Raw genomic sequence first — 72,089 nt, 5'->3', positions numbered from 1 at the left:
CTTAGTCATTGACTAACTTCACAGTTGTGGCAGGGAGCCACAACCTGTGCCCTGCAAAGCCCTTCAGGCACTCAAAATATCTGTTTTTCATTCAGCAAGCTTGCAAGAGAAAATAAAACTGTCCAAATACCCATAGGTTTTTTTTTCCTTGTGAGTAGGCAGTCACCGCATAGACCAATTTTCTGTGAAATCTTTGTGTGGTAAAGTAAGAAGAAAGCATTCCTTTCTCTTTGAAAGGCAGACCGGCAAAGATCTCAGGGCCCTGGCAAGCATTTCCTTAAATGGGTTGCTGCTGAGATTAAGTTTTATTGGAGTGTCCAGCTGAACTATGCAATTTAATCTTAATTCTCAAAATTTCTCGAATGCTAACCTTTGTCCAAAAACACGGTGGCACAGTGGTTAGCTGTGCTGTCTCACAGCACCAGGGACCGGGGTTCGATTCCAGCCTTGGGTGACTGTCTGTGTGGAGTCAGCACTTTCTCCCCGTGTCGGTGTGGGTTTCCTCCGGGTGCTCCGTTTTCCTCCCACAGTCCGAAGATGTGCGAGTTAGGTGGATTGGCCACGCTAAATTGTCCCTTTAGTGTCAGAGGGATTGGCAGGATAAATACATGGGGTTATGGGGATAGGGCTGGCTTGCGATTGTTGTTGGTGCAGGCTCGTTGAGCCAAATAGCTTCTTTCTGCGCTGTAGGAATTCTATAACATTAGCATCTGCTATCATTATATACTTAGACAGTCAAACAATGGATTCAAAAGGAGAAACTGAATGGAAGAGTGGCCAGTCCTGTTTGGTCTCTAACTTTCCTTCCTATGGATACGCTACTCTCAATGGTGAGCCTTACAAAATCTCTCAGTGTATTCTGTTCCTTTATCATTTTTCTAAGTTCACAAAGGGAGATAAATTAATGGTGTACTGCATAATGTGTTTTATATATATATAGGTTCATTCTACAGTCCAGCTGCTTCAAGTTCTTGGATCAGGTACGTTGATGGCAAGTACTGACATCTAAACCTTGAGGCTTTTGTCAGTCTGACTTTGACCTGACAAGTGTTATTCAAAGGTTCCTATTTCTGACAGGTGCATGCCTGGAGGCTCTGCCATATCCCCTCCATCACATGAGGTATTCAGTACTTAACACTTATCTTGGGTGGTGGTCAACCCTAGGTCAACAGTTCAATCGGTCATAAATTATTTGGCGTATGGACTATGCCAACTTTGCAGAATGCTCCTACTCTATTGTCCCTTGTTTCCTATGACATGGAAACTCAGTAGGACAATGGCACATGACAAGAAGCCACACGATCATCACTTTTATTGGGGTTCAACTGCATTCCCTCTTGCCTCAGGATGAAGTAACTATGTTCTGTTCTCTTTTTTCCACACGCTCTTAGCCTAAAGTGAAACAGAATGACCTACATGGCTAAAAAGGCACTTCAACCTTTGTCTGGTAAGGCATCCCATGACAGAAAGATTTTAGCTGGTACTTGTAGTTAACTGCTTGCGCTCCTTTTGTCCCTTCTACTTAGTTGACATCCAGAAGAGAAAATGTGTGGATGTAACCACTTTGGGCTTCTTCCTTTAGCAGCATTAGAGCTCCAATGGAATCCATCAATCATGTTTGGCCATAGCAAATCAATGGCTACAACAGGATTCTTGTTCAATTTTAGAGTATTTCAATGTCCCAAAAAATATTCAGCTTAGTCGGTGATACCAGGAGAGCTAGGTCCTGATAGGTTCTTGATTGGTAAAGGTTTTGGGAAAAGGTAGGAGAATGGGGTTAAGAAACTTATGCATGATTGAATGGCAGAGCAGACTCGATGGGCTGAATAGCTTAATTCTGCTTCCATATCTTCTTGAGTCTTATGGTGTTGCAGTAGATCTTGACTGAGTGTAGAGTGTAGAAAATGTGATAGTGGATCAGATGCTTTATGTCTCTCCAAATTTTTATTTCCATCAATATGGAATCCCTTACATTTGAACTGACAGATTGGTTGTTGAGAATGCAGCACTCTGTCACAGGGTCAGTCTATGGTACACACTGAAGGCTTTAGTGGGGTTTTGAACCAAAATATTCGTGGCTCAGGTGAGAGCTGAGCCAAGTTGACATGGATAACACACAGCCAAAGTGCCAAGCTCAGTTTCTCGAGCCTCCCTTCTGAGGATGAAACCCATTGGGCCTACACCAGATAATCTATACCATATAGTTTTGATCTCTGTTCTATAATGGAGTATCCATAGCTGTACATAAGTACTTAAGCTTCACTCCTGACATTTATAATTACACTCATCCTTTCAACAAACTTGCTGTTTTTGATTTGATTTGATTTATTATTGCCACGTGTATTGGGATGCAGTGACCATTTCTTGTGGCAGCACGGTAGCACAGTGGTTAGCACTGCTGCTTCACAGCTCCAGGGACCTGGGTTCGATTCCCGGCTTGGGTCACTGTCTGTGTGGAGTTTGCACATTCTCCTCGTGTTTGCGTGAGTTTCCTCCGGGTGCTCCGGTTTCCTCCCACGGTTCAAAGATGTGCGGGTTAGGTTGATTGGCCATGCTAAAATTGCCCCTTAGTGTCCTGGGATGCGTAGATTAGAGGGACTAGCGGGTAAAATATGTAGGGATATGGGGGTAGGGCCTGGGTGGCATTGTGGTCGGTGCAGACTCGATGGGCCAAATGGCCTCTTTCTGTACTGTAGGGTTTCTATGATTTCTATGATTTGTGCATTATACAGGCAAAACATACTATTCATAGAGTATATTGGGGAGAAGGAAAGGAGAGGTGCAGAATTATAGTGTTACAGTCGTAGCTAGGGTGTAGAGAAAGATCAGCTTAATATATGGTAGGTCCAGTCAAAGTCTGATGACAGCAGGGAAAAAGCTGTTCTTGAGTCGGTTGGTATGTGATCTCAGACTTTTGTATCTTTTTCCCAATGGAAGAAGGTGGAAGAGAGTATGTCTGGGATGCGTGGAGTTCTTGATTATGCTGTCTGCTTTTCCGAGGCAGCGGGAAGTGTAAATGGAGTCAATGGATGGGAGGCTGGTTTGTGTGATGGACTGGGCTACGTTCACACCCCTTGTAATTTCTTGCGTTCTTGGTCAGAGCAGAAGCCATACCAAGCTGTGATACAACCAGAAAGAATGCTTTCTATGGTGCATCTGTAAAAAGTGGTGAGAATTGTAGGAACATGCTGAATTTCTTTAGCCTCCTGAGAAAGTAGAGGCATTGGTGGTCTCTTTTAATGATAGTGTCCGCATGGAGGGACCAGGACAGGTTGTTGGTGATCTGGACACCAAGAAACCTGAAGCTCTCGACCATCTCCACTTCATCCCTGTTGATGTAGATAGGGGCATGTCCCCCACCACACTTCCTGAAGTCGATGACTATCACCTTTGTTTCCCAACTCTCTGAATTTCATAACCACTATGCTATTTTGCAGTGATCATTTGTTGATTAGCACTTATTATTTTTTTGTAGGCATCATCAATGCAGAATTTTGTTCTGCCTGGTGCATAGTCACTTTGTAACTACGTACAACCATGATGTCGAGATACCCATGTCACCCAGATAAATCCTTTGAATCAATGGCACTGACTGCACTTGTTAAAAGCATGAAAAGAAAACCAGGAACGAAAGTAAAAATTGCAGTTAGTGCAGTTGATCGTGAGTAAATCAGAGTGGAGGGTGTGAGGCCAGTCAGGAGTGTGTTGGAATAGTCGAGACTGGAGGTAACATTGGCATGGCTGAGGGCTTCAGCAGGAAGGTGAACTGGGTGAGGTTGGGCACCATTAGGTGAAAATAGTGGTGACATGAGTATGTCGTCAGAAGCTTATCTCAGCATCAGATTTGGCTCCCAATGTTGTGAACAGGCTGGTTTAATCTCAGACTCTTGCCAGAAAGACGGGTGGAGCCGATAGCAAGGGAACAGAGTTTGGAATGGTGACTGAAAACAATGGCGTCAGTTTTCCCAATATTTAATCGTAGGATAATTCTCTTCATCCAGTACCGGATTTCAGATAAGCATTCTCTGTATCTGCGCCTTTGCAAAGGTTCTCGTCTACTAGAATTGAGGAAGCTAGTTGAGTTATTTTGAACCGTGTGTCATCACTTTAAGGCAACACTGCATATTCCACACCTTTCCTTGTTTGCCCACAGTTTAAAGGAGAATATTAGGAGATGAATATTCATTCTGAAGGGTTAACCTTCCCTCTTTAGGTCTCAATCATTGTTCTGAATGAAAGATTAAAGATTGTCTCTTTACAATCTGAGTGCATACTAGAGTGTATATCGGAGTATTGTTTGAGAGCATACATGTTAAATTTTATTTATTAGTGTCACATGTGGTCTTACATTAACACTGCAATGAAGTTACTGTGAAAATCCCCTAGTCGCCACACTCCGGCGCCTATTCAGGTACATTGATGGAGAATTTAACATGGCCAATGCACACTAACCAGCACGTCTTTCAGACAGTGGGAGGAAACTGGAGCACCCGGAGGAAACCCATGCAGACAAGGAGAGAAGGTGCAGAGTCTGCACAGGCAGTGACCCAAGCTGGGAATCGAACCCGGGTCCCTGGCGCCGTGAGGCAGCAGTGTTAACCACTGTGCCAGCGTGCTTCTTTGAGTATATTGTTGTGTGAATATGTGAATATGTATTTGAGTGAGTGTGTTTTGAGCATCATTGGAAAAACAACATTTGTTGCCCATCCCTAATTGCCCTTGAGAATGTGATGATGAGCCATCTTCTGGAACCACTGCAGTTAATGTGGTGTAAGTGTTGTCAAGAAGGGAGTTTCAGGATTTAGACCCAGCAACAGTGAAGGAGCAGCGATATATTTCCAAGTCAGGATGGTGTGTGGCTTAGAGGGGGACTTGATGATGGTGCTCTTATGCATTTGCTGCCCTTGACCTTCTAAGTGGCAGAGGTCATGGGTTTTGAAGGAGACTTAGCAAGTTGCTGCAGTGCATCTTGTAGATGATACACACTGCTGCCACTGTGCGCCAATGCTACAAGGAGTGTAGATGGTAGATAGGGTGCCAATCAACTGTCCTGGGTGCTGTCAAGCTTCTTGAATGTTGTTGGACCTGGGTAAATGTGGGCTAAGGCCAAGTACTTCTGGAGCAACTCAAACTGGGCATCAGTGCGCAGGTTATTGTTGAGGAAATGTGACTTGATAGCGCTGTCAATTACACATGAACACCTACCATCCTTTCCAAATGATAATCGGCCAGGTTAGATTATTCCTGGTTTCTACGGACAGCTCAGACGTGGGGCAATTTTGCATATTGTTGGATAAATGCTGGTGTTTGAGTGTGTTAGGTGAATTGTATGTTTGAATGTGTGTGTGTGTGTGTGCGAGTGTGTGTGTGTATGTATATGTGTGTTTGGGTTCATGTGGTTGGATGTATAATGTGTTTGGATGTGTATGTGTGAGCATATGTTTGGGTTTGTGTGCTGGTGTGTGCTATTTGTGTAAGTATGTGTGTACTTGGGTTCATGTGTTTGGATGTATGTGTGTGTGTATTTGCGTGTTTGCATGTGTTTGGATGTGAATGTGTGAGCATGTGTTTGGGTGTGTGTGCTCGTGCGTGCGTGTATGTATGTGTGTGCACGTGTGTGTTTGGGTTCATGTGTTTGGATGTATGTGTGTGTGTTTGGATGTGCATGTGTTTGGGTGTGTGTGCTGATGCGTGCGTGTTTGTGTCTGTGTGCGTGTTTGGGTGTGTGTGCGTGTTTGGGTGTGTGCATGTTTGAGTGCATGTGTTCATATGTACACTGAGAAAACATAAGGTTGTCAGGTGCTCTGAACAAAGTGAATTTCTGATTTATAGACAATACAAATTCCTTTTAACATCAGTGAAGTGGTGGTGGGTGTTTGTGAGGGGCGCGGGGGGTGCAGTTTCCTTCTGGTAAGTACTACTAAGAGGCACAGTGCCAGTTAAATGAATAATGAGGGTTCCTGAACCGGCAGCCACTGTTCATGTGATGATAGCACTGTTCAAAGGTTTACTTTTATCTGGGTAAATGTGGATGTTCAGATCAGTTCAAATTGGCTACTTTTTTCCTATAGTGGTTGATTTTATAGTGAAGGGCACTCACTTCAACATTCTGATAGCCTCATATCTGCCTCTACGTCTGTACTACTGTGATATTGGTTGCATTGTCTTGCCTGTTGGATTAGGAGAAACATAAAGTTATTTTCACCAGTGCGGCAGTCAAAATAAGAGGGTGACCTTTGTAACGCTTGACTGACCTGTATCACAGGTGTCACAGACAGGCATTTTCCGAGATAGGGCTTGTAATTAAGCTAATCGCCCAACAACAATAACAATGGCCCTTTGACGTCACCAGTTTAAAGAACAGACCTCGGTAAGGATTGGCACTGAGCCAGCTCGTTACCCAACTTTTTCCACTTTCAGCTGTCTCCCAAACTAGTCTATTTGAATCCATAAATCTGTTTACAGATCAGACCCATAGCACGCACTTGTGACTCCTGTCACTGCAATTACCATATTGAGCATTCGATTCTCTTCAGCCAGTCCCCCGGGATTGGGGATGACTTGTTTCCACTCCAGTCCAGTGAGTCCTGAGATGGCAGGTAAGTCTCATGCATGACCTGCAGACTTGGCTACACATGGGGCGAGATTCTCTGGCATCCCAGCTGCGTGTTTCCCGCCGGCGGAAGGTGGCACGTTGTTTGCTAGCGGCGGGATTCTCTGGTCGCGTCGCTGTCAATGGGAATTCCCATTCCCATAACGTTGCTCGATCTGTTCTTTGGAAGCTTTGTACTCATCAGTATATAGAGAGAGAACCTGAGGAAATATCAAGGTCAGATCGTCAATGATGTGAGTGATTTTCTACATGCACGTCAATGGTACTGAGGATTCCGGCCCTGATGTTTAGAGGATTGGGCGGATGGATGTGTTGCTTAGATGTTTGTGCATTCCCTCCAATACCTCAGCTTCACCCCTGCACTGTCTCGGCAAAGGCTCTTGGTGTTTTTGGTGTATTCCTAGATGAATCTTCTCCACTTTGATCAGCCACAATACAGGGTCTCCCATGAGTCGCCAGGTGCGCTCTTCAAGGATGCTTTATTCCTCAAAGCAGTTGCCGCTGTCATCCTGGGAGTCTCCTGCTGTGACTGAGGTCTGGGGTGGAGCAGTTGCTTCAGGAGACTGGTGTCAGGTAGACTAGTGACATGTCCCACCCAGCAGAGCTGCTTTTGAGTGATTAGCCTCTGGATGCCAGGCATGTTGGCTTGCACTAATACCAGAGCAACAGTCCCATCAACATTCCATTTTCAATGATGAACTTTGTTTTGAGTTCATCAAAGCTCCAGTTCCTGAAGTGGCTCCATTTGGCGGCTGAATTTCCACACAAATTCTCCTGATGATTCAATTAGCTCCAGCAGAAGGAACCAAACAATCCCAGAAGAATTACATAAACTCCATCCTTGCAATTACTTTGGGATTTACATGGCCTTTGGCTGATGTCACTACAATCCCAGCCAAATTTCAACCCTGATATTTTTTTGTGGGTCATCTGAGTTCAGTTGGGAAACAATCTGAAGGGTGACATAAAAAGGGCTGCGGAATAGGGGTAGCTGAATTGCTTTTGCAAAGAGCTGGCTGACAGAGTGGGACGAATGGCCTCTTTCTGTGCTGTAACCACTGGATAATTCAAGCAGCATGTTTCTGAGTTGGAAGGTTGTGGTTTGAGATTCAGAAGCCTTTCCTTATGTTAGTAATTTGATCTGACACTACTCCAGGTGCATGCAATGTCCAAGGCGGCACGGTGGCACAGTGGTTAGCATTGTTGCCTCACAACGCCAGGGACCCGGATTCGATTCCTGGCTCGGGTCACTGCCTGTGCAGAGTTTGCTCATTCTCCCTGTGTCTGCGTGGGTTTCCTCCGGCTGCTCCAGTTTCCTCCCACAGTCCAAAGACGTGCTGGTTAGATGTATTGGCTGTGCTAAATTCTCCCTCAGTGTACCCAAACAGGCGCCGGAGTGTGGCGACTAGGGGATTTTCACAGTAACTTCATTGCAGTGTTAATGTAAGCCTACTTGTGACTAATGAATAAACTTTAGGTGACCAGCTTTGCCTTGGGGATTAGGGGTCAAATTATAATTTGGGCTACTTTTCAGGTGCAGACTTGGTGTGGCACAGGGTGCTAATGTTCAAACCAGGAAGCCTAGGCTGACCTACAATTGCGCCTTGGGCCTCATTAGTATTTAATTGGTACTTATCAGGCTTCCACAGACAGCACATGCATGGGATGCTTAAAAGATTTTTTGATGGGAATGGGCATTGCTGGCTAGGCCAGTATTTATTGCTCATTCTTAAATGCCCCTGAGAAGGACACATAGGATGTGACCATCACCCCGGACATTCTCTCTTCCACCTTCTTCCGTCAGGAAAAAGATACAAAAGTCCGAGGTCATGTACCAACCGACTCAAGAATAGCTTCTTCCCTGCTGCTGTCAGACTTTTGAATGGACTTACCTTGCATTAAGTTGATCTTTCTCCACACCCTAGCTATGATTGTAACACTACATTCTGCACTCTCTCGTTTCTTTCTCGGTGAACGGTATGTTTTGTCTGTATAGCGTGCGAGAAACAATACTTTTCATTGTATATTAATACATGTGACAATAATAAATCAAATCAAATCAACTCAAATCGAATCAAATCACATACGATATACAGCACAGTAACAGGCCATTTGGCCCAACCGGCCCATGCTGGCGCTTATCCTCTGCTCGAGCTCCCTCTTACCCGTCCTCATCTAAAGCTGGTGAGATCTTGCAGTGCACAAAATGAATACCGTGCATTTTAATGGTCACTGCGCCAAAGTTAGTTCTGAGTTAGTTCGAGGGTATTTCTGAGAAATTCATCAATGGAGGGATTGAGTACGGGTGCGGCGCGGTGGCACAGTGGTTAGCACTGCTGCCTCACAGCGCCAGGGACTTGGGTTCGGTTTAGGCCTCGGGTCATTGTCTGTGTGGAGCTTGCACTTTCTCCCCGTATCTGCGTGGGTTTCCTCTGGGCGCTCCGGTTTCCTCCCACACTCCAAAGATGTGCGGGTTAGGTTGATTGGCCATGATAAATTGCCCCTCAGTGTCAGAGGGACCTGGAGGGTGAATATGTGGGGTTACAGGGATAGGACTGGGTGGGAGTATTGTCAGTGCAGGCTCGATGGGCCAAATGGCCTCCTTCTGCACTGTAGATTCTATGATTCTGTGATTCTATGAGTACAAGAATAAGTGAAATTGTTCTGAAGATTAGAAAACTCTGGTTGGGCCACAGCTAGAGTGCTGTGTCCACTTTAGGGAGGATATGAAGGCCCTTGAGAGGATGCAGAAGAAATTTGCCAAAATGTTTCATAAACTGAGGAAATTTAGATACAAGGTGAGGTTGGAGAAGCTGGGATTGTCCTCTGGGAGCAAAGGAAATTGGTGGGGGGAGATTTTGATTGACACTACAAGATTATAAGATTGGGGAGGTGATGGCCTCGTGGTATTATCGCTGGACTATTAATCCAGAAGCTCAGCTAATGTTCTGCGGACCTGGGTTCGAATCCTGCCATGACAGATGGTAGAATTTGAATTCAATAAAAAAAATCTAGAATTAGCAATCTACTGATGACTATGAAACCATTGTCAATTGTTGGAAAAACCCATCTGGTTCACTATAATATCCTTTAGGAAAGGAAACCTGCCATCCTTACCTGGTCTGGCCGATATGTGGCTCCAAAGTCATAGCAATGTGGTTGCCTCTCAACTGCCCTCAGGCAGCTAGGGATGGGCAATAAATGCTGGCCAGCCAGCGACTTCCATATACTACGAATGAATAAAAGAAAATTATGATAGATTGAGATAAGATAGGCAATGAAAAACTGTTTCTATTAACTGATGGTACAGGAAGTGGGGGCCACAGGTTGAAAGCTCTGAGCAAGGAAGAGCATTTGAATGCTTCATGTGGGTATTGCGGATAGCGAAGAGCATTTTCGGGCAATACAGCAGGATATAGATAGGCTGGAAAATTGGGCGGAGAGGTGGCAGATGGAGTTTAATCCGGATAAATGCGAAGTGATGCATTTTGGAAGAAATAATGTAGGGAGGAGTTATACAATAAATGGCAGAGTCATCAGGAGTATAGAAACACAGAGGGACCTAGGTGTGCAAGTCCACAAATCCTTGAAGGTGGCAACACAGGTGGAGAAGGTGGTGAAGAAGGCATATGGTATGCTTGCCTTTATAGGACGGGGTATAGAGTATAAAAGCTGGAGTCTGATGATGCAGCTGTATAGAACGCTGGTTAGGCCACATTTGGAGTACTGCGTCCAGTTCTGGTCGCCGCACTACCAGAAGGACGTGGAGGCATTGGAGAGAGTGCAGAGAAGGTTTACCAGGATGTTGCCTGGTATGGAGGGTCTTAGCTATGAGGAGAGATTGGGTAGACTGGGGTTGTTCTCCTTGGAAAGACAGAGAATGAGGGGAGATCTAATAGAGGTATACAAGATTATGAAGGGGATAGATAGGGTGAACAGTGGGAAGCTTTTTCCCAGGTCGGAGGTGACGATCACGAGGGGTCACGGGCTCAAGCTGAGAGGGGCGAAGTATAACTCAGACATCAGAGGGACGTTTTTTACACAGAGGGTGGTGGTGGCCTGGAATGCGCTGCCAAGTAGGGTGGTGGAGGCAGGCACGCTGACATCGTTTAAGACTTACCTGGATAGTCACATGAGCAGCCTGGGAATGGAGGGATACAAACGATTGGTCTAGTTGGACCAAGGAGCAGCACAGGCTTGGAGGGCCGAAGGGCCTGTTTCCTGTGCTGTACTGTTCTTTGTTCTTTGTTCTTTGTATTGGCCTGGAACTCAGTGTTGATGAGGGTGGTGGAACTGGAGGTCATCAATGATTTTAAAAGGAAATTGATGGCCATTTGAGGGAAGTAAACTTGCAGAGCTACAGGGACAGAGCAGGGGAATGGGACTGACAGGATTGCTCTGCAGGGAATCAGGAGGGATTTGATGGATGGAATGGCCTTTCTCTGTTCCTTAATGAGTCCATGGCTCAATCTGACCAGGGATATGTAAAGGTAATTTTTACACTTTTATTCTACTTCTGCCGAATTATAGGAATTGGAATCATTTGAGAGAAATTGTCCAGTTTAAATTGAAAATCTTGTCCTCTATCATAAAGTTTGCTGGCGATGCTGACTCATTTCCTAACTATTCCTATTTGTGCTGAAAACCAGGGCAGCTCTTTAAAAAGGTTAAGTTGTGCATATCCACAGTCATCTTCCACAGTGTTTCATGTCATAAAGTTTCTTCATCGCCTGAGGCGCACATTGTTCTCAGCCCAATTTTAGATACTTTATTTCTGATTGATGGCCAGGTAAAGGACGATGAACCTGAGTAGCAGATTCCACAACCTCAGCATCACCTTGGAAGTGCTCTGAAGGGCAGTAATGAGCTGGTAACTTTCTTGAGCTGCTGCAGACGGTTGTTCTGAACCACTTAACCTGGAAGATTGTTACAAAACTGTGCTGCACCTCCGTGCTTTTAGTTGGGAGTGGGAAGGAAGTTGGGGGTCATTGCATTGGGAGGGTACAAGGGCGTGTATTCATACTACCTTACTGCTGGTGCATTCTGTAATAACCTTGATCCTCATCAGTTGGATGACACACTGTCACCATTGGGGTGAAGTGTCTTTTGAAGGGTGTTATAGAAATAAATGTTGTCGTTGACAGCATTTATTTACATAAAGATGATCCCTGGGATGCCCCTCCCGATTGTCAATCACTATTACATCACGTTCTCCTAAATAGCAGGGCAATACCAAAAGTAACAAGCCTTTTATGATGACATAAGGCTGAGCAGTGATTTGATAAAGGCATTCAAAGTCATGTGGACTTCTGGACAAAGTAGATCGGGCAACACGGTGGCACAATGGTTAGCACTGCTGCCTCACAGCGCCACGGACCCGGGTTCGATTCCTGGCTGTGTGGAGTTTGCACAGCGTTCCCGTGTCTGTATGGGTTTCCTCCGGGTGCTCCGGTTTCCTCCCACAGTCCAATGTCAGAAACAGGCCGTGACTTCAAGCTTCATCTCTTGTTCGCATGTTTAAGACCTGATTATGCGCATCAAATCATTTTAGCATGGCCCTGCATGGGTTAGATGGATTGGCCATGCTAAATTGACCCTTAGTGACAGGGGAACTAGCTGGGGTAAATGCATGGAGTTATGGAGATAGAGTCTGGGTGGGATTGTGGTCAGTACAGACTCAATGGGCCGAATGGCCTCCTTCTGCACTGTAGGGATTCTATGTCACCACATTCTATGTCTGTGTCTATGGGAGAACTGTTCCCTCTCAGAAGAAAAGGATCAAGAACGAGAGGGCACAGATTTAAAGCCATTAGCTAAAGAAGCAAAAATGATATGAGGGGAATCATTCTCACGCAGTGAGTGGTTCGGTTCTGGAAAGCACTGTCTGAGAGTGCGGTGGAAGCAGGTTCAATTGAAAGTAATTAGACTGTTATCTGAAAAGGAAGAATGTGCAGGGTTGTGGGGAGATGGCAGGGGAATGGCACGAGGTGAGTTTCAGCTCCAGGCATAAGGAAAGAAAATGAAGGAAATTTTGGGATGGTTTCGGGGTGGACAATAGTGCCATCAAAGCGATAGGTTTTAAGGAGATTCACGAAGGAAGAGAGGAGCACGGAGAGGCAAAGGAGTTTACACTGCCACCTTCAGAATATGCCCTTCTGTTAGGAATGGGTTAACTGCAACCTTCCACTTTCAACCTAATTTGTATGTGACTTGTTTAGTAGCACTCACCGGGATATATAAAGGGGATACAGGTGGCACTGGGTGTTGGGTGCGTATGTGGAGTTGTAAAGAGAATAAAATGAGTTTGTGAAGAAGGTGGGCTTGGATCATCTTTCATTACTGGACGGCAACTGCGAAGCTTAACACCTCCTGCCTTGTTCCTTCAGTCTGTTCCTCCTCTGCCTATTTCTATCTTTGTAGGCTACCCTTAGCCCCAGCCCATGCACAGATATTCCAGATGCTGAGGTTTCAGTTTCAGACTTGCCATTTGACTTCCCCGCACTTGCCAGGGAGATGTTCAGCTGGTATAACCTGTCATACTCATCAAGTATCAGGGCAGGAAATGATTTCCACTCCTTGATGCTGATTGCAAACCATCCCAGACAAGAGACTTAATTCTTGGCCAAATATATCGCATTAAGCATCAAACTGGGAAGAGAAATCTTATACCACTCTGAATAGCTTTGAATAACTTTAGCTCAGTTGGCTGGATGGCTGGTTTGTGATGCAGAGCAACACCAACAGCATGGGTTCAATTCCTGTACTGGCTGAGGTCATTGACGAAGGCCCCACTGTCTCAACCTTTCCCTTTGCCTGAGGTGTGGTAACCCTCAGGCTAAATCATCAGTCAGCTCTCCCCTTCAAAGTGGAGAGCAGCCTATGGCCATCTGGGACTGTGGTGGCTTTACTTTCATTTATTTTGGGGTAGAGTGCAGAGCGCATTTATTGTGACACACCATTGTAGGATAAGTCTGGTGGACAAGAGGATCTCCTCTTGTTTGTTGTTGGAGCTGAACCACTCATTGATAAAAATGGCCTTAAATTCGACATTTTAAAGCAATGAGTCAACACTTCAAAATAGCAGAGCAACATTGGTTTACTAAGTCAGTAAACTCTTTAATGTATTCTCCGTAGATGAATAGGGAGAAGAAGGTCTATGTTTTCCTTGGCTGGGCTTCCCTTTGCAGAAGAGGCCCTGCCTTGATACTTTTTTTGAATTGTTCAGAATGTAGCATCTCAAAGTCCTTCATTGAGTCATTCCCAAAGCGGAGTGACTGCAAGCTCGGGAAGTGGACTAAATAGATAACCTGTCGCTTCCCATCATTATTTTCCCAAAGTATACAGAGATCCTTCAGTCTAAGAGATTTGTGGATCAATGCCAAAGGAGCTTGTTTTTATTGAGATTGACTGAACAGGGATGAGAAAAATTATCTTCCGTTGGATCTTGAGCCAAATGTAGAACAAATATGCGAACTCTTGAAGATGGAATTTCCTCCTCCTGCTTAATAGCAAGGTGAAAATGTGACTCTCCTCAATGTTTCAATTTACCCGTGGAATTATCCAGGCTTCTCTGAGAAAGAGATTCAGTCCGAACAAAGATCTTTGAATAGAATGAAGTAAGGTTATGAATGCACCCTCCTTGGACGTCAAGTCAAGTCAAGACTAACGCCTTTTCCTTTTTTCTGCTTTGTCATGGTCTCCTATCACAGTACGGTAGCACAGTGGTTAGCACTGCTGCTTCACAGCTCCAGGGGCCTGGGTTCGATTCCCGGCTTGGGTCGCTGTCTGTGTGGAGTCTGCATGTTCTCCTCGTGTCTGCGTGGGTTTCCTCCGGGTGCTCCGGTTTCCTCCCACAGTCCAAAGATGTGCGAGTTAGGTTGATTGGCCATGCTAAAATTGCCCCTTAGTGTCCTGAGATGTGTAGGTTAGAGGGATTGGTGGGTAAAATATGTAGGGATATGGGAGTAGGGCCTGGGTGGGATTGTGGTCGGTGCAGGCTCGATGGGCCGAATGGCCTCTTTCTGTACTGTTGGGTTTCTATGATTTCTATGATCACCACGTCTCATGCTCCAGTTCTGAGCAGAGAACCTTCGCTGCAGTCACTATCAATGTCATCCCTTGATTCACCAATGGGAAGGTACATTATGGGGGAGGCTTGAATAGAAAGAATTTCAAAAGTATCCTAGCTGCAAGTTTGCAAATCTTGCCCAGTGTAACTCACCAGAATGTCTGTTGGTATAGGATAGAGAGCTGATTGTTGAATTGGGAGTGCAGTGTTGTAGTACCAGAAACACCCAGCTGCCCAATGTATTCCTCAGAATATTTTTTGCTGTTAGGTGAAGAATGTAAAATCCTGTTGGTTCTCAGAACTTGTTTGACATGAGTCAGATGGATCCGAACATGCAAAATAGGAGCAGGAGTAGGCCGTTCAGCCCCTCCAGCCTATTCCGCCATTCAATAGGACCATAGCTGGTCTGCTTGTGTTTTGAATTCCACATTCCCACCCCCAATAACCTTTAATTTCATTGCCTAACAAGAATCTATCTACCTCTGCCTTAGGCCTAATAGTATCATCGCTAGACTATTAATCCAGAAACTCAGCTAATGTTTTGGGGACCTGGGTTGGAATCCCACCACGGCAGATGGTGAAATTTGAATTCAATACAAAATATCTGGAATTAAGAATCTACTGATGACCGTGGAACAATTGTCGGGAAAAACCCATCCGGTTCACTAATGTCCTTCGTGGAAAGAAATCTGCCGTCCTTACCTGGTCTGGCCTACATGTGACTCCAGAGACACAGCAATGTGGTTGACTCTCAACTGCCCTCTGAAATGACCTAGCAAGCCACTCATTTCAAGGACGACTAAGGATGGGCAATAAATGCTGGCCCAGCCAGCGACACCCATGTCCCACAAATACATTTTTCAAAAGTTCCCACTTTCACCGCAGCCTGATCGAGGCAGAGATTTCCGATGTAGATATTTTCTGGGGTATCACTATCAGCGCTGTGGACTCCCATCATACTTAAACTGTGTCGAAGCAGCTTTTCCCATCTCTTTCAACCCTGACTCTCACTACTCCCCACCGCCTGAACAGGATAAAGGATTGCTGACAAACCTCATTCTCAGCATGGTCATACATCAGACAAAACTGTAACTCAAACCTTACCAGCAGAGAAGACCATACTGAGGTGAATTATACATTATGTCCAGTTAAAGATGCATCTCTTTCAACAGCGAGAGTAAATAACGGGAGAATACTTTTGTGTGTATCTATGAATTATTTTGCTGGACTTTGAGAAATATTGCGTGGCCCAGTTTAGCATTATTTTTTTCCCATTTTGGCACAGCAATAACTATTTGTGAGTTATGGGCGAAATATGAGAGAAACCTCCGTCCTTTGAAAGGCACAAGGCACAGACGCCACTGTACAGTCACTTCTTAAAAGTATACGGCCAATATTTCTAGTTTGAAAGAACATGAAACAGAACAGCACAGTACAATAACATATTTCATTTTATTTAATATTGTAACCCGTTGCATTTCCATTTCCTTTTAGAACTGCTTTGATTCATTTTGGCATATTTCCCACTCATTTCAGTGGCACATCAATCTTGGACTTACACCACTGCACTGTCAGAAACAGGAAAAGGTTCCTTGGTAGAGGCATCCATTTTCTGACCCACTGTTCAAATTAATCTTCCAGATGTTCTCCAGATTCTTCCAATTAACCCTCTCAGCACCAACCATGGTTTGTGCACCCTGATTTCCTTCACCCCGCTGTTGGTGGACATGCCCTCAGCTGTTTAGACCCGAGGTTGGTAGCCAAGGGTCTAGGCCCCAGCTTCTGGAATTCTCTCCCTAAACCTCTCCTCTTGCCCACCTCTCTTTCTTCCTTTAAGATGCTCCTTAAAAGCTAACTTTGACCATGAATTATTTTCATTAATTCGTGGGACATGGGCATCGCTGGCTCGGCCAGCATTTAATTGCCCATCCCTAGTTGCCTTTGGAGGGCAGTTGAGAGTCAACCACATTGCTGTGGCTCTGGAGTCACATGTAGGCCAGACCAGGTAAGGATGGCAGGTTTCCTTCCCTAAAGGACATTAGTGAACCAGATGGATTTTTCCGACAATTGACAATGGTTTCACGGTCATCAGTAGATTCTTAATTTCCAGTTTTTTTTATTGAATTCACATTCCACCATCTGCCATGACGGGATTTGAACCTGGGTCCCCAGAACATTGGCTGAGCTTCTGGCTTAATAGTCTAGCGATAATGCTACTATGCCATTACCTCCCCTGTTTTCAGTCACCAGACCTAATGTCTCTTTCTTTGTCTCGGTGTCAATATTTTTTGTCTGATTGCACTCTTGTGAAAGGCCTTGAGGTATGTGAAAGGTATTATGTAATAAGAATTAGCTTTTTTTTTGTTATTCTGGTCATCCTTTTGAGTTCCCAGCTGCTTACACATTAATACATTCCTCAGTTAAACACAAGGCAGATTTTTTTTTAAAGTCAGGATTTCCTCTTCCTCAGCTTTAAGGATAGCCATTTTAACTAATAGCGCTGAAATTCTGAGAGACGTAGAAACATAAAAAATAGAAACAGGAGGAGGCCATTCGGCCCTTCGAGCCTGCTCCGCCATTCATCTTGATCATGGCGGATCATCAAATTCAATATCCTAACCCACCTTCCCCATAGAAAGGTTCCTTTCCTGACACATCACAGCTTGGTATGGCTCCTGCTCTGGCCATGACCGCAAGAAACTACAGTGTTGTGAACATAACCCAGTCCATCACCAGCCTCCCATCCATTGATTCTGTCTGCACTTCCCACTGCCTCGGAAAAGCAGACAGCATAGTTGAGGACACCACGTACCCCGGACATATTCTCTTGCACTTTCTTCCGTAGGGAAGAAGATACAAATGTCTGTGGATACGTACCAGTCGACTCAAGAACAGTTTCTTCCCTGCTGCCATCAGACTTTTGAGTGGACCCACCTTATATTAAGCTGGTCTTTCTCTGCACCCTATCAATGACTGTAACACTATATTCTGCAACTTCTCCTTTCCTTCTCCACAATGTAGTCTATCAACGGTATAATCTGTCTGTATAGCGCACAAGAAACAATACTTTTCACTGTATCCCAATACATGTGACAATAATAAATCAGATCAAATCAAATATCCCTTGATCCCTTTAGCCCCAAGAGCTATATTTAATTTTTTCTCAAACTGACACAACATTTTGGCCTCAACCATCTTCTGTGGTTGTGAATTCCACAGATTCAGTTTTTAAACAGAATTTTGAAAATCTGCAAAAGAGAATGCTGGAATGACATAACAGGGTCAGCATCTGATAGTGAATTAAGAATAATATTTTTGTTGGGACCCTTACTCTTTAAAGAATAACTGGGGACTGCAGCTCATTCATGCACCTTACCTGCTACCGTGGAATGCAGCCTTTGTCGGCATTTAGCTTTGGCCTGACCCCTACCCCCATTACCTGACTCCAATTCCAATGATACCACATTGTAAGAAGACAGACAAAATAGGCTGATTATAATTTTCTCACAGACACGACATTAGACAAGGCAGGGGGGAATGGCTATCTTGAGTTTATGGGTTAGTCACAATTGGTGAGGGGCTTGAAGTCAAGTTGGCGGAGCAGGGAGATTCTGTTGTTTTATCTGCTGATAACACTGGCGGGCAATCAGCAACCTGCAATGTCTGGAGACGTCTCCAAGGAGTTGGCAGTAAGTTAAATGGGTGCAATTGAGGAGATAACCTCGACTGAGATCGTGACTGATATGCCATTTTCCTGGAGAGATTGCTTCTTGTGGTCAATTTGTGGTTGATTTGTGGTTCAAAAGATGTGCTGGTTAGGTGGTTTGGCCATGCTAATTTCTCCCTCAGTGTACCCGAACTGGCACCAGAGTGTGGCAACTAGGGGATTTTCACAATAACTTCATTGCAGTGTTAATGTAAACCTACTTGTGACACTAATAAATAAACTTCAAACTTAAAACTTGAATTGGAATCCTCTAACTTCTTGATATTCTTCCACAATCTAAAACTTTCAGAACTAAATGTTAAGTTCTTTTGTTTGATGACTCTGTTATGGACAGGAAGGGGTTCAAGTTAAATTAAATGCTCCGCCCACTGTAAAAAGGAAGGGTTTTTTTTTTATTTCCCCCTTTATAAGTGGTAGCATTCAGTTTTTGAGTGATCTAATCCTCTATTAATAACTCCACTGAAAACTCGCTTTCGGGTAAAATCAGTTAGGTAAAATTAGGCTTAGTTTATTTTACACACGCACAAAATATGGGAAGAGGGTTCACAATGTTGTCGCCCCCCACCTTTCTGAATACAATATAAGAGGATAAGGGAAAGATAGAGATTCAGGGCAAAGACCACAGACAGAATAAGAATTATTGGCTGTGATTCTCCCATTGCGACCCCCAACTTTTCTGTCGAGTCGCGGTGGGAGCTGCGCGTCTGCGGCCGTAAACAGGGATTTGCGAATGCGCCGGGAATGCATGCGCATCGCCCAGAGACAGCAAACACTCGCCAGTCAGACCACGCTGGAAACCAGCAGGGAAGGCAGGTAAGTAATTGAAATCTGTTTTTAATCTGTTTTAACTATGCATGTTAGGTCGTTATCAAGACCTTTCAGATCCCGATCGAATCCCCCACCCCGCCAGGAGTACTTCATTCTGGCAGGGTTCAGACTAGCTCTCCATGTTCACGGAACTAGTGGGGGCAATCGGGGCCCCCTAGGGGGTCGGGCGGTGGGGGAAGTGGTGCCCCGTGGGCATAGGTACCCTGGCAGTGCCAGCCTGTTCCCCTTGGCACTGCCCAAGGGGCAAAGTGCCCATGCCCACGGGGCACCTTGGCACCGCCCATCGGGCAGTGCCAAGGGGGTAGGGACTATTGTGGGTGGGGCCTAGGGGCAATCGGTGGGGTTGGGGGGGTCCCGCTGCCACTCTGGACTGGGATCGGTCTGGGATGGAGGAAGGGCAGCGATGGGGTGGGCTGGGGGGGGCGGGGGGTGGTGGTCTGTGAGGTAGGCTGCCTCTGGGGGGGGGAGAGTTTGACCCTGGGAGGCGGGGTCAGCGAGGGGGGGGTCTGCTGGGGTGAGGGGGTGGGGGGATCGCCACTGCTGGAGTGTGGGGCCTGGACATTGGGGCGCTCCGGGACTGGTGCGGGGGGTTAGGGCTGGCCCGGGAATTGTTGTGTGGGCCACAATCAGTCTGTTGGATGGACTGGAGGAGCAGCACTGCGGGGTCCCGGGCTGGCCAGCGATCAAGCTGGCCTGCAAGTGGGAGGTTGACAGTTTGGGGCCACTGCACATGCGTAGAGTTCCAGAACTGTCGGACTCTGGTGCGAATAGGCCCCACCCCCCCTGGGTTTTTAATGAGATTGCTGACTGGGACCTCTTCAGTGCACAGAATGCGGAGATTCAGGGGAGAAGCTGAACTGTCAGAACAATCGGGATTTCGAACAGTTTTCTCGCCAATTCAGCACTTTTGCTGAATCGCCCCCATGGTTTCACGTTAGTCAAGAGTCCAGAATCTAAAGTACAATGTTGTATTCCTTCCTTCAGAGAGATTTGCAGGTGGAAGCTGCTGTGGGGTAATACTTTTCCAATAGCAATGACTTCCATAATATGCCAGAAGTTTACTGCCTCGCCTGCCCGAGGCCAACGGAGAGTGCCGGTCGGCAAGCCTCGTCCGCCCAGGCAGTAAAATCCCAGTCATAGTGTCATAGAGGTTTACAGCATGGAAACAGGCCCTTCAGCCCAATTTGTCCATGCCGCCCAGTTTTTACCACTAAGCTAGTCCCAGTTGCCTACGTTTGGCCCATATCCCTCTGTACCCATCTTACCCATGTAACTGTCTAAAAGACAAAGTTGTACCCGCCTCTACTACTGCCTCTGAAGAGATGAATTTGTCTTGTAGTAGGCATTGGAACAGAAATTAAGGCATTCCAATAGAAGCAGTGTAGATGTGCGCCAGGCAATTCAAATCTGGACAGAACTGTAGTTCTGCTGCTGTTTTTGTTGATGGCAAACTGACTCTTTCAGATTCACAAGGCAAGATTCCGGTTTCTAGAAGCTTTTGGGGAGTGGCGTTGGGTCATGAGCTTTATGAGCCTTAACTCCCACTTCTTCTTCCCCTTGGTTTGGTCAAAGGATCGATCTTCCTGGTCAGGAATCTTGAGAGAATTAACATTGCCTCCATTTATGAGTCTACCAGAGATTTCAGGGTCTTTTGTCCTTGCAGACATATTGGGTGGGATATCACAGCCTCGCTCGCCCTGAAACCGCGAAATCCCGACCGAGGTCAATAAACCTTCCCATGCTCCGCCGCTCGCCAACTCTGATTCCCGTCACGGGCGGGACGATAAAATTCTGACCATTGTCTCCATTAGCCAGGGCTTTGCCTCAGAAATGTAAAGGGACCTTTGTGCATTTCCTTGGAATTTGATTTCTTCAGTCACAGGCAGCATTAGCATGTCCATAAGAGCATAAGAGGTAGGAGCAGAATTAGGCCACTCGGCCCATCGAGTCTGCCCCACCATTCAATCATGGCTGATATTTTTCTCATCCCCATTCTCCAGCCTTTTCCCCATAACCCCTAATCCCCTTATTAATCAAGAACCTATCTATCTCTGTCTTAAAGACACTCAATGACCTGGCCCCCACAGCCTTCTGCGGCAAAGAGGTCCAGATTCACCACTCTCTGGCTGAAGAAATTCCTCCTCATCTCGTTTTAAAGGGTCGTCCCTTTAGCCTGAGGTTGTGCCCTCTGGTTCTAGTTTTTCCTATTAGTGGAAACATCCTCTCCACATCCACTCTATCCAGGCTTTGCAGTGTCCTGGAAGCTTCAATAAACTCCCCCCTCATCCTTCTAAATTCCAGCGAGTACAGATCCAGAGGCCTCAGCCGTTCCTCACATGACAAGCTGTTCATTCTAGGGATCATTCTTATGAACCTCCTCTGGGCCCTTTCCAAGAACAGTACGTCCTTCCTTAGATATGGGGCCCAAAACTGCTCACAATATTCCAAATGGGGTCTGACCAGAGCCTTATACAGCCTCAGAAGTACATCCCTACTCATGTATTCTAGCCCTCTCGACATGAATACTAACATTGCATTTGCCTTTCTAACTGCCGACTGAACCTACACGTTAACCTTCAGAGAATCTTGAACAAGGACTCTCAAGTCCCTTTGTGCTTATGATTTCCTGAGCATTTCCCCATTTAGAAAATAGTCTATGCCTCCATTCCTCCTTCCAAAGTGCATAACCTCACACTTTTCCACATTGTATTCCATCTGCCACTTCTTTGCCCACTCTCCTAGAGTTTCCATGTCTTGAGGGATAGCGAGGTTGCTGTGGTTTTCTGAGGGCTAGAAACTCCCTTTGTGTGAGTCATAGCCAGTCATGACTTCAGTCATTGTGAAGCCTTTGTCCGTCATATTTGAAAGATAATTCTATAAAATAGCCAGGATGATATATATGTATATACAAATAAATACAAGTACAAAGAACATATATTCTTTCTCATCTTCTTGGCACAACAACTCATAAAATATTTATTTTCTTCTCTTCTGCACACTTTGATTCAGTGCAATTTCTGTAGTGTCATGGGATATGTATGGCATTTCTTTGGTCAAAAAGATTTTGCTGTATTCGATTATTTTGCTGATTTTCTTTTAAAAAGAAGCATTTGTGGGATGTGGGTCTCACTGGTAAGACTGGCATTTATTGACCATACATGTTGCCACACGATAACGTGGTCAAGGATCTTCTTCTCCAGCTGCTGCAGCCCATGTGATGAAGGTGCTCCGTACAATGCTCTTAAGCTAGGGCTTTCCAGGGTTTTGATCCAGAGACAATTAGCAGCAACTAACCAGTAAAAACAATAATCAATCTGCAATTTTACCACTTCTATATTGTTAATATCATGCCATAGAGATTCAAAACATGATGGCCACAATCTTACCCTCTCGCCCGACCAGCCGATGGGTGGGGCAGGCCAGTAAGGTCGTGAGAGAGCCGAGTAATCAGGTTCGCAATCGTTCCGGGTTGGGAGAGGGGCTTGTGGGAATGGGGCCCCGCGCCATTGGGGTGTGTGTGGGGGGGGGGGGGGGGGGGGGGTGCTGAGTTTAGGCCCAAACTGCACACTCTGGAGTAGTCTCATCAAAGCCTCATCCAATTGGAGAAAGACTTCTATATTCTTCAAGTCCCCTTGAAATAAAGACAAACATCCCATGGCTTTTGCATGCTTTATCTGCATGTTAGCTTTTTGTATTCCTCGTATCAGTGCGCCTAGGTCTGTCTGACCGTCGCCAAAGAACAAAAATGTACAGCACAGGAATAAGCCCTTTGGCACTCCACACCTGTGCTGACCATGATGCCCTGACTAAACTAAAAAAAACCTTCTGCCCTTACTCGGTCCGTATCTCACTATTCCCTCCCTATTCATGTACTCATCCAGATGTCTCTGAAATGTTGCTAATGCGCCTGCTTCCACTATCTCTCCTGGCAGCGCATTCCAGGCACCCAGCACCCTCTGCATGCAAAATTTCCCCCATACATCTCCCAGAAACTTTCCCCCTCTCACCTTGAACCTGTGCCCCATTGTAATTGACACTTCCACATTGGGAAAAAGCTCTGACTATTCACCCTGTCATAGAATCATAGAATCCTACAGTGCAGAAAGAGGCCATTCGGCCCATCGAGTCTGCACCAACCACAATCCCACCCAGGCCCTATCCACATATCCCTACATAGTTACCCACTAACCCCTCTAACCTATGCATCCCAGGACACTATGGGGGAATTTAGAATGGCCAATCAACCTAGCCCGCACATCTTTGGACTTTGGGAGGAAACCGGAGCACCCAGAGGAAACCCACGCAGACACAGGGAGAATGTGCAAACTCCACACAGACAGCGACCCAAACTGGGATTCGAACCCAGGTCCCAGGTCCCTGGAGCTGTGAAGCAGCAGTGCTAACCACTGTGCTACCGTGTCCATGCCTCTCATAATTTTGTAGACCTCTATCAGATCTCCCCTCAACCTCCATCCCTCCGGCGAAAACAATCCTAGTTTATTCAACATTTACAAGCTTCAGACCCTTTGTTAAAGGCTCGTGCTTCCTTAGCGATCTGACTCTTTTATCTTTGATTGGTCCTTCTGGCCCAAGCAATATGTGGAAAGCGTCACTCTGGCTGTTATTTTCATGAGATCTTCGGGAATAATCTAAGGTGTAATTGTAAGGAAAGATTCTTCGCCCTCTTATGCAATCCATAGTGTTGGCTGATATATGAAGTAAACTACTAGCCACCAGTGTTGCCTTTAGTCACTTGGCAAGTGACATGTGTTGAAGATTTGATGGAATTACTTCCACTTAATGTTTTTAAAAATTTGATGTGGCCGTCATTGGTTTGGTCAGCACTTATTGCCCTTCCCTTATTGTCCTCAAGCTGGTTTATAGAACCATAGAATCTACAATGCAAAAGGAGGCCATTTGGCTCATCGAGTCTGCACCAACAACAATCCCACCCAGGTCCTATCCCCGTAACACCACATATTTACCCTCTAGTCACTCTGACATTAAGGGTCAATTTAGCTCTGGCCAATCAACCTAACCCGCACATCTTTGGAGTGTGGGAGGAAACCAGAGCACCCGGAGGAAACCCACGCAGACACAGGGAGAATGTGCAAACTCCACACAGACAGTGGCCCGAGGCTGGAATCGAACCTGGGTCCCTGGCGCTGTGAGGCAGTGCTGCTAATCACTTGGCCACCGTGCCCCCATTAAAGTTTATTTATTAGTGTCACAGGTAGGCTTATACTAACATTGCAATTAAATTACTGTGAAAATCCCTCAGTTGCCACACTCCGGTGCCTGTTTGGGTACACCGAGAGAGAATTTAGCATGGGTCAATTCACCTAACCAACACGTCTTTCGGATTGTGGGAGGAAACCAGAGTGCCTGGTGGAAACTCACGCAGACATAGAGAGAATGTGCAGACTCTGCACAGACAGTGACCCAAGCCGGGTCCCTGGCACTGTGAGGCAGCAATGCTAACCATTGTGCCACCGTGCCAATCGCGAGGTCGTTTCAGAGGGCAGTTGAGAGTGAACCACATTACTGTGTATCTGGAATCACATGTAGGCCAGACCAGGTAAAGCCGGCAGATTTCCTTCACTGAAGGACATTCGTGAAACGGATGAGGTTTGTTTTTTACGACAATCGACAATGATTTCATCATTAGACTTTAATTCCTGATTTGTTTTTATAGAATTCAAATTTCACCGTCTGCCATGGCGGGATTCGAACCCAGGTCCCCAGGGCACTACCCAGGGTCACTGGATTACAGATCTAGTGACTATGTCACGATGCCATTACCTCCCGCACCTTCCCCACACTTGCCCATCCAAAGCACAGGGACAGACTTGAACATTGCACACTGCTTCCTCATAGCAACACCGCAAATATTCCGGCACACTGAAAATATTTATAAATTCCTCACATAATTTAAGAGCAATAGGTTTTGCTTTATAGGCAAGTATCATCGCGTCTTTTATTTGTATGTTTAGCAACACATTTACATTGAAGCAAATATTAAAAAGAAAATAAAGTGCCGGCATCAGTGCGGCAGAGTGGGAGGTAACAAGTCTCACTTCACGTTCTGATTTAAATAGGCTGTGTTTACTGCCCCCAAGGAATGAGATGATTCTTGTCTTGCTCATGCAAATGCAATCCACCCCTAATAATTGACTTTAATTGGTATTTTTGTCAACTGGCACTATTTAAGTAGTATTTAGTAATAAACGGACATTATGGGATATTGGGAGACAGGGATGATACTCCTTTACTGCAGGAGGTAATGTACCTTAATTAGTGGTGACACCGTTAGGCACAGAATGACCCACCCTGTACTGTGCTACGCTAAGCATTGGTAGCCACTAATGCTACTGTAGAGCCTCATTGGGTGCATTGAGTGTGCAGACAGGAGCTCAGGGAGGCTGGAGCAACTCACCTTCCACTTATCAGAAGGGCTGCATTAACAAAGTCGCAAAGAGCATAGGAAGCTAAAGCTCAGTTTGAGTTCGAAATGCTCTTGTCGTTGGACTCTTTTTACAAAGCACGCACCCCCAAGACTCCAACAGTGCAAGCATCCACAGCTGTGGCCTTATTACTTTAGCACCAGGAATTCTCCTCCGTTGGAAGAGCCCGTGAGGCTGTCAGAGAATTCTCCGATCTCGCCCACGACTGGGATTTCCCGATCCTGCTGCAAGTGAATGGAGATTTGGCTGAGCGCCAAACTCTTCATTCTTGCTGGCAGCGTACGAGACCAGAGAATTCCGACCATTATCTTTTATAGGAGACTTCAAAGCAAGTCCATATCTGCTCTTTCTGGTGGGCGTACCATAGGAGCTGCGGTAATAAGAGGCAACTAGCCACCATCTTCTCAAAGGCAATTAGAATGGGCAACAAATGCTAGCTTTGCCAGTAGCACTGACAATCCATGACAGATTTGATTTGGTTTGGTTTATTACTGTCACATGCTTTGGGATACAGTGAAAAGTATTGTTTTTTGCACACTATACGGACAAAGCATACCGTTCATAGAGAAGGAAACGAGAGAGTGCAGAATGTACTGCTACAGTCATAGCTAGGATGTAGAGAAAGATCAACTTAGTACGAGGTAGGTCCATTCAAAAGTCTGATAGCAGCAGGGAAGAAGCTGTTCTTGAGCCGGTTGGTACATGACCTCAGACTTTTGTATCTTTTTCCTGATGGAAGAAGGTGAAAGAGAGAATGTCCGGAGTGTGTGGGTTCTTAATTATGTTGGCTGTTTTGCAGAGGCAACTGGAAGTGTAGACAGTGTCAATGGATGGGAGGCTGGTTTGAGTAATGGAATGGGCTGCGTTCACAACCCTTCGTAGTTTCTTCGAGCATGGACAGAGCAGGAGCCACATCAAGCTGTGATACAACCAGAAAGAATGCTTTCTATGATGCATCTGTAAAATACAACAAAAAGTCCCATGGTGTTATCTGAATGGGAGAACAGGAGATCTCTCTTGATTCCCAGCCAATATTTATCCTTCAACCAACATAATTAAAATTGATTTTCCAGCCATTATCTCCTTGCTGTCTGTGGGAGCGTTCTGTGTGCAAGTTGGCTGTGGTGTTTGCTACATTACAACAGTGATCGTGCTGCATATGCACTTCATTAGAATGTCCCAATGTTCAAATAAATGTATATTCTTTTTCTTTTTGCTTTTGTTAAATATGTGGATGTCCCTACAGAATATCAACCACTGAGCAAACAATAGACAGAATTCCCGTGATGTGATTAGAAGTAATTGGCTTGTGTGCGTCATTATCACTCAACTATCTTTCTATAGTTCAAACTTCATTCTTCAATCCAGCTTTGAAATAATAACTTTATGTTACCTGTCGGCATCGATATCAGCTGTACCATATCAATCAGCAAAAGTAGGTCTGAGGTCATGTTCCAACCGACTCAAGAACAGCTTCTTCCCTGCTGCTGTCAGACTTTTGAATGGACTTGCATTAAGTTGATCTTTCTCTACATCCTAGCTATGACTGTAACGTTGCATTCTGCACTCTCTCGTTTCCTTCTCTATGGACGGTATGTTTTGCCTGTATAGCACGCAAGAAACAATACTTTTCACTGTATGTTAATATATGTCACAATAATAAATCAAATCAAAATCAAATCTCTCACAGAAAGAAATGCAGAACAGACAAACCAGGGAGTTGTTAAATTTGCCACCTTTTGGAGCCCCTCTCCATTTGGGGTGAGCAGCGATACTTTAAAGAGGATCCCTTGCCTGTTCCAGCAGCAGTCAAGAAGCTTGACACCATCCAGGACAAAGCAGTCTGCTCCATTGGCACCACATTCACCGCCTTAAACATTTACTCCCTCCTCTACCGATGCACAGTGGCAGCAGTGTTTACAAGATGCATTTCAGCAACTCACCAAGGCTCAGTCGACAGCACCTTCCAAACTCACAATCACTACCCTCTAGAAGGACAAGGGCAGCAGGTGTGCGGGAACATTGACACTTGAAAGTTCCCCTCCGAGCCTCACACCATCTTGACTTGGAAATATATTGCGGTTCCTTCACTGTCACTGGGTCAAATGCCTGAAATTGTCTCACCAGCGCTACTGTGGGTGTACCTACACCACATGGTGTCGGTACACCCACAGTATGCATTCTGCTGCCCTCAACAAAAGTGTCCCATGACCTTTTTATTTCATCCTTTCACGGAAACATGACCGTTGTTGGCTAATTGCTCTTGCGAAGATGGTGGTGAGCTGCCTTCTTCATCTGTTACAATCCATGTGGTGTAGGTACATCCATAGTAGCGCTGCCCTTGTCCTTCTAGAGGGTAGTGATTGTGAGTTTGGAAGGTGCTGTCGACTGAGCCTTGGTGAGTTGCTGAAATGCATCTTGTAAACACTGCTGCCACTGTGCATCGGTAGGGGAGGGAGTAAATGTTTAAGGCAGTGAATGTGGTGCCAATCGAGCAGACTGCTTTGGCCTGGATGGTGTCAAGCTCCTTGAGTGCTGCTGGAACTGCACCCATCCAGGCAAGTGCAGAGTATTCCATCACACTGCTGACTTGTGCCTTGTAGATTGTGGACAGGCTTTGGGGAATCAGGGGTGAGTTAGACTCTGCAGAATTCCCAACCTCTGACCTGCTCTTCTAACCACTGGTCAATGGTAACGCCCAGAATATTCATGCTTCTGGAGGCATGACCAGGTTCTCAAGCATGTCCCCATCACCAATCCTTCATCGCCACAGGGCTGGGCTGATAGAGCTTGGTGGAAAATTGCACATGCCTTCTTTTAACATGGACACCTTGGAGCACCATCATCGTCCACATGATATTAATCAGCTGGTGGTCAGATTTCAGTGACATGTCAAAGCACAATGACCTGGACCTTGACACCACAGCTTTCTCCTGCCATCACAGCTGGTGAGATACACACCAGAATCTTACCGTCCCACCCACCATGGGAATTGTAGTAGGTGGAACACAGACCGTGCAAAGGTCCGTTGACCTCAGGTGGGATTTTCCGGTCTTGGGGCCTGCGTGGCCAATAATTCCCATCCACAATCTTCCTGCATACTCTTTGGCCCACACTTTTCCTGGCAACTCCACTTGCCATCTTGGGTAGCCCTACCAGGAGCAAGGAGCTCCAGATGGCATTGCTTTAAAGGATCAACAGAGTGCACAAGCCTCTCCGCCAAGTCAAGGTGCCAATCCATGAACAATATTTAGGGCGACAATCACTGGAATTTTACCGCCTCGCCCGCCCGGGGCTCAAAGGATCTGCCCGAGGCCAATGGAGAATGCCGTTCTGCCAGCCTCACCCGCCTATAAAATTCCGGCCAATGAATGCGGAGAAGAATGAGGATACAAGCGACACAATATTGAGCGCTGAGGGTAAAGCGATTCCTGAGGAATCTGACATGAAGTATAAAATGGGGGGCGGCGGGGGGGGGTATAATCGTCATAGAATCCCTACAGTGCAGTAGGAGGCTAATTGGCCCAACGAGTCTGCACTGACCACAATCCCACCCAGGCCCCATCCCCATAACCCCATGCATTTACCCGAGCTAGTCCCCCTGACACTAAGGACCAATCAACCTAACCCGCACATCTTTCGACTGTGGGAGGAAGAAACCGGAACACCCGGAGGAAACCCACGCAGACACGGATAGAACATGCAAACACCACGCAAACAGTGAGGCCAGAATTGAACCCATGTCCCTGGCGCTGTGAGGCAGCTGTGCTAACCACTGTGCCACTGTGCTGCCCAAAATATAAGACAAACATTATCTTACGGTGCTAAGGTTATAATACAGAGTGGTACAATATGAATGTTGGTACCGGCCAGCCAGACTACAATAGTCTTTATCAGCCTTAAGCATTCCCACAAGGGGTTTGCGCCTTATCATTTCACCCACTTGAACTGAAAGCTTTGAAACATCATTTAAGGCACTTCTTCATGTTACCTCACATTCCTACACTGCAGGTTTAATAACACAGCCACTCGTTGTCAAAATTGTAGTCCTTTACTGATAATCACCTAGCCTGGGAATTTCCTTTAAACTCTTGCTGCGGCTCAATCTGTTTCCATGCCGCTGTGTTGGCCGCTTCACATTGAGCAGCTCCAGCTGCGCACTCCTCACTGTCCGACATGTGTTCAGCACTTGTTGTATATTTTGGGGATTTCTCAGAACGCAGTCGATGTCACTGGATCGCACTCGAACATTTCAGACACATTCCATCCTCATTAGGACGCAGAGCCAAGCCATTCGCTGTGTCGTAATGAGGAGCACATTGCGGCGAAGGTCCATTAGCAGGGCAGGATGAAGAAGCTGGAAGAGGGGGCCCAGACTTTTTTATAATGAGGGTCGGATGAGTTTGATTTTGATGGACCAACTGCTCGAAAAGGTTGTGGGAGCCTTCGGCTGCGCATAGCTGGATTGTCAGCGCTTCAGATTTGTTTCAGAAAAGGCTGGCTATTGGAATCACATCCATGCAATGAAATGAGAAACAAAATCATCAGTAGGGTAAAACTAACCTGTCTCATGACGGTTTGAAACCAGCTCACGTTCCCTATTAGTGGGTGAACAATCCAACGCTTGGTGAATTCTGCTTCACAATGATAGGAAGTGTCGACATCGAAGGGTCAAAAATCAACGTCACTATGAACGCTTGGCCGCCACAAGCCAGCTATCCGTGCGGTAACCTTTCTGGCAGCTCCTGCTTAAAACCCAAAAGCTCAGAAGGATCGTGAGGCCCCGCTTTCACGGTCTGTATTCGTACTGGAAATCAAGATCAAGCGAGCTTTTGCCCTTCTGCTCCACGGGAGGTTTCTGTCACAGAATCAAACAAGTTGATTTTCTGGAAGGAGCAGAGATTCACAGAAACACAAAGAGGGAGAAGGCACCCCAAAATGTTAGACAGAAACGGTTGCAGTTACAGCGACCATGGACGGAAGACTCCTTTACTAGATGTGCCGGGCACCACCTGGATTGGCCGTGAGGGTAAATGTAGGTGGTTTGAAAAATCCTTAGGAAAATACAGCGTTAATATTGAGAGGAGCGAGTGTATGCCCTTTTGTTTGCATACGCGTCCATACATTTCATAGAATCATAGAATCCTTACAGTGCAGAAGGAGGCCATTCAGCCCATCGAGTCTGCACTGACTCATACCCAGGCTTACCCTGGTAAGGCAAATCCGAATAAAACATTGTTTGTGGGCAATATATAAACACATTTACCTCTGGACCTGAGTAATTGAACAATAGGATTTATTGTTGGTCTATTGGAACCTTAACTTTCTGCATCATAAATAGAAAACATGAGAGGTTGATTCTATTCATTTGCAGAGGAATAGAATTATAAAATGGGTGCAACTGCTTATGAAACTCCACATATTTACCCCGCTAACCCCCCTAACCTATATATCTTTGGACACTGAGGGGCAATTTAGCATGGCCAATCAAACTAGCCTACACATCTTGGGACACTAAGGGATAATTTAGCATGGCCAATCAACCTAACCTGCACATCTTTTGGGTTGTAGAAGGAAACCGGAGCACCCAGAGGAGACCCACGCAGACAAGGGGAAAATGTGCAAACTCCGTACAGACAGTGACCCAAGCCGGGAATCGAACCCAGGTCCTTGGTGCTGTGAGGCAGCAGTGCTAACAACTGTGCCACCATGCCGTCCACCTGTGCATGTACACACAAGCGGACATGCATGCTGGTGCTTATATCTCTGCATGAGGGTTTTCAGATGCATACACAGTCATTTCATTCTGCATGCAAGAGTGTATGTTCCATCAGAATACATCAACTTGCCTAAATGAACCTACCTGTCTGCGTACTAAATTTACCAGTACTTCCAGTACTTCCCCAGAGCGGAGAAGCTACGACATCTCCTCCGGAGCCTTCAACATGTCATTGATGAAGATGAACATCTCGCCAAGGCCATCCCCACACCCCCACTTCTTGCTTTCAAACAACCGCACAACCTCAAACAGACCATTGTCCGCAGCAAACTACCCAGCTTTCAGGAGAACAGTGACCACAGCACCACACAACCCTGCCACAGCAACCTCTGCAAGACGTGCCGGATCATCGACACGGATGCCATCATCTCACACGAGAACACCATCCACCAGGTACACGGTACATACTCTTGCAACTCGGCCAACTTTGTCTATCTGTTACGCTGCAGGAAAGGATGACCCGAGGCATGGTACATTGGGGAAACCATGCAGACGCTACAACAACGGATGAATGAACACCACTCGACAATCACCAGGCAAGATCATTCTCTTCCTGTTGGGGAGCACTTCAGCGGTCACGGGCATTCAGCCTTTGATCTCCGGGTAAGCGTTCTCCAAGGCTGCCTTCACGACACACGACAGTGCAGAGTCGCTGAGCAGAGACTGATAGCCAGGTTCCGCACACATGAGGACGGCCTCAACTGGGATATTGGGTTCATGTCACACGATCTGTAACCCCCACAACCTGCCTGGATGTGCAAAATCTCACTAGCTGTCCTGTCTGGAGACAATACACATCTCTTTCACCTGTGCTTAATGCTCCCTCCACTCACATTGCCTGTACCTTTAAGACTTGATTAGCTGTAAAGACTCACATTCTAATCATTATTCATGTAAATTGAGTTTGTGTCTTTGTGCCCTGTTTGTAATCAGAACTCCCACCCACCTGATGAAGGGACAGCCTGTTCCGAAAGCTAGTGGCTTTTGCTACCCAATAAACCTGTTGGACTTTAACCTGGTGTTGTTAGACTTCTTACTGTGCGCACTAAATGCACAGCCAAGTGTTTTCAGTGCTCATGAATTCATGCAGTTTAAGTTTTTTTTTCAAGTGTCACAAGTCGGCTTACATTAACACTGCAATGAAGTTACTGTGAAAATCCCCTAGTCGCCACACTCTGGCCCCTGCTCGGATACACTGAGGCAGAATTCAACATGGTCAATGCATCTAACCAGCAAGTCTTTCGGATTGTGGGAAGAAACTGGAGCACCCGGAGGGAACCCTTGCAGACATGAGGAGAACAGGCAGACTCCTCATAGGCAGTGACCCAAGGCGGGAATTGAACCCAGGTCTCTGGTGCTGTGAGACAGCAGTACAAACCACTGTGCCACCATGCGGTCTATCAGTAAGTGTGTTTATACGTTGCCCACAAGCAATCTGTTTTATTCGGATTTGCCTTCAACCAACTAGACTTAAAATTGTTTGAAAAGCCTAGTAAAACATTCATTGAAGTAAATAATTTAATTGGTAGTTTTCAGTAAGATGCTGTTTTACTCTTGTTGTGAACAATCTTGACACATTTACTTAGTTAAAGAATACATTGAGCTCATTCCTTTGAAGCTTCAAAACAAAATAATTTACATCAAGGACATTTACTTCACTATTGTGTTCATTTCATTTTCAAATAAAGAACAATTTGTATCTTACTGACATGGACTTTAATGTTTGTCCCCAGGTCATGTTCGCAGAGTCGGGAGATTTCCCAGCTCAGTAACCCTGGCTTTTAAAAATGGCCACCCAGTCGGTGGGTGGGGGAGGGGAGGGTGGGGGTGGGGGTGGGGGTGGGAGTGGTGGGCTGAAATAGGAGTCAGGAAGGCCATCTGGGAACGGGTTTGGAGGTTGCTGGATGGTTTAGGCGGGGTGGGAGTAAGGTCAGTACTTCAGCACTGTGTTTAAATAATGGAAAACAAAAAAACCTTCCAGCCCTCACCCCATCACTCACCCCTATGCACTCCCTATACCACCAACATATGCCAACACATACCCTTGCCCACCTCAATACAAAAGTCTGAAAACACATACCAACCGTCTCAAGAGCAGCTTCTTCCCTGCAGCCATCAGACTTTTGAATACCTTAATACCTTAAGATGATCTTTCTCTTCTCCCTATCTGCAACTGCAACACTATATTCTGGACCCTCTCCTTTCTCTCCCCTCCACCCATTGTACTCTACGACTGATATATTTTTGTCTGTATAGTGCGCCAGAAACAATACTTTCCGCTGTGTCCCAAAACATGTGACAAATTCAATCCTTTAGGGAAGGAAATCTGCCTGGTCTGGCCTACATGTGACTCCAGAACCACAGCAATATGGTTGACTCTCAACTGCCCTCTGAAATGGCAATGCAAGCCACTCAATTCAAGGGCAACTAGGGATGGGCAATAAATGCTGGCCAGCCAGTGACGCCCATGTCCCACGAATACATTTTTTAAAAATCAAATCAAAAATATAAACAAGACTGGGGTGTTAACACCATCTTCATAGACAGTCAGGCCCTTGGAAATGTACAAAATAAATGTGAAACAAATCATCACAGACGGAACATACAAAAAGGTGCTTCAAGTGTAATTGGATATTTCCCATTTTGGTTGAAATAACCCCGCTACCCTCCCTCCCACTAACCATCAGGCATGGCCCTGATCAGGACTCAGGTACATGCCTACTCCTGTCCCACCAGACTGGATTATTATATGTTTAGATCTCCAATCAGACCACCGGGGAATGGATGAAAACCTTTCCCTTTGCCAAACCACCAGGAAAAAAAATGCCACACACCAGTAAATTACCATTAAAAAAACACACACAACAGGAGGGATGAAGTCATCTCAGCATTTTGCAGACACTCCCAGGGCGGGCAGGCACGGACTCCTACTGAAGCATGAATAAAGTTCTCCCTCTTCAAATTTAATCCAATGTTCTTTTCCATGAGGAAACTCGTGGCGTCTAGTCCATCCATTGACTCTGCCTACACCTCCCGCTGCCTCGGCAAAACAGCCAGCATAATTAAGGGCGCCACACCCCGGACATTCTTTCTTCCATCTTCTTCCGTCGGGAAAAAGATACGAAAGATACGTGAGGTCACATACCAACCGACTCAAGAACAGCTTCTTCCCTGCTGCTGTCAGACTTTTGAATGGACTTACCTCGCATTAAGTTGATCTTTCTCAACACCCCAGCTATGACCGTAACACTACATTCTGCACTCTCTCATTTCCTTCTCTATGAACTGTATGTTTTGTCTGTATAGCGCGCAAGAAACAATACTTTTCACTGTATATTAATACATGTGACAATAATAAATCAAATTAAATCAAAATGGAGTCAGTTTTTTTTAAATTCATGGGACATGGGCATCGCTGGCTGGCCAGCATTTATTGCCCATCCCTAGTTGTCCGAAGGCAGTTGAGAGTCAACAACATTGCTGTGGCTCTGGAGTCACATGTAGGCCAGACCAGGTAAGGATGGCACTAAAGGGCATTAGTGAACCCGATGGGTTTTTCCATCAATGGTTTCATGGATGTCAATAGGTTCTTAATTCCAGATATTTTTTATTGAATTCAAATTCCACCCATCAGCTGTGGTGGGATTTGAACCCCAGTCCCCAGAACATCAATTGCTGATTTTTTTTGCGGACTACTGTACAGCAATTGAAGCAACCACTTTGGAAAGGACTCCTTTCTCAAATAAACAACTGTTCCTACATTGAATATACAATGGCATGCCCTTTCTCCAATCCGGAGTGACATGCTGGTTTAAATGGGAAAGTCCAAGTTTAAGCACCTTGTCTACTTCAGTGAGACGAGGTCCATCCTGGGCTCGCTCAGTGTATTGGACTCACGGGAAGACTGCCACAAATTTTTTTGTGCTACATTCTTCCCATTCATGGAATGATCCAGGCCACAGTATGCGGGCCAGTGAAGCCCAGAAAACAGAAAGAAAGCGACAGTCCATGTTCTGGACTGTGAGCTCCATTCCTTCCATCATAAACTGGGCCCGATTTTCTGGCTGGGTTGCTGATCAGTTCTTACAAGAGAAAGGTACCTGCTGATCTAAATCAGTGCCATAATGCTCTCCTGGATGAACCTTGGCGGGGAGGCGGGGGCACACTGGTATTTTCACTGGATTAGTAATCCAGAAACCCAGGGTAATGCTCTGGAGACCCGGGTTCGAATCCACTCTCGGCAGATGTTGAAATTTGAATTCAATAAGTACCTGGAATTAAAAGTCTAATAATAACCATGAAACCATTGTCGATTGTCATAAAAACCCATCTGGTGAAATGTCCTTTAGGGAAGGAAATCTACTGTCCTTGCCTGGTCTGACCTGTGGGCAGAATAGTGACACAGTGGTTAGCACTGCTGCCTCACAGCGCCAAGGACCTGTGTTTGATTCCCGACTTGGGTCACTGTCTGTGTGGAGTCTGCACGTTCTCCCCGTGTTTGCATGGGTTTCCTCCAGGTGCCCCAGTTTCCTCCCACAGTCCGAAAGATGTGCTGGTTAGGTGCATTGGCCATGCTAAATTCTCCCTCAGTGTATCCAAACAGGCACCAGAGTGTATGGCGACTAGGGGATGTTCACAGTAACTTCATTGCAGTGTTAATGTAAGCCTACTTGTGACACTAATAAACAAACTATTAACTATAGTTTCCTCCCACAGTCCAAAGATGTGCGGGTTAGGTTGATTGGCCAGGTTAAAAATTGCCCCTTAGAGTCCTGAGATGTGGAGGTTAGAGGGATTAGCGGGTAAATATGTGGGGGTAGGGCCTGGGTGGGATTGTGGTCGGTGCAGACTCGATGGGCCGAATGGCCTCCTTCTGCACTGTAGGGTTTCTATGATTTCTATGATTTCTATTAAACTATTAACACCCCAGGTTCGGCTTGATGGGCCAATAGGTCTTTCCTTGACCGCCGTCTTTATTCACCACTGAGTGTATGGATTGGCACACAATGGGACGTAAACACAATGTCACCTTCTGTATGTCGGCAAGGACAACAATGTTTAGATAAACCAGACTGGTTTAGCGTGGGAGTATTTATGTCAAGAGGTGACTAATTCAGGAACAAATTGGAACACGCTAAAGATTTCTTTACATTCGGACTTGGCCAGGAATTTATTTGCATTAGCTCTGTATTTAAGTGGATGCGATTATACATGAGGAAATATTTTACCGCTTATCTTGTTGGGGGGGGGGGGGGGGAGGGAGGCAGGGAAGGTGTGGAGTGGGGGGGGGGGGGGGGGTGATTTCATGGAACAAGCTGTCCACACCTTAATAGCAATATGGTCTGATAAATGCCTATGCATGTTTCAATAAACAGTCAAAGAGTTATTTATTAGTCTGTCTGCATATTGGGAATAACTATTGTGCTTGTGTCTAAAATGTGCTGTTGTTGCACCCTGCAGGAAATTGGTTGTGTTATTCTAAACAGGATTCCCTTAACGATTGTATCTTTTCAGACAGGTTATGGTAGGTATTGTAAACCGCTGCCAAGATTCCACAATGAGAGTTTCAGACTGTGGTGTCAGACTGAATGCAACTCAGGTCTATACCCAAGCCCTCAGGTAAAGGTCCATCACCTAGGCAGCCAAATCCGAAACCCATGATTTATAGATTAACTCAACCTAAAAGGAAATTCCTTACGGAGAGTAAAAAAAGACAGGAGACACCGAGAAAGAGATAAGGAGAGAGTGATAGAGAGGGAGAGAGAGAGACACACACATTTACGGGAGGGGTCTGTTCCCAGCTCACAATGTCAGCAGGGGCCCCTTGTTTGGGTATACACATTCCAAGAGTTGGAGGAGGCTCAGCAGTCCACACCTGAGATCTGTCAGCACAGGAGATTTATTAACTTTAATAGGACTCAGAGGTAAGTGCCAAGAAAGGTGTGCTGTAATTTAAAGAGAGTTGGCTAATTCTTCAAGGGCCTTAAAACAGGACACTGCCGGTACTCGGCAGTTATGACACTCGCAAGAATTTAAGTCATAACCTCTTTAATAAAAGTAATTAATCTAATTTTGATTGTCAGTCAAAAAACTAGATTTCAGCGAGCATAACATTTAGCCAATTTAAGAAGCCTGTGTGATGGTGGCCCTGAAGTTATATCAAGGGTTACTAGTAGGGACGACACGGTGGTGCAGTGGTTAGCACTGCTGCCTCACAGCGCCGGGTTTGATTCCAGCCTTGACTCACGGTCTGTGTGGAGTTTGCACGTTCTCCCCGTGTCTGTGTGAGTTTCCTCCGGGTGCTCCAGCTTCTCCTACAGTCCAAAGATGTGCAGTTTTGGTGGGTTGGCCATTTTAAATTGCCCCTTAGTGTCCTAAGATGTGTAGGTTAGGTGGATTATCCATGGTAAATGCACAGCGTTATGGGGATAGAGCAGTGGGCCTGGGTAAGATGCTCTTCCGGAGAGTCGGTGCAGAACTGATGGGTCGAGCGGCCTCTTTCCGCATTGTATGGATTCTAAGATTCTAAATGGGCACTGTCATGTTTGTTTCTTTCTTCATTTAGTTGGAGGCATAAAAAGCCTGTTTCAAATGAACGGGTTACCCCTATGAACCACTGAGTTCTCTGTTCTCTTCTTCCTGTATCCCTAATTTTAATCACTCCACCATAGGCTGCTGTGCCTTTAGCTATCTAGGCCCCAGGCTCCACAGCCATGGCAGTGCAGCAGACCCTACTAAGATGGGGTCATTTGTATAGATGGGGCAGGCAGGCGGTCCTTTAGAAATCATAGAAATCATAGAAATTAGGTTTTGGATTGGAGGCAGAAATCCGGGTGGTGGGACAGGGAATCACAAGGCCAATTAAAAGCCAAAGAAAAGATGGAGATGGTTTATTTTCAAATGTTCTGAAGAGAGCAAGGCACAATAATTTCACGGGGAGTTAGTCTGCGCCAGGAGCGAACCTTTCTTGGTAGCATTCGTGAGCATATTAGAAAGCCCAAAGTATTTTTCAGCTGCTGAGGGTTCTCCGAGGCCTATTGGGTGGCACAGATGCCCCAGAGTAACTTATAGAATCCCTACAGTGCAGAAGGAGGCCATTTGGCCCATCGAGTCTGCACTGACAACAATCCCACTCAGGCCCTATCCCCACAATGCCATGCATTTACCCTAGCTAAGGGACAATTTAGCATGACCAATCCACCTAACCCGCACATCTTTGGACTGTGGGAGGAAACCGGAGCACCCGGAGGAAACCCACGCAGACACGACGAGAACGTGCAGACTCTGCACAGACGGTGACCCAAGCCGGGAATCGAACCTAGGTCCCTGGCGTTGTGAGGCAGCAGTGTGCCACTGTCCTTCCAGATACTCATGAAGTTATACCACCTCCTCTGTCACCACCCAGTTAGAATTTCACAGATACATTGCACAGGTTACAAACCCAATTATTCAGGGTCCTGCCTCAGGTTTCACACCAGCTTCCTGGATGATCCATCCATCCTTCCTCAGTCTTCACCTGCAGTGAGGCCCAATGGGTTTAAGCAGAGAAGCCAAGAGATTTGACTTCCACCCAAAATGGGCACAGGGGAGAATGGCGGCTACGGTCATTGGTTTCTGCAAATGCGTGGCTTTAGCCAATGTTTTAGCCGGCTCACCAATGGCTGGCTACATATTGGGCAGCTTCTACATTGTTCTTTAGCAGGTTGGGTTTGATGGACTGGCAGTGAGTCTGTTTATTGAAACATGCATAGGCAGTGAGTGAAGAAGAAGGTGGAGGATGATCTGTGTCCAGAACAGGCTGAAGCAGGCTAGAGTTTGTTTTGTTGCTGTATGGGTCCAAGTGAAGTAGCCATGTTCCTTCTGGTCCCAACAAAATGGAACAAAACATCAAACAATTGCCTTTCATAGGAGCTGGTTAGGCCCCTCAATGACCGGTACAAGTGGGTGACGCATGTATGGCACATGCTCTGCCCATTTATAACCAATTTCTGCAGCCCGCATCCTCCAGCCAATGTAGGAACAGGATACGCATAGTTAAACAGGTGTATGGGAGCACCACCAACAAGTTCCCCTCCAAGCCACTCACCATCCTGACTCGGAAATATGTCGCCGTTCCTTCGCAGTGGCTGGGTCAAAATCCTGGAATTCCCTCCCTAACGGCATTGTGGGTCAACCCACAGCACGTGGACTGCAGCGATTCAAGAAGGCAGCTCACCACCACCTTCTCAAGGGGCAACTAGGGATGGACGATAAATGCTGGTCTAGCCAGCGACGCCCATGTCCCACGAATAAACTTAAAAAAAGGTAACCTTCAGGCGAGAGGGCTTCTTGGCCGTTCACAGCAGCTGTTCGTTGGGTAGAGCAAGTCAATCTCCCAGCCCCCACCTTTCCAAAGAGCCCAATTCCAATAAACCTGAAAATGACTTCGGGACGACTGCAGCGTTTTATTTCACCAGGATATCCTGACACAAAAGCCACCTTTTATCCTTGCATGTTTGAGCAGCGTGAAGAGATGTCCCTCGCCTCTGACTGGAAATTAAAAGAGCCCATTGTCCCCGGATTTTCATTTTTTTCTTTAAAAGAAATGCTTAGGTGTGGTGATGTTGACAGACTCGTGTCTCCTTGGGGCAGAAGAAGCTGTTTTCCAGAAAGTTCTTTAATCTTTCTTTTTAAATGATTTAATTTGCGGTGTCGCATTCGAGATCTGACATATAAAAAAAAAGTTGGCTTCGTTCTTGTCATGAAAGTGATATTTTGTACGAATATTGCAGAGAGGGAAGGTGGGCCGTTGAGATGCTCGCGCCAGCCACCAGAGCGCCCTGAGTCATTCCTGCCGCCTCAGAGGTACTGGGATAACAGAATTTCTCAAATGCCGGCATCAAATCCTCTTTAAATGCATCGGCTGTCGCAATTTAGGTAAAACGTAATAGGATTGGGCATGAACACAATGGGACAATTGGCCTCCTTCACTGCTTTATCATCCGATGATTCTTTCATTAGCTTCCCGCAGACCATTCAAAACTGTCCACTTTCTGTGCCTGGGAAGCTACTCTGTTTGTCTATTTATATTTTGAATGCAAACTGCTCCTATTAATGTGCTATTCACTGCACATTATTAAGATGCACGGAATGTGCCAAGGCTTTTTCTTATCGTAGCTAACCATGACCCCAGTGAACGGAAAATATTTTGATGTGTGAGTGCTGTTGACTACGATGCAAAAGTGACCTGCGTTGCATCGTGTCAGATAAAATTTGTTGAGCACACGGATTTGGCACAAATCGAACACAGAGGGTTGGCTTGCCCCCATTAAAACAAAATAACAGTGCCTGATGCACAGATGGGCAAGATTATGCTACAAAGCTAAATCTTGCTGCATTCTCAGGCAGTCTGCTCCCAGAGAGAGACACACACACACACCAAACCTTCCCGGTCTAGCAACTCCAAATATTTCTTTCACCTGGTGATCTAAAAGTGGGTGGAGGTGCATTAATTTCTCCTGTGGATGGAGGTCTTTCACCCCTGGGTTCTGGGATGGCATTTGTACTAACTGTTAAGAGGCATCTGGGTGGATACATGAATAGGGAGGGAAAAGAGGGATATGGATGAGTAAGGGCAGAAGAATTTTTTTGTAGTTTAGTTAGGGTATCATGACCAGCACGGGCTTGGAGGGCCGAAGGGCCCGTTCTTGAGCTGTACTTTTCTTAATAGAATCCCTACAGTACAGAAGGAGGCCATTTGGCCCATCGAGTATGTACCGGCCACAATCCCACCCAGACCCTATTCCCATAACCCTGCACATTTACCCTGCTAACCCCCGTGACACTAGGGTCAATTTAGCATGGCCACCTAACCTGCACACCTTTGAACTGTAGGAGGAAACCGGAGAACCCGGAGGAAACCCACGCAGACACGGGGAGAACGTGCAGACTTAACACAGACAGTGACCTGAGGCCGGAATTGAACCTGAGTCCCTGGCGCTGCAAGGCAGCAGTGCTAACCAGTGTGCCATCGTGCTGCCCCACCACTGCGCCACCGTGACGCCCTTTGTGCTTCGTTCTTTGTTCCAGAAGCTTTTTGGCTTTGGTGTGAGTTAATGCTGGCCAATTGCCCATGCGATCCAGATGATCTTGGGACTGTCGTGCATCCTCTTTCCATACTCACTGGAAGACCAAGTCAGCTATTTTGCAGTGTGTCTTTTCCCAGACACGTTGATCGATGGGTTGAACTAACCTCATACCTTGGATCTTGCCTGCTGAAGACAGTCACAGAATAGGCCCGATGACAGCCATGGAAAAATTTGTAAGTGGGAATGGTGATTAATGCGGCAGTGAACAGCCAAGGACTATCATGATTTTCACTTGCTCCGCTTGTCTTCACTGCGCCGCCAGGCCATTTTCAGCAGTGTTACGCCAGGGCTCAGTGTGAACCGGTGCCAATCCAATCATAATTAGAGTTACATAGGATGTACAGCATGGAAACTGGCCTCCTTTGGTCCAACGATGGCCTAGTGGTATTATCGCTAGATTATTAATCCAGAAACTCAGCTAATGCCCTGGGGACCGGGGTTTGAATCCTGCCATGGCAGATGGTGGAATTTGAATTCTATAATAAAAAAAATCTGGAATTAAGAATCTACTGAAGACCATGAATCCATTGTTGGAAAAACCCATCTGGTTCACTAATGTCCTTTAGGGAAGGAAATCTGCCATCCTTACCTGGTCTGGCCTACATGGGACTCCAGATCCACCGCAATGTGGTTGACTCTCAATTGCCCTCTGAAATAGCCTAGTAGACCACTCAGTTTCAAGGGCAAGTAGGGATGGCAAGAAATGCTGGCCAGCCAGCGACACCCATGTCCCAAGAATGAATAATAAAAAAAACTGGCCTAGATGGCTTATGCTCCACTTGAACCTCCTCCTACACTTCTTTGTCGAACTCCTAGAAGTGTCAGACCCAGACCCATTAAAGTCTGACGTTATTTCAGCCTCCATGTGGTGAAATCGACCCCGATATTTCATGTTGCTTGTCGCCACAACCACATTGTATGCTAAAAACCCAGCCTGTTTATATCTGTTAGTTCTCCAAATACTCCTTTATGCAATCTCTCACACCTTCCCGCTAAAGTCAAAGAAAAGATTCCCATCACATCCTGCTGTGCCATTTTCTCATTGGATTGAAAATTTTAGTTCTGATGTTGGAAATATTGATCAACCAGAATCCAAAGAACTCCGTAAGAAACCTAAAACGCCAGAACAAGCCCTCTATCATGTCTGTACAATGCAGCATCTTGGAATGCAGACACCTACGGCATCATTTTGCTTTATAATTTGCATCCTTTTAAGGACAGATGCATCCACTTCCATGGTAGTCCTAATTGGGGCAACATTCAGGATTGTACTGGTCAGTGGAAGTAACTTTTGCCCGCACACAAGTGTCAGGCAATGACCATTTCCAACAAGAGAGAATCTTAACCTTCTTCCCTACGCATTTAACATCATTGCCTTCACTGAATCCCTCACCTTCAATCTCCTGGGGAGTACCATTGACCAGAAACTGAACTGGACCAGTCATATAAACATTGTGGCTACAAGAGCAGGTCAGAGGCTGAGAATTCTGAAGTGTGTGACTCACCTCCTGACTTCCCAAAGCCTGTCCACTATCTAAAGCCACAAGTCAGGAGTTTCATGGAATAGTCTCCATTTTCCTGGATAAGTGCAGCTCCAACAAAACTCTAGAAGCTCAACATCATCCAGGACAGAGCAGCCACTTGACCGGTCCCCCATCCACTTCCTTAAACATTCATTCCCTCCATCATCGACATATTGTGGCAGTATTGTATACCATCTAAAAGTTGCACTGCAGCAATTTACCAGGGCTCCTTTGGCAGCAGCTTCCAAACTCCTGACCTCTACCATCTAGAAGGACAAGGGCAGCGGATGCAAGATAACACCATCACCTGTAAGTTCCCCTCCAAACCCCACACCATCTTGAATTGGAAATATATCACCCATATCCTGAAACTTGCTTCCGAACAGCACTGTGGGTGTATCTTCCTCGATAGTCAGCTCTCCAACATCTTCCCAAAGGCAATTATGGATGAGTAGCAAATGGTGGGCTAGCCAGCAATGTTCGCAGGCCACAAAATAATTTAATTATGGGCAATTTTGTCAGCAGTGAAGTTGCATGGAGCAATAATCTGCTCATTACTCATCACTACATCACTTGAGCAGCAGAAAGGAGGCGTACTGGTGATTAATCCCTTCAGTAAACTGATCAACATCCTCCCCCCACCCCCTCCACCACACTCCACCCCCCCTTCCCCCTCCCCCTCCTCCCCGCTACCCCTTAGCCTCCCCCCCCAACCCCATTCAACACTCCAACTTGCTTCACCTCACAATTCTGCCCAAAAAAACTGTCGATTTGCAACCGGCAGAGCTTTTTTTTTTCTTGAATCCCAATCTAACAAAGGACATATCAACACAAAAGGGATAGGATATAGGGACTTAATGTTAGGGGTGTAAAGTATAATCCAAGAGTTAAGGCGAGCAGTTCACATTACACACAGAACACTGTCAGGATTAAGAGAACAAGAGTAATATCGGAGTGGGGGGCGGGGGGAGGTTGGGGGGGGGGGGTTGGTGGGATGAATCATAAGAATAGTGGAGATGTGAAAAGCCATTAAAACCAAGAGGTGTGGCAGGCAATTGTGAGTGACATTCAGTTCTTGGAATTAAGCCACCTAGTCCAATTGAAAAGCTGCTGTCATGTGGGTCTGGACAGAAAATAGTTTGCAATTTCCAATTTCTATTCATTTAAGAGGCACCTTTACTTAACAGGCTTTCAGTTAAGTCGGGCCTATTGTGCCTCCTTTTTGTTCAGTTGTCTCAGCTCTCACTAATGCAAGTTCATCTCTCATAAAAAAAAATGCTTCTTTCTTCCTGATTCTTTGGCAAAACAGAATTGGTCCCTGGAGGATTTGACAGTACTGAGAGTGTAATTTCTTGCATGGACAAGTCTGATCTCTTACACATATAGAAACTTGTACGTAGGTACATTACTCCACTTGAAACATTTTTCGGGAGACTAGGCCACCCATGGTTCAATTGTAAATGAGACTGACAGAGTTTATTGGTGGCCCGGTGAGATTTGTATCTGTGGTTGCCAACTCTAGGCCAGATACATTTTTGGAAGGCATATCACCTTTAACTGCCACGACCAACAAAGCAGCCATTTTCCCCAACTCCGTTATCTTTCCAATTAACAAATTAAAGTAGTCAAAGAAAACGAACAGTTAGAAGTCTCACAGCACCAGGTTAAAGTCCAACAGGTTTATTTGGAATCACGAGTTTTCGGAGCGCTGCTCCTTCATCAGTTGAGTGGAGAGGTACGTTTCACAAACACGGCATATATAGACAAAGACACAATTGCAAGATAATGGTTGGAAGGATGAGAAGATACCACTTTGCCCATGTACTGCTGTAAGTAACCCAGAAGAAAAATCAAAGCGGCATTAAGTACATTTTTTAAATGCCTGTCATTTTAATTTTCTTCATTATCTTTCATCTTCCATTATCTTGCAATTGTGTCTTTGTCCATATGTGCCGTGTTTGTGAAACCTAACTCTCCACTCACCTGATGAAGGAGCAGCGCTCTGAAAGCTCATGATTCCAAATAAATCTGTTGGACTTTAACCTGGTGTTGTGAGACTTCTAACTGTGCCCACCCCAGTCCAACACCGGCATCTCCACATCAAAGAAAATGAAAATTACAGGCATTTTAAAAATGTATTTAATGCCGCATTGATTTTTCTTCTGGGTTACTTGCAGCAGTGCGTGGGCAAAGTGGTATCTTCTCATCGTTTTTTTATTCATTCATGGGACATTGGCATCGTTGACTGGCCAGTATTTATTGCCCATCCGTAGTCACCCTTGAACTGAGTGGCTCGCTAGGTCATTTCAGAAAGGCAGTTGAGAGTCAACCACATTGCTGTGGCTCTGGAGTCACATGTTGGCCAGATTGGGTCAGGGCAGCTGATTTCCTTCCCGAAAGGATATTAGCGAACCTGATGGGTTTTCCCGACAATGGTTTCATGGTCCTCAGTAGATTCTTAATTCCAGATTTTTTTTATTGAATTCAAAGTTCATCACCTGCTGTGGCGGGATTGGAACCCGAGTCCCCAGAACATTAGCTGAGTTTCCGGATTAATAGTCAAGTGATAATACCGCTAGGCCATCGCCTCCCCATAAGATAGATCGCTAACCAGTACAGGGATCGAACCTGCAACCTTGGTGTTATTAGCGCCACGCTGTAACATCTGAGCTAACCGGCAACTACCAGCTAACCGGCTACTATTTAGCTATGTTGACATTCCATGGATGCAAATATTATGGTTAATTTGTAGGACAAAGACAAAAAAAAAGAATTGGTTAGAATATGCTTCTTTGTGGGCAATTGCAAAGAAGATGAGTTCAATCTAGGGTTGAACCAGGAAGGAACTCCAAAGAAAGATTAAAATGTAGATTAATCCCAAACAGATAATGCAGATCTCTTTGGATAGTCTCAAAGTCGATCAGTTTGGATCAATTCACAGCTGGTCATAACTGCCCCCTGTATATTCCAAACATAACACTGAAAGTAATTTTGGGCCTGTGTTCGTCATGAGTGCAAGATCTCATGAGAATTGGTAGATGGAATTCACACTGGCATGATCTCGTTTTCCACGCCCCTCACCGATGGCATCATGAGGTTTCTGCCTCATTTCAATGGAGTCATAGAGTCATGGAGGTTTACAGCATGGAAACAGGCCCTTCGGCCCAACTTGTCCATGCCACCCTTTATTTTTAAACCCCTAAACTAGTCCCAATTGCCGCATTTGGCCCATATTCCTCCATACCCATCTTACCCATGTAACTGTCTAAATGCTTTTTAAAAGACAAAATTGTACCCGCCAATTGTACCCGAAATTGTAATAAATTTAAATATAATTAAACGGCTTCCCCATCATATGTTTCCCCCCTCACTGAATGTTCAGTCACTACGTGATGTCACGTCGGCGAGATTTACAACAGGTATTTAAAAACAGGAAGCAGTCGAGGGGAACCTGCCAACGGGCAAAGGTAAGTATAGCCCCTACAGGAGAGGGACATGTCTGGGCAGTGTCCTGGCGTTGTCCTTTGGCACCCTGGCAATGCTTAACTGGAAGTGCCAGGTGTCTATGTCAGGGGTGTGCCCTCTGGGGAGCCACATTGGGGATTCCCCTTATGTGGGTGGGGGGGTTTCACCTCAATGTTTGTTGGGGCATTTGGGAGGAGGGATTGCCCTGTTGCTTGTGGGTCCCCCATGTTGGTGAGGTGGCAGGATGGGGGGAGGGGGGAATTTATTTCAAATGCAGATCAGGACCCCCCCCTTAAAGATGGCGCCACAATCTCTGTGGAGCTGGGCGATGCTGGCTCTATAAGGCCACAGCCCGGCCGAGTGGCAATGGAAACATGCCTTCAGTTTCTCTGTGCAGAGTGCCAAAGAGTTTGGTGAGAAAACTCAGCTGTGGAGCTGGAGAGCTACATGCTGGCTTTCCCACTGAAACCAACAATTCTTCAGACGATTTCGCCCATTGTCATGGTTAACAAGTGAAGTTGCCTCCTGTTTAATTGGACTCTGAATCCAAACTTGGATTGGGATTTTCCCTCCCCCTTGAGAGCATTCCAGATTCCTGGAAGATGAGGGAGAGTTAGTCAGACTTGCCATGTTTCTTATCAATAAAATCTAAATGCTCAGTCTATTCAAAACATTATATTTTCACCACTGTAATCTTAGCAAGTCTGGGTTGAACAGAGTTGCAATAAAACTTTATATTCCTGGGCATCTGTCAAAGAATGACTGCTGTGATTTCCACTACTTTTGTAAAGGCCGGACACTTAGAGGGAATCACTTTCTCTTCCATTTGTCCGCATCTTTCTGCAGGCGGGAATAAGCTGCTTCATTATCTGAGGGGTTCTGAATGACACTGAACATTACAATCAGTAGCTCACATCCCCACTTAGAACCATCACATCCCTACAGTGCAGAAGAAGGCCATTTAGCCCATCAGTCTTCACCCCCCCATAACCCCATGCATTTGCCCCACTCAGCCACCTAATCTACAAATCTTTGGACACTAAAGGGAAATTTAGCATGGCCAATCCACTTAACCTGCACATCTTTGGAGTGTGGGAGGAAACCAGAGTACCCAGAGGAAACCCACGCAGACACGGGGAGAACATGCAAACTCACATAGACGGGATTGGAATTGAACCCAGTGCTAGCCACTGTGTCGCACTTTGCCACTGTGCCACCCTTCTGACCTTATCATGGACATTGATGAGGCAATGGGAGATGGTTGGGTCTTGGACATTGACTTAACAAACTCGTGCAGCAAGGTTCTGGGGCTGAGATGATTAGCTTCCAATAAGCTCAGTGCTTCTTTTTGTGAGAGGAATGACTCCAGTCAGTGTAGTTCCGCCCCCCCCCCTCCCCCCCCCCCACCCCCCGCCGCCACAGTTCCCATTGACTTCCATTTTACCAGGACCCCTTGATGTCACACTCAATCAAATGCTGCCTTGCTGTCAATGGCAATCACTCTCACCTCTCCTCTGGAATTCAGGCTGTAATGTGGTCTGGAGCCAAGTGGTCCTGATGGAACCCATTTTCAGTGTGCAGGGCATTGGGGGGTCAATGTCACTTGCTGGCACTGTCAGTGGCACCTTGCAACACTTTGCTGGTGATTGAGAGTAGACAAATGGGACGGTAATTCGCCAGATTGAATTTGTCCTGTTTTATTGTGAACAGGGAATATCGGGGCAAATTTCCAATTTGTCAGTCAGATGCCAATGTGTAACTGGAGGAGAACAGCTTAGTGACTGCTAGTTTTGAAACAGAAGCCTTTGGAACTACAGCCAGGATTTTTTAAGGGTTTTAAAGTTAGGACTTTACCGTGTCCAATATCTTCAGCCATTTCTTAATATCAAGAGGAGTGAATAACTGACTGAATACTGGGATCCGTGATGTTTGGGACCTCAGGAGGAGGCCAAGGTGTATCATCCACTCAGCTCTTCTGGCTGAAGATGGCTGCAAATGTTTCATGCTTGACTTTTTCACTCACCATCATTGAGGATGGGAATATTGATGCAGCTTCTTTCTCCAGTTATTTATTTATTTGTCCATCACCATCCTGGATGTGACAGGACGGCAAAGCTTTGATCTAATCCAGTGGAAGTGGGATCGTTTAGCTCTGTCCATCCACCATTGAGCAAGAACATAGTCCTATTTCAGGCCACCCGTCCACCCTTAGGTCTATTGAGACCCTTAATTTGCCAGCAGAAGGCCAGCCAAAGATCTCCTTCCACCTCTGTTACCATACAATGCTGAGCAGGGGGAGGTGGAAGGTAGGTGGGCTGTACACAACTATAACAGCATGGTTAAAAGTGGGAAGAAAGAGGGGGTTTCCCATGTGCTCATTGGGGGGATGGTACCATCCCCTTTGTGCCTCCTACCCCATGACCTCATGACCCCACTCTCCCCCTGTTAGGGCCACCATTCCCGTAATGGTTTTAACAAGTTCCACAAGGTGGACTAGTTAGAATATGAGCTCTCTGATACAGGCAATTAATGGTGTCCAATCCAAGAGTCCTGCAGAGGTATATAATGTGGAGTGTCCAGGTTATCAGCACTCAGGGTGTATACTCTGTACTGGGAAGTACCTGGCTGAGTATTACTAACTATCGTAATCAAATCTGGATTTGGTGAAGGGACATCGGCCTCATGGGAGTTATTTCACTTCCCTCCTCAATGGGCGACTTACCATGAGGCCCGGTATCCATCCTCTTTCTTCTCTAACGCCTCCCAGCAAAGGCCACTACTGTGTTCTAGCACTGCTGGGACTATACAGTGACAGCCACTCAGACTGGCCAGCAGCTCTTGAGGGCAGGGGTTCCTGTTCCTGAGGAACAGAAGTCCCACTCCCGCCTTGTTAATGCCACCCAGCATGTTACTGCTGCAGGGCAGCTTGTTTTAAAGTTGGCAAAGTGCCAACCAACTCCTTAACTGGGGAGATGAGGAATATGCCCCCCAACCCTCCATCCTTTTAAAGTTACCCCTTTCTTTCTGTAAGGCCTGTGGGTGGTCACCCCTATCAATATTGACATGGACAATTGCAGGTGTAGTAGGATTAGTGAGGATGAGGTCAAGCAGCTTTGTCCTTTGCTCTTGTTCTCCCACCTCCTGTCACAGTGCCAGTCATGTCCCTTTAGACTCAGCCAACATGATCAGTCATGGTGTGACTGAGCCACTCTTGGTGATGGACATTGAAGTCCCCCCACCCAGAATACATTGTGCGCCCTTGCTACCCCTCAGTGCTTCTTTCAAATGGGTTTCAACGTGGTGGAGTACCGATTGATCCAGTAAGGGGGAGCAATCGATGGTAGTCACAACACGGTGGCACAGTGGTTAGCACTGCTGCCTCACAGTGCCAGGGACCTGGGTTCGATTCCCGGCTTCAGTCACTGTCTGTGCAGAGTCTATTCATTCTGCGTGTGTCTGCATGGGTTTCCTCCAAGTGCTCCGGTTTCCTCCCAAAGTACAAAAGGTGTGCTAGTTAGGTGTATTGACCATACTAAATTCTCCCTCAGTGTTCCCGAATAAGCGCTGGAGTGTGGCGACGAGGGGATTTTCCCAGTAACTTCATTGCAGTGTTAATGTAAGCCTACTTGTGACACTAATAAATAAACTAAACTTGAGTCAGCACGAGGTTTAGATGTTTGTGCTTGACTGGATGCTATGACACTTCCTGGGGTCCAAAGTCGTTGTTGAGGACTCCCAAGATCATGCCCTTCCGACTGCATACCCCTGTGCCACCACTTCTGCTGGATCGGTCTTGCCAATGGAACAGGGCTGGCATTGAAGCTCTCCAGAATATTGGCTATATAGTACGATTCTGTGAGTATGCCTCTATCAGGCTGTTGCTTGACTAGAATATGGACAGCTCTCCCAATTTTGACATGTCCGCAGATGTTCGCAAGGAAGACTTTATCAGGTTGACTGGTCAGAGTTTGCCTTTGTCCTCTTTGGATACACAGCCGAGGGTTGCTGCTGTGAGATTCATCTATTTTTTATTGTTAATATAGCTTTTAGTTGTGGTTTTCAGAGGGCAGTCAACCACATTGCTGTGAGTCTGGAGCCATAAATAGGTCAAAATGAGTGACAACAGCAGATTTCCTTCCCTAAAGGACATTAGTGAATGATTTTTTACTCCTGTTCAATAGTTCCATGGTCCCATTCAATTACTTTTTAAAAACTACTCATTCATGGGATGTGGGCACAACTGGTTAAGTTTTGGTTTATTAATCGGTGTCCCAAGTAGGTTTGCATTAACACTGCAATGAAGTCACTGTGAAAATCCCCTAGTCGCCACAGTCCAGCGCCTGTTCGGGTACACTGAGGGAGAATTTAGCATGGCCAATGCACCTAATATGCACATCTTTTGGACTGTGGGAGGAAACCAGAGGAAACCCATGCAGACACAGGGAGAACGTGCAAACTCCACACAGACAGTGATCCGAGCCAGGAATTGAACCTGGGTCCCTGGTGCTGTGACACCACCACCAAAACTTACTTTGGGCATCTCGGTTGAAAGACTGCAGCCCCAACAATCCACCACTCCGGCTTCACTGATGGATTCAGTCCTGCGCTAAAATGTCAAGCTGGATTAGGTGCTCAAGTTTGATAGTGGGGATGAGGATCACAACCTGCTGCCACAGAGGTGAGCAAGCTAACAAACCGAGCTACGCCAGTGTTGCGAAGAAGCTGCCTTGATGTGCAGTTCAAAGCGAAGTGTCGAGGGTGAGCAACAATTGATTTTCCAGCTTGCTCCCAAGAGTTAGGCTCACTAACCGCCCTAAACTATTTAACTAAGTCGTGTCGTCAGAATAAAAAAAAATGAAACAAAAAAAAAATTAACCAGGCTTTCCCCCTTAGTTACTCAGCAAGACGGTTTTTACTGAATGGCTAACTGCTTTGTAAAACCAATAGGGGTGATTTTAACCTTGGACAATTGTATTAAAACATGCTCAGCTATCCATTAAGTACATCTCCCAATTTTTGTTCCTATTGAAATCATTGTCAGGTAAAGCCAAGGTGACATCCATCAATGAGAAAGGGGAAGCAAACACTTTCTGAGTGTTTATTTATTTTAGTAACTTATTTTATGTATTCGCATTTATAGTATATTAATGGTACCGATGCAACATGCTTCAATACTAGTCATCTCAAATATGAATACTAGAACCATTAAAATGAAAGAAAAGGAAAGGGAAGGATGCAAGAAGGCTTTCAGGTGCACCTGCCCCACACCATATCGGGGAAGCAGCATGGAACAATCTTTCCTTCGATCAGTGCCTGGGTTTTTTACATTGCTTGAGTAGAGCATGTAGGAGGACTTAGAATGGGTTAGATTCTATGCTGGTAAGGATGCCTGGTTAATTTTGTTTGTTAATTTAAATGGATGAGAAATTAGGCAAAATTCATTATAGGTACATGGACGGAAATTCTCCGGCCGTTCACGCCGGCGGGATCCTCCAGTCCCGCCGGCAGCTCACCCCTGCCTGCAGGTTTCCCGCCAGCATGGGGTGCTATCAATGGGAGTCCCCATTGACAGCAGCGGGACCAGAGAATCCCGCCACCAGCAAACAACATGACACCTCCCGCCGACAGGAAACACGTGGCTGGGAGGCCGGAGAATCTCATCTGTGATCTTTGAGTTACTCAAAGTAAGGAGGGGCCTGGACAGAGTAGATTGGGAGGCACTGTTCCCAACACTGGAGGGAATGAGAATCAGAGGGCACAGATTTCAGATAATTGGCAAAAGAAGCAATGGCAACTTCAGAAAAAGCTTTTTCGTGCAGTGAGCGGTTTGGATCTGGAATGCATTGTCTAAGAGTGTGGTGGAGAGAGGGTCAATTGAAGCTTTTAAAAGAGAATTAGATCATAATCTTTAATGGAAAATTTTGCAGGGTTATGAGGTAAAGGTAGGGGGACGGCACCAGGTGACCTGTTTCTGCAGAGGGTCAGCATTGACATGATGGGCCGAATTGCCTCCGTCAGTCACAATGCCATCATTCAATGATTCTGGCCGGTGTACCTTACCCACTTTTCTCTATATCTGCACATGGCTTGATCCTTTGCAATTCTTCCACTTTATTAGCTCCATTATTGGTCATCTTATACTGTTTAACAGTGGCTTTAACATCAATTCAAAAGGCGCTTCGCCACAGTCAGGACTCAAAATATGGAACTTACTCCCTCTTCTCTCACATTTGTGCCAACGAGTATCCAATTTTTAGGTCTCCCTTAATTTAAGTTGACAAAGTATATGAAAATGCTTCTGCCATAATAGAAGTAGTCTCATATGTCCTGTTATATAATGACGCCAAGTGTCTGGTATGCTGCCAATCAAGTGACTGTAGTCTTTAAAGACATCCTTTTTTTCCAATGAATACAATTCTATGGCACAAACAATCTTGAATGATTGGTGTGCAAGGGGTTATGTCCAAATAAAGGGGGCATTTGAATGTTGGCTCAGTTCCCAGATTAACAAGGCCAGGTCCTCTGGCACGTTGTCAGTGTTTTCAGTCTGGACTACAGGCTCTGCTTCACTGTATGCTCATTTCTGAACATAATCTTCTCCCTAGCTCTTCTTTAGTTTTTTCTTTCTTTCTTTCTTTCTTTCTTTCTTTCTTTCTTTCTTTCTTTCTTTCTTTCTTTCTTTCTTTCTTTCTTTCTTTCTTTCTCTCTGTCTCTCTCTCTCGCTCTCTCTTCTCTTTCTCTCTTTCTTTGTTTCTTTCTGCATGTGTCCCTGTCTGTCTGTCTGTCTGTCTGTCTGTCTATCTATCTATCTATCTATCTATCTATCTATCTATCTATCTATCTATCTATCTATCTATCTATCTATCTATCTATCTATCTATCTATCTATCTATCCATCTATCTATCTATCTATCTATCTATCTATCTATCTATCTATCTATCTATCTATCTATCTATCTATCTATTGTTTAAAAGTTTTAAAGTTTAAAGTTTATTTATTAGTGTCACAAGTAGACTTACATTAACACTGCAATGAAGTTACTGTGAAAATCCCCTAGTCGCCACACTCTGGTGCTTGTTCAGGTACACTGAGGGAGAATTTAGCATGGCCAAAGGCTCTAATCAGCATGTCTTGTGGAATTTGGGAGGAAACCGGAGCACCCGGAGGAAACCCACGTAGACACGGTGAGAATGTGCAGACTCCGCACAGTGACCCGAGCCAGGAATCAAACCCGGGTCCCTGGCACTGTGAGGCAGCAGGGCCAGCCACTGTGCCACCGTGCCACGGTGTTTCTGTGTCTGTCTATCTATCTATCTATCTATCTATCTATCTATCTATCTATCTATCTATCTATCTATCTATCTATCTATCTATCTATCTATCTATCTATCTATCTGTCTGTCTGTCTGTCTGTCTGTCTAACCAATGTATTTAAAAATCTCATTATCTTCATTTTAAGACACTTAACATCTCCTCACTTGCTAAAAACAGGCAGATGAGTTATTGCCAACATTCTGCCAACACTTTTCTTGACCTGATTAATGAATGTCCTAGATTGTCCTAGGGTGGTTTGCCTGCTGGTTTTGCCCACCTCCCTGTGGGGACCTGCCTGGCCTCCATTCACCACTTCCCCTTGGTTGAACATTTGAGGTCAGGAATTCACGGTGAGGGATAATACATTGTCACTCTGGTGCTGCTCCATAAAAGGGTCTTGAAGAGCTGCCAACTTTCAGAGCTGACGATTGTCAGATCTTTGGGGAATTCATGCATTCACAACGGTGCACATGTTCAAATAGGTGAAGCGCAATACCAACCTCATATATCAGCTCTCCTTGTGTGAAGTTACTATAGCCAATAGCAAAAGCAAGCATTGCTACTTAATCAAATTCTGTCAGTGTATGAACTAATGCAGAAATCAACAGCAGGTCAATCAGCATGTGAAATGGAAGATGATTGGTCCATTCTGGTCTATTGCTGACACAATATTAGGTTGGATTTGGACTGTACAAAGTTCGTGGATCGCGGCACAGAGAAAACATACACCAAAAACCTCCGACCTCGCCCGTGGCTGGGTTTCTCCAATGCCGATGCAGTAAATGGGATTTTGGCTGAGTACCAAATTCTCCATTCTCACCGGCAGTGGGGCGGTAACAGACCAGATCGGAGAAGCCTGCCCATTATAAATGTGCATCTTCAGAATGCTGGAAGGAAGCATTCATTAATGTAACAGAATAAGAGTTCATGGAGGGAGCCTGACTGGAATGTGAACAAAGAGCATTGGACACAGCCGAAGAGGAGGCAAACATTGTAGTAACCTACGCAGCTGACATTGACCCAATGGGCCAAATGGCCTCCTCTGTGTTCTAAATGACTCTATGATTAGTCCCCACCATCAATGATAAACAATGTGATGGCAACAGATGAATGGTGAAGGGAAGCACACTCAAAACATGTCAATAGATTAGAACAAGAACAGAAAGTAGGGCTAAACTGTGTTATCAATGTCTCTCTTCTATCTTTCTCTTTGATGTAAACGGTAAACAAGAAGGAAGTATTTCCAGTGTCAAGAAGATCAGTGATCAGAGGATACAGATTGAAGGTATTGTATGTGTTGGTTACAATTTGGTAGGTCTGAAGAAGTCTTCATAGTAATACTTAGGTCAACTTTATTGACTCTTGGAACTATTTACAATTATACCATAAAGGGTAAAAACTAGGAGCTGTCTCCAGGCTTGCTGGTACGCACAGCTCTGCCCAGCACTCAGCTGGCACTGGACATGGATCATGTGCTTTGTTACATCACTATGTGGGCGGGACTGCACCTAGTCCCACAGTAACTCTGTATGTGCCAGTCCTTTACACTGCAGAAGATGATTGTTATTGAAGAGGCGATGGCCTAGTGGTATTATCACTGGACTATGAATCCAGAAACTCAGCTAATGTTCTGGGAATTTACAGTGTTTTCCTTCTTGCTGAGTGACAGCTCTGATAAATCCGATGCTAGGTTCTGGGAATTTAGAGTGTTTTCCTTCTTGCTGATCAAATCCCACCACAGCAGATGGTGGAATGTGAATTCAATTTTAAAAATCTGGAATTAAGGATCGACTGATGACCATGGAACTATTGTTGATTGTTGGAAAAACCCATCTGGTTCACTAATGTCCTTTAGGGAAGGAAATCTGCCGTCCTTACCTGGTCTGGCCTACATGTGACCCCAGAGCCATAGCAATGTGGTTGACTCTCAAATGCCCTCAGGCAACTAGGGATGGGCAATAAATGCTGGCCAGCCAGCGATCCCCTTGAATGAATTTTAAAAAATAAAAATCAGAGATGACCGAGAATCAGAGAAGAGGAATATTTTTACACAGCAAGTCTTTATTATCTGGAATGCACAGGCAGAAAGGGTGGTGGGAGGAGATTCAAAATTTCAAAAGGATTAAATAATAAATGAGGAGAAATGGGTGAGGCTACAGGGAAAGTGAAGGGAAGCAGGACTAATTGGATAGTTCTCCTAAAGAGGTGGCATGGACACAATAGGCAGAATGGCCTCTATTGGTGCTGGTCCATTCTACGAGGGACCTATTGTGCTTTGCCAACACTTTTTCTGTCAGGATCTGCAGGATTCATTGGGCTTCCTTGTTCTAGTAACTTTGAAGGCAACTCGTTGCAACTTCAAGCAATAATTGATTTATTTACAACTTCATATGTATAATTAAGGATCTGACAAAACTGTATTACATGTCCTCTTGCTTCTCCTCCCTGGCACCAACTGAGGTTCCTCCCCATCCCAGGACATGTGCCCTTGCTTCCGATTGGCTCAGCTTCTCACCCCACCTCTCCATTGGGTCCAGTATGATCACATGGTCCTCAAAGGATTGCCCTCTTAATAGGGACACGTTACCATGCTCGTTTACATGTATCCGTGAGACATGAGGTGCAGCATCCATGCAGAACACCTTTCCTGGGAATGAGTAAGAAAGTTGCACTTACTGCAGGCATGTGCTAGACCTCACGTCAGATGCTGTCACTCAGCAAGAAGGAAAACACTCTAAATTCCCACACTGTGATGCCTCACGCTTAATGAGGTTGAATCCCTGAATTGAAAACTTTTATGTGATTCCCACGTGAAGGTTTATTAAATGTAACAGTGTTGGCTCAGTTGTGGGGAGTGAATCATAACACTGGGAGGATGAGTAAGAACTATTGCAATCTCCAAGTTTTTGGCTCAAGCCCATTAAGTAAAGGATTGTGTAAGAATGAGTCAGAGCTCAGTTATGACAGGATGGTGGCATTGTAATTGTATTGGAATACCCGTAATAAAGTTTCCGAAATCATCCACTTTTCACTGTAAGCATTATGAGACTGATAGGGTGCAAGAATAAACCTGTCACCTGTTTCAACATCCACTTGTGTTTATAGTAAAATTTCTGAAGACACCTAGCAGGAATATAATTAGACAAACAAAAACAAAATGATAGTATGATCGGTGACAAACAGCTTGGTCAAAGGTGTTGGCTTTAAGGAGAGGTCAATTTTAAGAATTTTAAAGAAGGCGGGAGAAAGAGAAGAAATGGACAAAGTTAGAGAGGAAATTTCAGAGTCGGCGGCACAGTGGCACTGTGGTTAGCACGGCTGCCTCACAGCATCAAGAACCCTGGTTCGATTCCAGCCAATAGAGAAAATACTGGAAAATCTGAGCAGGTCTGGCAGCATCTGTAAGGAGAGAAAAAAGCTGACGTTTCGAGTCCAGATGACCCTTTGTCAAAGCTAAAAGGCATAGAAAGTGGGAGATATTTATACTGCAGGGGGAGGGAATGAAAGATGATTCTGAAACCAAATTCTCAAACCAAAATGTATTCGATTCCAGCCTTGGATGACGACCTTTGTGAAGTTTGCACGTTCTCCCCGTGTCTTTATGGCTTTTCTCCGGGTGCTCTGGTTTCCTTCCACAGTCCAAAGATGTGCAGGTTAGGTGAATTGGCTGTGTTAAATTGCCCCATAGTGTCCAATGATGTGTAGGTTAAGGGGATTAGTGGGATACATATGTGGGGTTACGGGGATAGGACGGGGGAGAGGACCTGGGTAAGAATGAAATGCCTTTCAATGTAAAAAGAGGATGAATGATTCAATCTACCATGAAGATTTTAAAGTGACATGTGTATACGTGGGAAGCCTGGGATCATCACAAATCCCAAAACTCTAACAGCCTGGCCTCATTTATTGTGAGCTGGATATAATGATGTGTATTATTTTAAAGGGCATCTGCAACTTCCCTTCTATAATTGGAGGACTGAGTGATGCCTGCCGTACAGGCCTCCAGTGGATCCTTGGAACGAGGCAGTTGCAAAAACATGGGAGTGTGTCACACACCTTTAAAGCCATTGACAAGGAATGGCCTCCCAGTCAATGCTGCATCGGTTCCCCCTTGTCGCAGATATGAGCCACTACCTCCCCTGATAAGCAAAGGTGTTTGAGGTTCTCTTGGTCATCTCCAAATAAAAGAGGCATCTTCAGCAGAACCTTGATCATGTCAGTCAGCTCTGAATGATGGGTATCGTCTCCTCATCCTCTGGGTCTTCCTGGGGGCCCCTGGACTCTGCACCTCAGGCTGAAACTCTTGTCTAAGATCCGCCAGGTGGGGATGGGCCCTTCTTCTCTCCCTTATTCTGAACACTACAAGGATCAGGGTTCCCAATTCATTCATTTTTCAATTTGATCTTCAGGCATCTGAGAAGCGGTGAGAGATGGCAGCAGCACCTTTGCAGGTGGGTTTACAATGTTGTATGTACCTCAAAGTCATGGGTGAAGTGAAGGTGGGCCAAGCATATCCGGCTGTAAATCAGACTGATCTAATTACCCGCAGGCGTGGTGCTAAATTAGGACGGAGAATGCGGTTCCAACAAGTTGTGATTACAGTCAATATTCAGGACATGTTAATGCATGCAGATGGGGTTAACAACATACCATTAGGCTGCCATGAAACTCCTGAGGAAAAAATTCCAACTTATTTTCCCACCACCGGATATCCGACTTTTGGCCTCGACGGGCCCAATTTTGCATTCCTACCCACCACGATCCCCGCCAATGGGAGGGGGAAACAGAAAATTCCACCCATGGAGTTTGGTGCTTGGTGAGAGTCAGGGTTTGAGGGTGAGAGATATTTAACATTTTTCTTTCTCCTGAGGGGACAAAGGGATTTTTTTTCTGAAAACAAGGGATGACCAGAGAGAATCCGATCATAAAGTAATCTTACTTGGACTGAACAGGGCTAAATGGAAGAATGCATTCACTCTCTTTGAGTTTTCTAATGTAAATATTATAAGGGATCTTCCCTTCACCTTAAGGAAAATACAATGAGTAAATGTTAATGACATTTCTGCATCCAAAGCATTGAATCATAGAATCCCTGCAGTGCAGAAGGAGGCCAATTGGCTCTTTGGGTCCGTACCAACTCCGACAGAACATCCCACATCGGTCCTATTCCTGTAACCCCCACATATAACCCTTCACTAATCCCCCAAACCTACACACCTTGGGACACTAAGGGGCAATTTAGCATGGCCAATCCACCTAAGATGCACATCTTTGGACTGTGGGAGGAAATCGGAGCACCTGAAGGAAACCCACACAGTCATGGGGAGAATGTACAAACTCCACATTCTCACCCAAGGCTGGAATTGCGTCCCTGATGCTATGAGGCAGCAGCGCTAACCACTGTGCCACCGTGCCACCCTTGATTTGAGAAATTATAAAAAAGAAGGTCTTGACTTTTCAGTTGCTGTTGAGACTGCGATAACGCTTTTTCTATTTTTATTTTATACTGCACGCATGTCCATATTTCCAGCAACAGAAGACACCTTCTGTGGTTGGGTTAATTTCTGTTGGTTCCAGTTCAGTGCTCAGAATTCAGGATGAAACATAAGTACAAATAATTTTTTAAAAAATGGTTCTCCAGAGAAAGCACTTATGTGTATAGCACATACACAGGTAATATTAAAATGAAGTTGATCACAAAAAAAATTAATCACCTGAGAGGAACTCACGGTGAAATATTTGCCATTGAAGACTGACACAGATTTTAATGCTCTCCTAATTGTAATATACTTAAATCTGCGAAATGCTTAGAAGACGGCAAAGCAAAGCTTTTGCCAGTTGGGACGATCTAGTAAAGATGAAATGATCCCAATTATTAAATCATTGACATTAAGCAAAATGATGCAGGACTGATTAAAGCACATTGGGGATTAATTGATACCTTAGAAAATATCCTCCCACTGAGTAATGTTCCGTTTATTCAGATCTCGAATGATGTCAATTTTAATTTGATTTTTGGACCCATTTCATTGATTGAAAAATAAAAGAAGAATGCTTATCTGAGAATTGGAACAACTGTGTAATTTGTGATTTGTTAAAATATTGATTGTTGGAACTCCATACAATCATTTGAATAACAGAACTATAGCCATCCCGATGGAACCAGAACAAGTGAGACAAAGGACAGAGAGACTCCAGTTCATCACAAAACTTTAATCCCACTTTTATTAAATAACCCGCAGGTACGCTGCTGGTAGGATCATTCTACTGGCTGGTGAGGAAAATGGTTTCTTTAGTTGTCATTACTACCGTCGTACAACACACTGATTTTGCTGTATGTATTTCAAACTAGCATGCAGATCAGACCCAGAGCGTACATTGCGATAAAAAGGCATGGGCGCTGGCATAATGCTGGAGAAATGCAGCAAGTCTTCCAGCGCCTGTGGAGAGAGAAACAGGGTGGGATTATCCGTCCATGCTCGCCCCGAAATCGGAAAATCTCGCCCAAGGTCAATGGACTTTTCCATGGTCCATCCCCCGCCCACTACGATTCCCGTGGTGGGTGGAACAGGAAAATTCATCCCACAGAGTTTAAGTGCCATGGAATCGGAGCGGGCAAGGGGCGGACAACAGAAATGTCCATTGACCTCGGGCGGGGATTTCTGGTCTCGCTCGAGCAAGGCCATGAAATCCTGATTGCGACTGCCACATTGAACTCCTGGGCCTGAAACATGCTGCAGACAACTTCCAGTTTGTTCCTGCTTTACGTTTAAGCTTATTTATTAGTGTCACAAGTAGGCTTACATTAACACTGCAATGAAATTACTGTGAAAATCCCCTCAGTCGTCATACTCCAGCGCCTGCTCGGGTACGCTGAGGGAGAATTTAACGTGACCAATTCACCTAACCAGCATGACTTTCAGATCAGTTAAAACTAACTACTTTGGACTAGCTAAGAGTTAACGCTTCAATCAATGTGACTCTTCGATGGCTCTAAAGAAGAGTCATACAGGTTCAAAAGGTTAACTCTCTTTCTGTCTCCACAGATGCTGGTGGATCTGCAGGGTTCTTCCAGCATTTTCTGTTCTTATTTCAGATTTCCAGCATCTGCAGTATTTTGCTTTTAATTACGTGGACATTGGCATCTGTGTGACCCACCGCATGCATTAGCGTCAAAATGGAATCATAGGCCTTGAATTTGCTGGAAAATGTTTTGCATACCTATTGTCCTACCTTTTAACCTAGTTTACCAGTTCATTTTTACAAGCTCTGCCTTCATATTCATGTAATTATCTTTATTCAGGTTTAAAACACTAGTGTTGGACCCACACATCTCCTCTTCAAACTGCATGTGAAATTCTATCATGTCATGATTGCTGTCAGCTGGAGGCTCCTTTATCATGCAGTTATTGATTAATCCTGTTCTGTTGCTCATTTATTACCTTGTCTAGAATAGCCTGCTTTCTGCTTGGCTGTAGAATATATTACTGTAAGAAATTGTCCCAAATACCCTCTATGAACTAATTTTCCCATCCTTGACCATGTCCAATCTATATTTAGACTAAATTGGGGCAGCATGGTGGCACTGCTGCCTCACAGCACTAGGGACCTGGGTTCAATTCCGGCCTTGGGCCACTGTCTGTGTGGAGTTTGCACATTGTCTGTGTGGGTTTCCTCCAGATGCTCCGGTTTCCTCCCACACTCCAAAGATGTGTGGATTAGGTTGATTGGCCATGCTAAATTAACCCGAGTGTTAGGGGGATTAGTAGGGTAAATATGTGGGGTTGCGGGAATAGGGTCTGGGTGGGATTGTGGTCAGTGCAGACTCAATGGGCCAAATGGCTTCCTTCTGCACTGTAGAGATTCTATGATTCTAAAACCACCTATGAGCACTGAGGTACTTTTCTTACATGACCCATTTATTTCTCTCTGTATACTTAGTCCTACAGTATAACTCACTGTTACTATGAACTATTCCCACAAGTGACCTTTTACCTTTCCTATTTCTTATCTCTATCCAAACTGATTCTACATCTTGCACTTTCAAGCTCAGGTTCTCTCTCACAATTGTACTAATACCATCCTTAATGAAAAGAGCTACCCCACCACCTTTTCCTAGTTCCTGTCTTTTTGAAATGTTAAATACCCTTCGCTATTCAGGCTTCAGCCTTGTCACCTTGCAACCATGTTTCGTAATGGCTATCATGCATATGTATTTCTAACTGTGCTAACAATTTATCCATTTCATTATAAATGCTGCCACATTCAGATACAAAACCTTTAATTCTGTCCTATTACCATGTTTGTAATCTCTGGCATCATCTGTAAGTGCACTCTTAATTTTGTACACTCTGACCCTTCCTGCCAAACCCTGTTTATCACCAAATCACTATCCTGCTCTATTACCTCAGTGTTTCCCCTTGAATTGCTACATCTGCTGTCACATAATCTCTTCCTTCCACTATTTAGTTTATCCCTGCATTGATGCCCTATCTACAGCCCGACACAACTATATATATATATATATATATTCATACAACTCTGGGACAGGGACACAGAGGGAGAGGGAGTGAGTCAGGCAGGGAGAGGGAATGGGACCGACAGGGACATGTGGTGGGGAGGGAGTGGGACAGATAGGAACATGTGGGAGGGAGGGTGTGTGACATACAGGGACACGCAAGGGGAAGGGATTAGAACAAACAGTAAAACAAGGGGGTGGAGAAGGAATGGGACAGAGAGAAGGGACAGATAAGGACACGGGGGGGGGGGGCGGGGAGAGAGGGAGTGGGACAGATAGGGACACAGGGAGAGGGAGAGGAGCAGATTCGGATATGGGGGGAATAGGGAGTGGGACAGACAGGAACGCAGGAGGAGCTGGATAATTGGTGCGGGAGAGCAAGACTTGAAGGGCATGGGAGAGAATAGGAAGGAAAGGGGTTTTGGAGGTGAGGATGGAAAATGGCCAAGTTTTGCACATGGGGCATGTAGGCCGGAGGGCTGAGATGCTGTTTCGGCTAGGCCCCAAGACTGGGCTGGGGGATAATATACAGCCCCACATAGGTATCTGTCTGCAGAGGTGGAGGGAAAGGCTCCGGAACACCAGAGATGGGTGCTGGATGTTGCTGGCTTCCAGTAGAGAAAGTGGGATCCAGGAACAACAGGTGAGAGGGGTGGGGTGTGGGAGAGGAGGAGTTGTGCTTGTTATCCCTGCATTGATGCATTGGGCAAAAAGTTGTCTTCTTTTAAGAAGCTTTATTCACGCTATCTTCTTACCTGTTCCTGATCTTTCACCTTTAGGAATAAACATTGCTGAGATGCCCATTTTCTTTGGGGGGAAGCTTGATGTCGTGGAGGACCCTGGGCTACGGTGACTCCTCCCAGCAGCTTGTTGAGCTCCTCATCATTGCTGATGATGAGCAGCAGGGGTGGAGGTGGATATGGGCCTTCATGTTGTTCTGGGGTCTCATTGCCCACCAGCTCCTGGATTGCAATGATCAGGTAATCCAGACTAGTGGCCAAGTAGACAGGGGCTGTTCGGAAGGGAGTTCCAGGATTCCAACTCAGCAACAGTGAATGAATGGTGAGTCAGAAAGGTTTGTGGTTTGGAGCTGAACCTTCCAGGTGGTGGTGTTTCCATGCATCTGCTGCCCTTGTCCTTTGAGGCAGTAAAGGTCGTGGGTTTGGAATGTGCTGTTGGAGAGCCTTGCTGAGTTGCTACCTTCCTTATTTCATTAAAAAAATAATTCCATTGCCCTGTTGCTTCTCAGTGGTGCCATATTTACGTTGTTGGACTATTTCATTACCGTGCCACCTCTCCTGCTCCGGTGAAGCATCCCTTGCTTTTCTCCAGAGTTCACAGAATCATAGAATCCTACAGTACAGAAGGAGGCCATTTGGCCCATTGAGTCTGCACCGACCACAATCCCACCCAGGCCCTATTCCCATAACCCCGCACATTAACCCTGCTAATCCCCTGATACTAAGGGGCAATTTAGCATGGCCAATCAACCTAACCTGCACATCTTTGGACTGTGGGAGGAAACCGGAGCACCCGGAGGAAACCCATGCAGACACGTGGAGAATGTGCAAACTCCACACAGACAGTCACCCGAGGCCAGAATTGAACCTGGGCCCCTGGCGCTGTGAGGCAGCAGTGCTAACCACTGTTGCCATCGTGCCACCCTAAAGATGATGAAGGCATTATTCCCTTGAATTCCCAAGTGCTTCCGATTACCAATGATCATTTCCGAATGCCGAGGATCGCTTCTGCAGCCTGCGATGGCTGCTGAGTATTTCAATGATCTGCAATCTCGCTCATTAAAGGGAATCTTTTTCTGCAATCAAGCTCATTCTAGATTATGCCATTTGAAGTCAGATAAGCCTTGATTGCTTACAAACTTTTATAAATGCTCAATTGATGTCAGATCTTTAGGGAATGGGCTGCTATGAGCCAATACTGTAATACATGTATGCTTGAATCATAGAATCATAGGATCCCTACAGTGCAGAAGGAGAACATTTGACCCATCACGTCTGCACCCTCCCTCCAACAGAGCATCTTACATAAGCCATCTCCTCGTAACCCCACATATTTACCCTGCTAATCCTCCTAACCTACACATCCTGGGATATTAAGGGGCAATATAGCACTGCCAATCCACCAAACCTGCAGACCTTTGGACTGTGGGAGGAAACCGGAGCTCCCGGAGGAAACCCACGCAGACGCGGGGAGAATGTGCAAACTGGACAGACAGACACTCAAGGCCGGAATCGAACCCGGGTCCCTGATGCCGTGCGGCAGCAGTGCTAACCACTGTACTACCATGCCGCCCTAATAACAAAGAGAACAAAGAACACTACAGCACAGGAACAGGCCCTTCGGCCCACAAAGTCTGTGCTGCCACAAATGCCTCTCTAATCTAATATTTTCTTGCCTCTACGTGGTCCATATCCATCTATTCCCTGCCTATTCATGTATCTATCCAGATGCCTCTTGAACATTGCTATAGAATCTGCTTCCATCACCTCCTCCGGCAGCACATTCCAAGCCTCTGCCATCCTCTGTGTGAAAAACTTGCCCCTTATATCTCTTTAAAATTTTCCCCCTCTCACTTTCAACCTATGCCCCTGAGTAATTGTCCCTTCGACCCTGGGAAAAAGACTCTGACTATCCACTCTATCCAAGCCTGTCATAATCTTGTGAATTTCTATCAGGTTCCCCCTCATCCTCCGATGCACCAATGAAAACAATCCAAGCTTGTTCAACCTTTCTTCATGGTCCATATCTTCCAAACCAGGCAACATCCTGGTAAATCTCTTCTGCACCCTTTCCAATGCATCAACATCCTTCCGGTAATGTGGCAAATAGAATTGTACACAATCCTCCAAATGTGGCCTAACCAAAGTCTTATACGGCTGCAACATGATTTTCCAATTCCTATACTCAACGCCCCGACCGATGAAGGCCAGCACCTCATATGCCTTCTTGATCATCTTGTCCACCTGAGTTGCCACCTTCAGTGAACTGTGGATCTGCATGTGTAGATCCCTCTGTGTGCTAATATTTCTAAGGGCTCTACTATTTACTGTATACTTTCCTTCTGCAGTAGACCTTCCAAATCCCTCAGAAGCGACCCAGGCATCAAAGGGGTTACAATCCCAGGCAGCGGAGGGACGCAAGTCAAAGCCTCCCTCTACATGGATGACAGGGCTGTCTTCTGCTCGGACCCCTCATCTGTTCGCAGGCTTCTTCGAGTCTGTGAGCAGTTCGAGCTGGCCTCGGGGGCCAAAGTCAACCAGGGTAAGAGCGAGGCCATGTTCTTTGGGAACTGGCCTGACACATCCTTTGTCCCCTTCACCGTTAGGGTAGACTACCTCAAAGTGCTGGGAATATGGTTCGGAGCGGCAGGGGCATGCGCCAAAAACTGGGAGGAGTGCATCGCCAAAGCCAGACAAAAATTGGGATTGTGGGAGCAATGCTCCCTCTCCATCACTGGGAAGAACCTTGTGATCCGATGCGAGGTCCTGTCCGTGTTGTTGTACGTGGCGCAGGTGTGGCCTCTCCCCAAGTCCTGCGCAGCAGCAGTGACCCGGGCCATCTTCAAGTTTATCTGGAGATCAAAGATGGATCATGTCCGGAGGGAGGCGATGCACAAATCTCCAGAGAACGGAGGGAAAAACGTTCCCAACGCCGCCCTCATCCTGATGGCCACCTTTGTGTGCGGCTGCATCAAGCTGTGTGTAGATCCTCGGTACACTAACAACAAGTGCCACTATTTTTTGAGGTTCTACCTGTCCCAAGTGTTGCGGAGGATGGGTCTGGCCACACTGCCGCGGAACGCTCCAAGTAGTTGGACTGTACCGCAGCACCTGTCCTTCGTGGAGAAATTCTTCTGGAAACACACCTTTGACCACATGGCTATCAAGCAGTGGTCAGCACGTAATGTCCTTGAGGCCCTGAGAGAAAAGGAGACGGCAGATCCTGTCGGATGGTTCCCTGAGCGGACTGTCAATGTCATTTGGCAGAATGCCTCATCACCAGAACTCACAAACAAGCACCAAGACCTGGCTTGGCTGGTGGTGAGAAGGGCACTCCCCGTCAGATCCTTTATGCACGCCCGAGGGCTCAACCTCACCGCACGCTGCCCTCGAAGCGGCTGCGGGGCTGATGAGACGGTCGCACACCTCCTTGTGGAATGTGCCTTTGCAAAGAAGGTCTGGAGTGAGATGCAGTGGTATTTGTCGCGGTTCGTCCCGAGCAGCTCGGTGACGCAGGACTCTGTGCTCTACGGGCTGTTTCCGGGGACGCACACCGAGACAAATATCAACTGCTGCTGGAGGGTCATCAACTCGGTGAAGGATGCGCTTTGGTCCGCCCGAAACTTGCTGATCTTCCAGCTGAAAGAATTGTCCTCGACCGAGTGTTGCAGACTGGCACATTCCAAGGTCCAGGACTACGTGCTCAGGGACGCGCTCAAGCTTGGGGCAGCCGCCGCAAAGGTACAATGGGGAAAGGCCACCGTGTAAAGCGTCTCAACCGAGGCAGACCGAGGGCCGGGTAACTGCAGAATACCCTCGGCCTGCGAAACTGTGTGCCAATCTGAAAAATAACGGCACACAGTAAACTCGGACGATGCATGTACATACTTTTAAGTGATGAAATGTAATGAATGTAATGTTTTTTTGTAAATAAGCACTGTACTGTAGGGTAAAAATGATTCATTTATTGGACTGTTTGTAACTATTGGATCTGTCATTTGAAATGTCTTATTTGAAAGGTTTTTTTTTGTGAATAAAGTATATTTTTGAAATAAAAAAAAAAGACCTTCCAAATCGCATCATCTCACATTTGTCCGGGTTCAAGTCAATCTGCCATCTTTTGGCCCAGGTTTCCAGCTGATTTATATCCTGCTGTATCCTCTGACAATCCTCCTCACTATCCGCTACTCCCCCAATTTTTGTATCGTCTGCAAATTTACTAATCAGACCACCTACCTTTTATATATGTTACAAACAACTGAGGCCTCAGCACTGATCCTTGTGGCACACCGCCTGTCACAGACCTCCTATTAGAAAAGTACCCTTCCACTGCTACTCTCTGCTTTCTATGCCCAAGCCAGTTTTGTATCCATCTTACCAGCTTGACTCAGATCCCATGTGACTTCACCTTCCGTATCAGCCTGCCAAGAGGAATCTTATCAAAGGCTTTATTAAAGTCCATGTATACACCAGCCACTGCCCTGGTCAATTTTTCTTGTCACTTCTGTAATACTGTTACTCTATGATGCTTCCTGTGCTATATTAATCTCTTAATTAAAGACTATGCTTTCTAGCCACCATTCTAAATCTCAGTCATCTTGTAGTTATGGAAGGGAAGTGTAAAGCCCCATTGAGCAACCTTATTTTGGCTACTGATGTAGCACTGGAATCCTCGACTTTAGGCCCTGCTGTCTATAATATTGAAGGAAACCCATTAGATCAGTCTTGCCACTTGGCTGTATCTTGATTTTATTTTATTTGATTTGATTTATTATTGTATTGGGATATAGTGAAAAGTATTGTTTCTTGCATGCTATGCAGACAAAACACACCGCTCATAGAGTACATAGGGGAGAAGGAAAGGAGAGGATGCAGAATATAGTGTCACAGTCATAGCTAGGGTGTGGAGAAAGATCAGCTTAATATAAGGTTGGTCCATTCAAAAATCTGATGGCAGCAGGGAAGAAGCTGTTCTTGAGTCGGTTGGTACATGACCTCCGACTTTTGGATCCTTTTCCCAATGGAAGAAGGTGGAAGAGAGTATGACTGGGGTGTGTGAGGTCCTTAATTATGCTGGCTGCTTTCCACAGAATACTACAGTGCAGAAGAGGCCCTCCTGCCCATTGAGCCACACCGATGCATGAAAGTCCCTGACCTTTTCCGAGGCAGTGGGAAGTGTAGACGGAATCAATGGATGGGAGGCTGGTTTGCGTGATGGACTGGGCTACGTTCACAACCCTTTGTAGTTTCTTGCGGTCTTGGGCAGAGCATGAGCCATATTACTGCACAAAGCAGTGCGTCACACACACACACACACACACACGCATGCACGCGCACACACACACGCATGCACACACACACACATGCACACACACACACGTGTGCGCACACACACATGCACACACACGTGCACGCACACACACGCGTGCGCACACACACGTGTGTGCACACACGCACATGTGCGCATGCACACAAACGTGTGCCGCACACACGCACACACACACGCACGTACACGCGCACACATGCGTGCACATGCACGCACACACACACACGTGCGTGGGCATGCGCACACGCACACACATGCACGCGCACACACATGCTCAAAGCAGTGCGACACACACAGAGACACGTGCACGCACACGCACACGTGTGCACACACACGCGCGTATGCGCGTGCACACACCCACACATGAGCATGCACACACACACACACACACACACACACACACACACAGCGCGCGTGCACACACACACACACACATGCGCACACACACACACACACACATGCGCGCACGCACACGCACGCACACACACACACGCACACACTCTCCCTCTCAATGGTCCTGATGGTACAGACGCAGGGATTATTGTCTAAGAAAATAAACCCAGTTAGCAAAATACACAGAGATCTTTGACGAGTCGTGACATATGCTTGAAAAGTATTCTGTATAATTCATTTTTGATCGTTTTTGAAATAAAGTCTAGGTTGGTTGACAAAGGGAAAGAATAACTCTTTAATCTGCGCAAGAGAATTAATTCAACTGTGTCTGGTTCGTTAATTACTTTATCCAAGATTCATGCGAAAAGTAAAATATCAACAGGAGAATACAGTTGATGCTGACAAGGGAGGGGTTGAGTTGGCCTTTCATCAATGATTTTTGGCTTTTTCTGAAGGGCAAGTGTCTAGAGATGTGGAATGGTTCCTTTTAAGTGTATTGTACTTCGGAGCTTTCTAACCTAAATATGCCCCAAGCAAGGCTTTTATCCAGACTTTCAGCCATGAGACAGTAACTGAAATATTCATATAAAGTTAAGTGTGCCATGGATGTTTTTCCCTCCATTCGTCCACCACAATAGATTTCACATCAAGGTCAGTAAGGAGAGTAATGCAGAACTTTAAAAGTTCTACTCCCAAAAGAGTCAATGTAAGTGAAGTCTGTTTTTTTTATAGCCTGTCTGAAGATTGTGCTAACATTTATAAAGATGTGTGTGTTAAGGCTTAGACTTTGGTTCCCCGGGTCAGGTGCAGAATTGGGAGATTATCTGGATGGGCTAGGTCGATCTTTCAAAATGTCCGCCCACGGGTCAGATTTTTGATCCAGGGCATGGGGAGGCAGGGTGGGAGGGAATAGGTGGGGCTCCGCAGGGTACTGAAATAGGAGCCGCGGTGGGTAGCCTCAGAACGGTTGCAGAGGCTGTCGGGTGTGGAGGTGGGCTGGGTGGAAGGCCTGCCTCTGTGCTGTGTTTAAATAAATAGGAGAAAAGGTTAAAATACAAAACAACCTTACGACCCTCAACCTCCCTCATCCTGCCCATACACAACCTGCGCCCCATTCATGCCAGCATACATCAATCCATGCCTCCCACCCACTCTATGGTGCCTCATTCCCCCCCATGCCAACCCTGGCCCACCCCCACCACCCTTTGTCCTTTCCCCCTTCATGCCAACTCACCCAATATCCTTGGACACATCCTTGCCACCTTTGACACTTCCTTGATAGCTTTGACAGTACCGTGAAGTTCCTTGTATCTGGACAATTCCTTGGTAACTGGACAGTTCCTTGACAGCTGGACAGTTCTTTTATAGCTGGACTGTTTCTTTACTGCTGGACAGTTGTTTGACAGCTGAACAGTTCCAATGAATTTATGCGTAAAAAGTGCGCAATCATGTTTAATTATAACAGTGCCAGACATTGCCTTACTCATTGTAGAAGTGTCCTAGGAACTTAACCAAAGGGCTACCTTACCTCTCCAGTGGGATATCCTAACTAGTCTGACCTTGATTCCATCTGTTCTAAACTGCACACACCAGGAGCTGGACTTTACGGCCTCGCTCGTCCCAAAACCATAAAATCCCACCCGAGGTCAACGGACCTTCTCATTGTCCACCCCTCGCCGGCTCCGATTTGGGCGGGAGGGTAAAATTCTGACGCAGATTTCACACTTTTAGCCTTTCCAAATACCACTTCAACGAAGGAAGCAGGTGTTTTGAATGACCTCCGAGGATCACGCATGCATCGACCCCAGCTCAACTCCAGGCAGGACTTAGAGTAGTCCTCAAAGCCCCCGGATTTTCGCTATGGTAGAAAGGCTCTGTGAAAATCGAGACCTAACTCTTCTAGGTAACATACTTTAAACTCAACATATCTGTAATGGAGAAAGTGATGAACACTTTGTGTATTTTTTAATAAAATGTGATTTTCTTGCTAGCTACCAAAGAATTCCTCGTCAAACATACACAATGTTCACATTCACAAGAACTCACTCATCTATATGGTAAACAGCAGTGCACACACAAAAAGACACAAAGGATCCCAACTCATTTACTCAGCAAATTGCAATGTAATTTTCCTTTCAATTGGACAGTTTTCAAGAGGTTTAACAGCTTATAGTTTGACATACACATTGGCTTGGCTCGAGGCATTGGTAACAGGGGAAGCTGATGTGAAAGAGGGGCATTAGCTACTAATTAACCTAGGTTTAAAGAGTACCATGGCCTCATTAGATAATCCTTTGGTCAGGTTCAGGTCTTGGAACAGTCAGTCTGCTCTGGCAAGCCCCTCTAGGTCAGAATATTCAAACCCATAATAGCCACAATGGCCTTGAAAGTGCATTACATGATATGATGGTGTGAATGCTTCAACCCTTTTATATGAAGTTCATGCACATGCTATTTTAATGGAGATCTTAACCCATTTATGTGAAATCAGTCACAAACTGAACAAAGGAAATCTAAGCAAATGCATCAAGCATTTGTTTGCTAATACCACATTGCATAATCTTACATCTATAAGTGTTGAGATATCAATTTTCTCAACACTGTTTCAACATTTTATTCATCAGTATTCATATTAGATTTAGGATAAAATAAATACCCTTCTTTACCCCATATTATGGGGTGCCACGGTGGCACAGTGGTTAGCTCCAGGGACCTGGGTTCAATTCTGGCCTTGGGTGACTGTGCGGAGTCTGCACGTTCTCCCAATGTCTGTGTGGGTTTCCTCCGGGTGCTCCAGTTTCCTGCCACAGTCCAAAGCAGTGCGGGTTAGGTGGATTGGCCGTGCTAAATTGCCCCTTAGCGTCCCAAGATTTGCAGGTTAGATGGATTAGACATGGGGAAATGTGTGGGGTTACAGGGATAGGGTGGGGGAGAGGGCCTGGGTGCGAGACTCTCTCAGAGAGTAGGTGCAGAATCAATGGGCCGAGTGGCCTCTTCTGCACTGTGGGGAGTTTATGATGATGTACAGAAATACATTCTCGTTTGAATTTTATGCTCCTGTTGCGAGTCTCCCTTCCCCAATAGTGAGTTGAGAGGAGAATAAATTCAGCTGGGATGGTTGATGGTTGGGGATGGGTGTGTGGGGGAATTGAGAGGGTGGCGGTGGTTCCATGCCCATTACATCCCCGCCGCCATTGGCATTT

Source organism: Mustelus asterias, chromosome 18, assembly GCF_964213995.1.
Source record: "Mustelus asterias chromosome 18, sMusAst1.hap1.1, whole genome shotgun sequence".
NCBI classification, from domain to species: domain Eukaryota; kingdom Metazoa; phylum Chordata; class Chondrichthyes; order Carcharhiniformes; family Triakidae; genus Mustelus; species Mustelus asterias.
The sequence above is the reverse complement of the archived record's forward strand: the minus strand, read 5'-3'. Positions refer to the sequence as shown.